This window comes from Cervus canadensis, chromosome 1 (assembly GCF_019320065.1).
Source record: "Cervus canadensis isolate Bull #8, Minnesota chromosome 1, ASM1932006v1, whole genome shotgun sequence".
Taxonomy (NCBI): Eukaryota; Metazoa; Chordata; class Mammalia; order Artiodactyla; family Cervidae; genus Cervus; species Cervus canadensis.
In genome coordinates this window covers 24,515,398-24,576,345 of record NC_057386.1, presented here as the reverse complement: position 1 = coordinate 24,576,345, position 60,948 = coordinate 24,515,398, and the positions used below count along the sequence as shown (strand labels likewise).

The following is a 60,948-nucleotide window of genomic DNA, read 5'->3' as shown; positions in this document are numbered from 1 at the left end:
CCCTAGGGAGTATCCCAGGTCTGGGTACTAAGCCCTACTTGGCAGGCTCTGCTACTAGCTTGCTGGGTGACCCTGGGTAAATCATTTCTTCTCTCTGGGCCTGTGAAGTGGAGAGTAGGTAGAGACCTTGCAGGCCCTTGAAATTTCCTTGCTATTCTGACAGTCCTGGGGGGAAGGGTGGGATGAGTTCCTTCCTGAACTTTGCTCCAGCCTCGGCTTTGCATACACTGGGCTCTCCTGACTTTCCAGACAGATGTGGAGTCACAGCCACCAATTTCAAGATGTACCCCCCCAGGCTAGACTCTTCAAGGACGTTATCTTCTGCCCTCACAATCAACCTACAGAGAACAGGAATGCCTTGGAATGTGTCTCTATTTTTATGGATAAAGAAATTGAGACCCAGAGAGGTTCAGCTACTTGCCCAAGGTCAAAGTGGGCACAAGAAGCACAGACCAAGGCTCTGTCAATACTCGGTTTGAGGCTTTGGGCAAGTCACAGGGCCTTTCCAGCCTCAGTCATCTCTAAAATGGGAATAATACCAGTCTCACCCAGAGGGCCAGGGTAATCATTTGAGTACAGTAGCACAGACCAGGTTTCAGTGTTGGGTAGTTTCTTTTTCCATCTTCTTCCTTCTGTGTCTGCACTCTGACACCTTCCTCTTCATGAGGTATATTGCAAACTTTTTCGGGGGAGGAGGAATTACTTTTCACCTCTGCAAAGCCTTGAGACCTGTGGTAGGCACGAGTTCCAAGGAAGGTGCGGAGGGTTGGGGGAAAGGAATACGGAAATGCCTGATGCAAGAGTTCCTGAGTCCAGGAAGCAAATCATGGTGATCAGAATTCTTGGGTCGAGAGTGGGGCCCGGTTCTGCTGAGGAGGCGCGGCAGCGGGACCGGCCGGGAAAATGCCAGTGGCGGTGATGGCGGAAAGTTCCTTTAGTTTCAAAAAGTTGCTGGATCAGTGCGAGAACCAGGAGCTCGAGGCTCCAGGAGGAATTGCTACACCCCCAGTGTATGGTCAGCTTCTAGCTTTGTATCTACTCCATAATGACATGAACAATGCAAGATATCTTTGGAAAAGAATACCACCTGCTATAAAATCTGCAAACTCTGAACTTGGGGCTATCTGGTCAGTTGGCCAGCGGATCTGGCAGAGGGACTTCCCCGGGATCTACAGCACCATCAACGCTCATCAGTGGTCTGAGGCCGTCCAGCCAATCATGGAAGCTCTCAGAGATGCAACCCGGAGACGAGCCTTTGCCCTGGTCTCCCAAGCCTACACCTCCATCATCGCCGACGATTTTGCAGCCTTTGTGGGACTTCCTGTGGAGGAGGCTGTGAAAGGTATCCTCGAACAAGGCTGGCAAGCCGACTCCACCACAAGGATGGTCATGCCCAAGAAGCCAGTTGCAGGGGCCCTGGATGTTTCCTTTAACAGGTTTATTCCCGTATCAGAGCCCGCCCCTGTTCCACCCATCCCCAACGAGCAGCAGTTAGCCAGACTCACCGATTACGTGGCTTTCCTCGAAAACTGAACTTTCTGAGTTCAAGATCCACCTTCAGAAGCCTGAATACTGACAAGTAGAGAAATGTAAAATTTTTATTTTCAATTTTATTGGATGGATGAAGCACCGCAGCATACTTTACTGAGTATGTGATAAAATACACATATAATATCAAGTATATTATATATATTTTGTCCTTAAAACATGCTGAATGGTTGTTGAAACAGTTCTCATTTTGCACCGTTTGACAGTTTGGATGGAGTCTGTCAGTATTATGCAGTCAGTTTATATTCCCTAGTGACTTGTGAAATGCAGCCCTCCCGCTCCTGTAGAACAGTGGTTGTCAAGCGCTTCTTCTGCCCCAGCGCACAGTGCGTCCCCTCCCATCTGCACCATAGGTTGATAGTTGCCGTGGTGCATTGGGGTGTGAGGAGGACACCCCAGAGGCCGCGTCTGCATTGCTGGGTGTGGTAATTCACACCCTCTTTGGAGAACATGCTCTTTTCCTCTGCCCACCTGAGGCTCACAAATACAGAAAGCTGAGCCCGAGCTGAGGAACAAGACCATTTCCCTGGTAAACCAGTTTGCTTTAGACTTTTTTCTGAGAGCGTGAGTATATCCATTGCTGGCGGTGGAGGGCTTGCCTTGAATATGCGACTTATTTGAGACATTCGTGGGAAGTATGAAGTTGTAATATTTCCTTTCAGAAGAAGGGAGACGTCAGTGTGGAATGCATTGTTGGGGAAAGAAGCTACTACGTGATACACTTTGTACCACTAGTCTGCAGCCTATCGGCTGCTTATGTTTATCCCTTGGGTTAAATTCTGCCCATGGGAGAAATACTGAACAAGTCTTTAATTTTTTTGTGTGTGACAGCCCTCTGAATATTTGAAGTTGCGTATTTTATCTTCAGGTTAAATCCACCCCCTAGTTCATTTATTCTGCATTTGTTCAATGAATATTTAATTGAATTCTTCAGCTGTTTTACTGAAGGTAGTTTCTAGAGGTTTCACTATCCTGTCTTCCTGTGGATGCGTTCTAGTTTGTCATTGTCTCTATTAAAGTACAAGTTTCCTAATTAAATAGAAATGACCTATAAAAAAAAAAAAAGAATTCTTGGGTCACGGTGAGGGAGTAGTGAGCAAGGGAGCTGGGCACCTTGGCCATCCAGGCCCTCCACCTTTCCTCACTCTTCCTTCAACCAGCTCAGGTCCTCATAGCTCCCCAAAGGGAGCTTTCTGCCTGATCCAAGCATATCTGCTTGTGCTGCACATGACTTGTATGATTTATGGCCCTTATGATTTTTCTCATGCCATTGGCTGTCCTGAGAAAGCCCTACTCCTTCCTCTTTGTCAATTCCCTCCCCTTCCTGTGCTTCAAAATCAGTCTCACACTGTAAACACCATTTGTTGATTTTTTAAAAAAATTCTTAGCATCAACTTATGAAAAAGTCCAGAAGACTTAATTGAAGTTAGGAAACAGAATGTAAATGCTCCAAACCTTGGAAGTCACTCTTGATAGTAGCTGAGAGGTAAGAAATAGGAGATGGAAGTAGAGGCAGATATTCTTACCTTATAAATTGAGGTGTCAGGGAATCCTGTGTTTATTGATAATGGAACATGAAATAAAGGAGTATGTCATTTTAAAGTTATAAAGCAACAGTGTATGTACAAAAATAGCAATAAAACTATATTAGAAGGACTTGAGAAAAGATGAGAATGAAAAGTCTTACCTATTAAACAGAAAATCAAGAAATGGCTGAATAAGTATATTGTTTAGAGATAAATATAGAAGATAAAACAGAAACAATTATAATAATGCAGATGGTTCCCTTTGGACTTGAATAGACATTTCTTCAAAGAAGATGTCTGAATGGCCAATAGGCACATGAAAAGGTACTCAACATCACTGGTCATTAGGGAAATACAAATCAAAACCACAGTGAGTTACTGCCTCACATCCTTTAGGATGGCTTCTATCAAAAAACTAAAACAACAAGTTTTAGCAAAAATATAGGGAAATTGGGACAAATGCTGGTAGGAATGTAAAATGGTACAGTGGATGTGGAAAAAAGCATGGCAATTCCTCAAGAAAATTAAGAACAATTATCACATAATCTAACAATTCTGCTTCTGGTGAAAAAGTGAAAGTGAAAGTCACTCAGTCCTACCCGACTCTTTGTGACCCCATGGACTATACGGTCCATGGAATTCTCTAGGCCAGAATACTGGAATGGGTAGCCTTTCCCTTCTCCAGGGGATCTTCCCAACCCAGGAATCAACCCAGGTCTCCTGCATTGCAGGCGGGTTCTTTACCAGCTGAGCCACAAGGGAAGCCCTCTACTTCTGGGTATGCACCCAAAGGAATTGAAAGTAGGGACTCTAGAAGATGTTTCTACATTAGTATTTAGTGCAGCATTATTCACAACAGCCAAAAGGCAGAAACACCCCCAAATGACCATGGATGGGTGGATAAACAAAATGTGGTGTGTAAAACAGAATATTATTCAGCCTTATAAAGAAAGGAAATTCTGATTCATGCTACCAGCATTATCCTTGTAGCAACATTTAAGGTGTGCTAGTTATGATCATTGAAGTGTCCCTGGCAGGAGATGCAGGTTTGATCCCGGGTCTGGGAAGATCCCCTGGAGAAGGAAATGGCAACCCACTCCAGTATTCTTGCCTGGAAAATCCCATGGACAGAGAAGCCTGGCAGGTTACATGGTATTGCAAAGAGTTGGACTGCACAACAAGTATGATGAGGACAATTACTGTATGATCACTTACATAAGGAATCTACAGTAGTCAGATTCAATGAGACAGGAAGTAGAATGATGGTTGCCAGGGGCTGTGTGGAGGGGGAGGAAGGACTTATGGGTACAGGGTTTTGGTTTGGGAAGATGGAAAACTTCAGGAGATGGGTGGTTGTGATGGTTACACCAACAATGTGATTATACTACTACTTTTTGATAAAAAAGCCTTTCTCAAAAAAAAAAAAAAAGCCTTTCTCTCTTTTTTTCTCCTAAGACGGTATACATGTTTTCTCTTGATAACTTTTTGTTGTTGTTGTTAACGGCCCAAGGGAGGCACCCTGGCTAGATCATTTACAGAGCCCAGCGTGTTTCCCGAGGTTCTCAGCGAGTAGCAAAGTGTCACATGGGCACTGTAGTTGGCCTCCGGAGAACCTGGCTCCGCTGCTTTTCCTCTCAATGACCTTGAGGAACGTTCTTTTCTCTGCTGTAGTTTTTCAGAGCTCTCTGTTGTAAATGACTGTTTCCAAGTAGTATATGAAAAATGTCTTTTTCAAAGAAATTTCTTCACCATAAGTCTGAGAAGGGAACTATCTAATGAGAGATGCAGCAGTCATGAAGGAAAGGTGGGGGGGAAAAGGAGAGACTACTGGCAGCCACATAAAGAGGAAAGAGGAGGATGAGGAAGGGAGTTTTCATCTTGAAAGAAGAGATGACAGTGACTCGATGGTTATACTCTGCCAATCAGATCCAGTAGCCAATACCAAAAATAAAACAAAGCGAACAAAAAACAAAGTTAACAGGAATTGCTCTAAAAACAATGTTTCTGATTTTCAAACTGAAAGTGAAAATAAGGAACTCATTTTGAACTGCTGTGTAAAGTAAAAATTATTTTGATCATAGCTAATAGTTGATGGCAGACACAGACATTTGTGATCTTAGACAATCAGTGTTTTCTCGCTGACAGCTCAGAATTGAAAAAACTAAAGAAACTGCAGTTCCAGCAATTGCCAAAAGTTGTGAAGCTTTTTGCTTTCATAAAGAGTATAGGACAAAAATCTTCCTTTAGATGATGTAATTTTTAACTTTTCTTGGGTCAAACTCAAGAGCTAAAGTTATCTGTCAAGCCTTGAATAAGACCCAGTGTTATCAAACCAAATCTAATTTATCTTCCTTTACTCAATCACTGGTTCAACAGACATTCACTGAGTGCCCATCAGATACTGCCAAGTGTGGGCTCTCGGCCTGCAGATATGAATAAGACAGGGTTCTGCCCTCAGGGAGGTCACTGTCTAGTCGAGAACACCAGCTCTGAGACTGATGGTGGCATGTGGTATGGCCAGTGCTGTGAGAAAAGGGCACAGGGGACAGGCACCTACTAGAAGGTCACTTAGAGGTCTGAGCTGAGTGAGTAGTGCATTAGTTTCCTAACACTACTGGAATAAATTACCAAGTTTAATGGCTTAAAGCAACAGAAATTTATTCTCTTACAGCTCTGGAGGCCAGTCTGATGTGAGTCTTATGTAGTAAAACCAAGCTGTTGGCAGGGCTAGTTCTTTCCAGATATTCCGGGGAGAACTGTTCCTTGTCTCTTTCAGCTTCTGTTGGCTCCAGGCTTCACTCTCATCTCTGCCTCCTTAGTCGCATTGCCTGGTCCTCTTCTATGTTCAGTCTCGCTCTGCCTTATAAGAACACTGGTGACTTCCTAAATAATCTCTCTGTTGCAAGATCTTTAATTTGATTATACCCGAAAAGCATCATTTGCCATATAAGGTAGCATATTCACAGGTTCCGGGGATTAGGGCATGGATAGCTTTGGGAACCATTATGCAGGCCACCCCAGACAGGACTGGGAGGGGAAACTGAACGGCTAATGGCATGTTATAGGGGCAGAGTCTATAAACAGGGGTATGGAGAAAATATATGTGAAGACAGGGAGCACGTACATTCTGGAAGTTGTTAGCATTGTTATGCGACTACATTTTTGGGCGTTGTGGGAGGCAAGGCAGAGCCTATCAGAGAGGCGGGCAGGGTGTATAATGATTATGGATTTTATTTCCAGCATGCTTTTAGCTAGCATGTGGTATGTGATAGGTACTCAATATATCTTGAGTGATTTGAGTCAAACAGATGACTCAAATTATATTCTTAGAATGCCTACTATATATAGTAGGAGATATAAATAGAAAAAGAATCTCCATTTGGTGGTATTCAAACCCTATGACCAAGAACTGAGGCCATTCAAGGCCTAGGCAGTATGTCAGGATGCTTCCAAATGCTGGTACCATGACCCAAGTTAATCCCTCTGCCACTTTCAGTGGAGAGGCAGTGTAATCCCTGATGGTTTCATTATGGCAGTTCCAGGCATCACACACAGACAGAATCAGCACAGAAGCATAGCATAGCCTTTGATTAGCAAGGAAGTTCACTTGAGCTCTCCAGCTGACTCCCTGGAGTTCAATCATTGTTATTCCTGCCAACAATTCTAATGCAAAGGGCACGGGGAAGCCATAGGACATCAGTGAAAAGAGGTCACTTTTGGTCGGGGTAATCAGACAAGGATTTCTGGAGGAGGTGGCATCTAGACTGGGCCTTGAAGGATGAAAAAAATGGTGAAAGTGGAGAGGAAGGAAAGGACATTTTAAGCTGAATGGCATGAGCAAGGAGGAGGAGGTGGGAACATGCAAGAGTTGGTTGGTTTTATAGGAATTATTTTTTAAGTGTCTTCTAGGGAACTTTGTCTGAGAACTTTGTGTATTTTTTCTAAATTAATCCTTATTGAAAATATAGCTTCCTAAAAAAAAAAAAGAAAGAAAATATAGCTTCCTCTATAGATGGAAATTTATGATGAGGAAATCCAGGATTGGAGAGATTAGGTGATGTTATCCAAAGTTGGCAGAACCAGGACTTGATGTCAACCTTGTCTCCAACCTATAGTGATTTTATTCATTCATTCATTATTTATTTATAGTAAACTTGTCTTCATTGTAATTTATTACAAAATTATAATACATGCACCTTGTAACAGATGTTCAAGGTAAGTAAGGTTAAAAATATGGATGTTCTGTACCTTTCCCAAGCTCTTACACAACATATAGACTTATGCAAAGGTCTTCCTTGGTGATTCAGATGGTAAAGAGTCCACCTACAATGCAGGAGACCCAGATTTGATACCTTGTTTGGGAGGATCCCCTGGAGAAGGGAATAGCAGCCCACTCCAGTATTCTTGCCTGGCGAATGCTACGGACAGAAGAGCCTGGCAGGCTACAGTCCATGGGGTCACAAAGAGTCAGATATAACTGAGCAGCTAAGCACAGACATACGTAAATGTTTCTTCACCTCTCCCTTTATGTATTTTTCCCCAAAATGAAATCATGCTGGACAACTGGTGAAATCTGAGTAAGGTCCATAGATTGATAATAGTATTGATCAGTGTTAAATTGTTGATTTTTATGACTATCCTGTGCTTATATGAGTTCTACTTGTACCTGAGAGAGACACAGTGATGTATTTATGGATAAAGGATATCACATCTGCACCATACTCTTAAGCAGTTCAGAAATATGTAGATGTTTCTGTAGTAAAATGTTAACAGTTGGAAAATTTGGGTGAAGCATATCCAGGAATTCTTTCTTCTATCCTTGCAACTTTTCTGTAAGTCTGAAATAAGGTCAAAATTTTAAAATGCTATGCCATGCATCTAGTGACTTGCATTTTTTGCTTGAGCATATACAACAAATATTTTTTTCCAGGCCAGTACATGTAGTTCTACGCATTCTCTTTAACGGCTGCATAATATTCCACAGTGAGGTTCCATTGTATAAATACATTCTAATTTGTTCAGCTCTCCCCTTTTGATGGATTTGACTATAAATACAATGTTAATTATATATTAAGAACTCCTGTACACTGTATTTGTTTCTAGACTCTCTATGTTGTTCCACTGATACCTGCCCATGACAATGCTATACTGTTTTGAGTTTTCTTATAACATCTAATATATGGTTGAGCAGAACCCCAATGAGTATTTTTTAATTTCATGAAGCGTTTTTGGCAATTCTCTGGCATCTACCCTCTCATCTGAATAAGAATTTTTTCATCTTATGTACAAAAATCTTTTAGGGATTTCTAATTGCAGTTGCTTTAAATTTGAAGTTTACTTTGGGACAGACTCATTTATAAGAACATAAATGTATCTCTCTACATGTGGAAGTATTTAAAGCAAACCTATGCAAATAATAAACATATAATATAATGTAAGTAAACATATAATATAAACAGAGATCATGCACCTTAAAAAGTACACTGGGGCCTCCAACCTTCAAGGGCTGAGTCTGCCTCATTTTTCAGTCCACCTCCGGCAGTGGGGCAACACATGAAAGCTGCCTCAGAAAGGTTGACGTCACTGCATGGTGCCGTGCAGCTCTTTCTTGTGTGTGTCTCTCTGTGGGTCCTTGACACACTTTCCCGTTTTATTATCCCCATTTGACAGAAAGAGAAACAGAAGCTTGGAGAGCTGGAGCGACTTGCCAGGATTGCACTGGACATAGCAGCAGCAGCACTGGCCTGACGCCCAAGGAAGCTGCTGCCTCCTGTCCTGGTCCTGACCTTTGGCTTCTCCAGGGCTGTGCTACCTGTGGCAGTTGTTCAAACAACCTCAATATCCTGGCACAAGATGGCACTTCAATTGAAGGGATGCAGCACAAGGCCAGTCTCGTTCCCAAGGAAACAGCTGCCAACAGATGACAGGCTTCACTTTCTCGTGAAGCTGTGGGTTTCCAGCCTCAGGGAGTGAAGAAATCTTTCTCAAAGTGAAAAACTGGTATCAGTTCCTCACTCTGCTGCTGTGTGTGGCCTCTCTGCCTGTCTGAATCTGACCCATTGTTCAAAGCCCAACTTAAATGCCACTTCCTCCCCATGGAGACTTTTCTGATTTTTTCCTTTCTCCCAGGTTCCCCTCCCTGTCATGCTAGGCATGACCATAGCCCACCAGACTCCTCTGTCCATGGAATTCTCCAAGGAGTGTGTTGCCATTCCCTTCTCCAGGGGATCTAGGTCTAGGGACTGAACCCAGGTCTCTCACATTGCAGGCAGATTCTTTACCATCTGAGCTACCAGATAAGCCCAGGTATGATCCACCTTCCTCCAAATACACTCTCTTGCTGTGACTGATAGAGTTAAATAGTTGACATCTCTGAGCCTTAATTATTAATACTTCCTTTGTAAAGTGGAAATAATATCTGCCTTGTAAGGCAAAAGTTAAAAGAAATAATATATGTAATATATGTACAGTCCTAGACACACAGAATGCTCTTACATATGTTAGTCTGATGTTATCACACGCAAATGTACACCCACACAGCCATGCACATTCACAGACAGATTTTACCTGTGTGTGTTAAGGCCCTTATTCTTTTTTCCTTCTATCATAATTATTTGTGTAAGTTCCCCGGGGTGGGGGTAGAGAAATAGGGTGTAGTGGAAAGAAATAGGATTTGGAATAAAAAATTTGGGTCTTCCCCTCAAACATTTGTGTGACTGAGGTCAAGTTACTTCTCCCTGAGTTTCTTCCTTCATAAAAGAGAGCTAACAATAAAATGTGCTTCATAGTTTCCTCATGTACATTATCAAAATAAGAACAGATGCTCAAAGGCTTTAGAGACTGCCAAGTGCTAATGTATTGTTACCCAATTGCCCTTGTCTGTTTCCCAGAAGCCCAGAACACAGTGCCTTGTTGGGGATGAGGAGAGGTACACACAATGATTGTTAAATGAGAAGGCCATAGCACTGACTTCATTGTCTTCATAGTTCCCCTCTGAGAGAAATTTTAATATGTTCATTTCAAAGATAAGCAAACTGAGATTTGCAGTGGGTAAAGTGCCTCATTCATTCATTCAACAGACCCCTGAATGAGCAATTACCTTGAAGCAGATTCTGGGGAGGGATACAAAAATGAAATCCCTGCCATCCATCACAAGCCAGAATGGAGGAAAAAGACATAAAGGAAAGTATAACACAAGGTGGATTATGAGTGATAGCTAGTATTTATTGGGTACTTACTAAGTGCCAAACACTGTCCTATGTGCTTCATGTGTTTTACTCCTTCAGTCCTTCCCAAACTCTATCAGCCAGGGACCATTATTATGCACATTTATCATGTATCCATGAATTAATGGTGACTGCTTAAGGACTCATAAACCTCAGGGAAGTTTCCTGAAGGACTAGGAATTAAGTAGGCAGAGAGGGTGGTGGGGAAGACAGGGCCATTTCAGGAGAGGGAAATGTGTGGAGACCACCTATTGGAAGCCTCCACAGCATCCCAGGCAGGGGCCAGGGCTGGTCAGGAGGCTGCAGGAGCACGTAGAACTCAGTGTAGAAATGAGAGAAGCCCATATCCTACGTGTAGCTATCTGAAGGGTTTTAAGCAAAGGAGAGACTTGGCTAAATTTTTAGAAAGATCATCTGGGCAGCTGGGTTGGGGGTGGATGGGAGGGAGAGAGATTCAGAGTAGTAATCCAGGCTCAAGTTGATGGTTGCCTGGACAAGGGCTTGGGGCAGTGAGGAGGAGATGAGAGGCAAAGTTTTCTGGATGATGATAGTTTGAAGTGAAGTCACTCAGTCGTGTCTGGCTCTTTGCGACCCCATGGACTGTAGACTACCAGGCTCCTCAGTCCGTGGGATTTTCCAGGCAAGAGTACTGGAGTGGGTTGCCATTTCCTTCTGCAGAGGATCTTCCCCACCCAGGGATTGAACCCAGGTCTCCCGCAGTGTGGGTAGACGCTTTACCGTCTGAGCCACCAAGGAAGTCTTGATGATAGTTTGGGGATTGTTAAACAGAGGACAAAGAGTAATTTTGAAGAACACTCAGTTTCTGCTCCTAATCCAAGAGAATGGGGGAGATCTGATGAGGTCAATTTTGGATGGAGCCAAGGTTTTCTGGCCCCCAGTATGTTGGCCTCCGGACAGTACCAGCGACGACTGACTGAGAGCGCGCCCTCCGGACACCAGGGAACCTGGCTACTTCAACAGGCAGCGGAACTTAAAGCCTGAACCCCATTCCCCGCCCCGACCCCCGCTCCTCCGCGCCCCCCCGCCACTCCTTCCCCCCTCCCGCTCCCCCCGCTCCCCGCCCCCGCTGGCGGTGACAGCGAGGCGCCATCCTGGGCGCCAGAGGGCGCTCCCTCACACGCTCAGACCCCTCTGGCCCAGCCCGTCTCAGTGGCCGCGGAAGGTGACGTGGACACGGAAGTGGTCGTCGTCGCGGTGGCACCGGTGGGAGCAGGGCGCGGGGCTTAGAGTGCGGCCAGCGGGCGGACGGGCGGCGGCGGTCTCGCACCTGCAGTGGCGGAGGACGCAGGTGTTGTCGGTTGGGTGCGAGTCCGGTGAGCTGACGAGCGGCTTCTCAGCGCTTCCCCTGCCCTTCGGTGCCCCGCAGCTGGGTCCCGTTCAGCCGGCGTCACCATGACCAAGGCCGGTAGCAAGGGCGGGAACCTCCGCGACAAGCTGGACGGCAACGAGCTGGACCTGAGCCTCAGCGACCTGAATGAGGTCCCGGTCAAGGAGCTGGTCAGTACAGTCCCGCAAGGCCCAGGCGCCCACCCGCTACTGGCACTGGCCCCTGCTGCGTAGGTCGCCTCCTTTCCCATGCCTCAGTTTCCATGGCTTAAAACAGGTGGGGGAGTGGGACTGAGTCCCCGGGGAGGCCGCGTCCGGCTCCAGTTTTCTTCCTGGGATGTACACGTGTCACTTGGGCGCGATTCCAGAAGATGGGAAAGAGCTGCTTGTCTGGCTATGGAGTTTTTAAGAGTGAGGAGTGAATCTCCTCCCCCTCCACCCCCACCCCCATTTCTGAGGCTTTCACAGCGTTCAGCTCCGTGCCCGACCCAAAGTGGGAGCCGTTGGAGCGTTTGCTGGATGTATTCGGGGAATGAATGAACAAATGAATGAATGACTCGGTCCGAGTAGGCCTCCGGGTACTCCTGGGTGTGGCCCAGAACCTGACTTTTCTAGGAAGTCAGCAATCCCAGCTGGCTGCCCCAGCCCTGAGGCGTCCTTCCTTGAAGAGAGTGAGATCTCACTGCTTGGTTGGCAAAGTTTTCCCAACTCTGAAACTGGCGGGAATATGCGCTTCTGTGGCCACCCCTCCACCCACCCACTCCCACATCCCCAACTGGGAAACAAGCCTGAGGCTCCAGGGACATTACAAAACTAGTTTGTTGCCAAAGTGGAGTTGTATGGTATATCCCTGCTGTGCCCACCTGGTTCCCCACCCACATCCCCCACGGTAGCCTCACTTTGGATGACCTGCACTTTCCTCACTGCCTTTAATGAATTACATTTACCTTTGGCAGTTGGCCCAGTTTTCCGTCCACCTTGGCTGTGTAATATGGAGGTTAGAATGGAATTCCTAGTTCATATGTCAGCTTCATTGCTTAATAGCTGAGTGCCCTTGGCAAGCTAGTTAACCTTTAAGCCTAGATTTCCTCATTTATAAAATGGTGATAATTGTTCCTATCTCATAGGATTGTTGGTAGAATTAATTAAATTGTAATGTAAAATACTTGGGAGGGAGCAAATACTGATGCATGTACCTATTACTGAGGTGTTCTTCCCACTGTAATGTCTCAAACGTTTTAGGTGATCAAACCTCGTTCTTGGTACTTTCTGACATTCGGAAAGTGCATGTTGGCCCCTTGTCCTTAACTGAATATTTGCCTTCTTCCCCATGTTTCAGCCTGGCCTTAAGACTGATGTCCCAAATCATCTATCCCAGGCATCTGGTTAGTGCAGCACCACCCCTGGGAGAAAGAAGGATCAGTTTTGCTGAGTCTTTCCAGCCTGAACCCCATGGGAAAATAGCTGGGCTAGGAGAGCCTTGTTTTCACTCTGCATTCACTCATTCATTTAGTCACAAGGGTATCTTGAGTGCCTGGAAGGTTCTGAACTGGAGAATATGGAAATCAAAAAGCTATATTAGACACAGTCTCTTTCCTGAAACCTAGTAAGGACGGTGCTAGAGAGAATATTAAAAGTGCTATGGAGAATTTCTAAGAACCTGTTTTTTTTCTTGGATGTTTCACAGCCACATCTTTACTCTTTGCATTCTTCTCTAGGTCATGGTTGACTGGCTTGGGTTTCCTTTTCTGTCTCCAGGAACATTATACTTGAGTATTTTTTTTTTCTACAAGGCCTTTTCTAATTGTGGGAACTTTCTCTGGAAAATGCTTCATTAGCAGATGTCACTGAATTGTTCCATGTGTTGATCTGACATTTTGTTCTCATTCCCTTCCTAGGCTGCCCTCCCAAAGGCCACCATACTGGATCTGTCTTGCAATAAACTGACGACTCTACCGGTAAGGCTGGCAAGCAAGCATAATTTCTTTGAGAGTCCTGATGTTTCTCCTTCCTGTCTTGGGGGGGTCATGTCATAAAACATAATTTCAGGATAGGCATGCAGGCAAGCTACTACTAAGTTGGAGTGTGTTGCAGGTAGAGTGGGGTGGTTTGTCTCAGTGGGAAGGGAAGCAAAGTAGAGACCTCATTCTTTAGAAATAGTGGGAAAGCCAGGCTACTGAAAACTAAAGTCAACAGGATATTGGCTGAATTGTTTACTGGGTTCATCTTTTTTCAGTCTTATTTTATTCCTTCAAAAAATAGTCTACTTCCTTGTTGCAGTAGAGGAGGCTACAGGCTCTTTTGTAAGTTTCTTTGCATTCCAGAGAGAAAGCTTTTCGTAATGGTCTCCTTGTACATGTTTTGATGGGGAACAGGAGAAAGTGTGTTTTTGTAGAACTGTCATATCATTATCCTCCCAATACTTGAAATACAGTTTTGTTTAGCACATCCAACCTAATACTTTTGACTCTCCTTGTACAACTTCTCCCAGTTCTCCTTTTGTTCCACTTGTGAATCATTCAGCCCTGCTCAGCCTCTCCTCGGTACTGGTTGGTCTCTCCTCCATGACAGTGCTCCTTCACTGTCAGGCCTAAGTTTGTTGTCATTGTTGCCTTTTCTGCCCATTATTCTGGCTTCGTCACTCCTTACCATACTCTTCTGGCTCTGGCTCAGGGATTAAGTCTCAGAAGTTGGCAGTTTCTTCCTTGAAGCATTAGTCCATTTCCATCTCAGTATTCTCCTGGGCCTCACTTATCATCTATAGCATCTTCCTGCAGCTCATCAAGATTAGTTTCTAACACTGGAAAAAAGCATCTGAGATTCCACTTCTTCCAGGAGTATTTTATATCTAGTTAAAGAAGGGAAGCAATTCCTTGCAGCCTGCTGCAACTTTGTCAGATTGTCACTTGGTACCACCAAGTGCATTTTTCAGTGTGAATTTGTTCAGTTGTCATGCGTTCCCCTGAAGTGTAGATCCACTGGCATTTACAGGTTCCCAGAGAATACAAATGGCGCATCATTAACTGAGGTTGAACCATCACTTCAGATGGGTGCCGAGCAAAGGCTTAATGACAAGAGGGATGTTTTGAACTGTGCTAAGGAGCCAGGATATGAGTAGGATGAGCCCCAGCCTGTTTAGTCAGTCATTCAAAGAATACTCCTTGAGCATGTGTACTCAGTAATGTGCTAGGTGCTGCAGAGAACAATGAAGAATAACACTGGGTACACGAAGAACAGGGGCTTTCCTGGTAGCACAGTGGTTAAGAATCCAGCTGCCAACGCAGGAGATGCAGATTTGATCCCGGGGTAGGGAAGATCCCCTAGAGTAGGAAATGGCAACCCACTCCATTATTCTTGCCTGGAGAATTCAATGGACAGAGGTGCTTGGAGGACTACGGTCCATGGGGTTGCAAAGAGTCGGATGCAGCTGTATGCATGCACACAAGGAGCACTTGATCTTTTTAGAAAATTGGATGGTCACACCATGTTTGGGCAGCTTCTATGAAAGTTGAATATAATGTGCTGTTGACGACAGGTCATAGAACCGAGGGTGAAGGAACCCACACTTACTTAGTGGCTGCTTCCAGCTCAGCTTTTTTGCACCCGTCTCGCTGCTCACCACCAGCAGCGATGCTTGCTACCTCCATTTTCATTCAAGCTGGAACAGCTGGTACAAGATAAGAGTTGGGATTTGTGTATAGGTGCCTCTGACTTGGGGGCTTCCGGACTGTTAGGTCACAGTGTGTGAGTCCAAGGCCTAGGTGTTCTGTCTTTTTGTCCTAGTCGGATTTCTGTGGCCTCACACACCTGGTTAAGCTGGACCTGAGTAAGAACAAACTGCGGCAGCTTCCAGTGGACTTTGGCCGCCTGGTCAACCTCCAGCACCTGGACCTCCTCAACAACAGGCTGGTCACCCTGCCTGTCAGCTTTGCTCAACTCAAGGTAACAGTTCCTGACCCGGTGTTTCATAGCCAGGTGTGGCAGAGGGCTTGGGAACTGCAGGGGCGTGACTGTGAGAGAAGCCAACAGAACACCACGTTGTTGTCACAGCCTCAGGTGGCTCTCCCTATAACTGGAACACAGAGGGCTGCTCACTTTGTCCCACTTTGAGGGACTTTTCATGTGTGCTTGGGCTCACCAGCCACTCTGCCCCATCTCTTTAGAGCCTGAAGTGGCTGGACCTGAAGGACAACCCCCTGGACCCTGTCCTGGCCAAGGTGGCAGGGGACTGCTTGGATGAAAAGCAGTGTAAGCAGTGTGCCAACAAGGTAAGCAGGAGCGCCCCAGTGGCTCCTTCACACGTTCCCCTGGGGTCTGCCTCTTGTTTTTCTCTGCCAGGGCACCTGGAGCTGTGTGTTTTTAAGACACAAACATCTCTAAAATATGTCTGCTCTGAGTCTGTCAGGCAAAGGCACCTTTGTTTCTCTCTTTACTCTGTAAGCCTAGGACAATGCTCTCTTCTGCTGTACTGCCGCTTCTGTTCTCAGAAAGCAGGACCTGGCATCATCCAACCCTGTACTGTTGACAGTTGTTCATATGGAGCAAAGAGGTTAGGGACTGTGGCCTTTCTGAGTAAAGTTATTGTAGGAATTTTGATAATAAAGATGTGGTTAATATTTGTAAGTTTATACCTGGAAACAGCCACATCCTGGGCAGACTTGGCATTTGATTTCAATTGAGTCATCTGACATAGGAGAAAGGAACTAATGGGCAGCCTGGAAGGCAGACATTTCCAATAACCCTGAAGGTACTTTACATTGCTTCTTAAGAACAGCACTGTACCCACCTCTCAACAATTCTAGCTGTAGTCATTTTTTCCCTGCAGCTTTAGAACAGGTTGCTGCTGCTTCAGTTGAGCACCAGATGACTTGGTTATATGTTTAGGGGGTATTGTGAACAAAAAGGGATTTAACTTTAAATGCTAGATTAATGTAAGTAAAATGTGTGTATGATGGGTTCTCTGTATGAATCTCAGGAGTAATGGCCTTTCTTTTCTTAGCATTAGCTCAGGACTTCTTAGATACTCTGTATCACCCATTGTTGTAAGAAACCAAATGCAACATCAGTGCATCCAAGAAGCCAAGGCAACAGTTTGCCCTCAGTGGGGAACAGTACAAGTGATTAGTGAAGTCCTGTTCTGAAAACTCTGCTTTAAGGGTGATGTCTGTTCTGAAGACTAACAATAGCCATCATTGACTATTCCTTTGTCTTATGTGCTTTGCATGTTTCATTTTGTAATCCTCATAACCCTGGGAAGTAGGTATTCCTTTTCTGTCTGTGACATGAGAAACTCTGAATGTGCAACATCTTTGATTTATCCATTTATTCATTCAACTAATAATACATTAAACCAAAGAAGATGCTGATAGTCTAGTTTTTTACTGACAAAAATAAGTGTAAAGGTCTTTAGTATTCACAGATATTCACCAGACAGCTTCTGGGATCATGGTGCATTGTGGATGTGGTGAGAAGCTATGTTCCTGGCCCCACTGCTCAGAGCTGTCTCCTGTCCACACCTTTAGGCACGTATAGGAGTAGTGTGGGCCAATCAGAAGGTTACTTGTCTCCAGGAGTTAGTTTATGTCTTGCCAGCTCTGACCCTGTGGCTACATAGTAACTGATCTATTTGGTTCATAGTAAAGCACCTTTTAAACATAATTTGTTAGTTCAGTAGAAATCATCAACTGCTTACTACCTGCTGTGGACTAGGATAGGTAGACAAAATCTACCCTCCAGAGGCGCCTCTCCCATTTCTGAACAGCCTGTGTGGTCAGATAACTAACTCCTCATGTATTGTAGCCAAGCTAAAAGTGGCAGCTCTAAAACATTCCAGTTCCTTACTTATCCAGCTTCTACTCAACTAAAACCAACTGCATGGTTGTGCTTATATAAGATTCAGAGCTCAGAGTGAGACAGGGGCTTGGGCCACATCTCTCCCCATCATGCTTGACCTTCCTCCAGATCCTATAGCCCCGTGCTGAGCAGCCATTTTTAAGTAAGCGTGACTCTTCTGGAGAGGCGTCAGACGGTGCACTTTGGTGCTGGTCGTGGGTTACTCAGGACAGGGTTCCTGTGGCTTTAAGCCAGGTTCCTGGAGGGAGCAGCTTTTGTAGGCCTGCCCGTGAGCCCCTCTTACGATTGACGTAGCCATGCCTGAAGTTTCCATGAAGAAAGATGTTTACATTTGAATACATATCTAGTATTCAGTAGTGAATAGTCTAATGCATTCGTGAAACAGACAGTTAAGACAATTTGCTGTCTTAATTTAGAATGCTTTAGGTTTTCTTCTCTTATTAATGAGTCAAGAAGATAAGGTAAAAAAGCAACAGTGTTTAATGAGCATATATAATGCCTTTCTTTTAGAACTCTCCTGCCTCTGTGCACTGGAAGTAAGAGGGACAAGCCCTGGCCTAGGCCTAGGAACTCAGGAGACCTGCACTCTCTGCTGTGCTACTTTCTAGCCACATGACATCAGAGCCTGGGTTTTCTTCCTTACTTTTACAATAGGCATCCAGTCAGTTGTTCATCATACCTGTGCCTGTAATTAGCTAAGCTCTGTGCTTACTGCTTAGCTAAGGACAATAGTCCATACCCTTAGGGAGTTTACAGTCTAGGACTGAGATGGATAAGAAAACTCCCCGTTAAGTGGGAGGAGGGGAACTTGAGGCAGCCACAGGGGGGCGCGGACAGGAAGGTGTCTTAGTGGAGGTGCTGGCCCTGCACAACACAAAAGTTGCTGGGAGAATTCTAAGAAGTGACTGTAAACAGCAGAACTTTTTACAGATGCCAGTTCGTATTGTATCTCACAAACTGTATTTTTCCTGAGCTTTAGTGAACTGTGCTCATACATTTCTTCTCTGACTAAGGTTGGTGCAGTGAGGACACAAGGATTAACACAAGGACATTAGGATTAACTCCATTAGCTCTGCACTGCTTGCAGGGCGCTGGTAATCTGGACTCCTGAAAAGAGCAAAATCTCTTTTGAGATTCCCCGAGTGAAGACAATTACACAGAGTAGTTCAGTGCCCTCCTCTCCCTTTGCAGGTGTTACAGCACATGAAGGCCGTGCAGGCGGATCAGGAGCGAGAGAGGCAGCGGCGACTGGAAATAGACCGAGGTAGGTCGCCACCCCTTCTCTAGTCATCTTCCCGGTCCTTATCCCAGCCAGCTGGTTCTCGTGCTTAAGGAGTTAGGATCCAGGAGAGGAGCCCGTGGGCAGTAGGGAGTAGTGTGGTGGTAGATGGCAGCATCTCTCCAGTCCCAGCTTCTCCACTGAGACCCACAGTCATATTCAACTGCTTGTCTTTCTGTCTGCCTAGACCATTAGTAAGTTACCTCAAATTAAGCACGGCTAAACCAGATCCCCTTTAGTACCTCATGCTGTTCCCCCATAAAGGGAAATCACCATCCTTATTCAAGCCTGAAATTGGGAAATGTCTGTGATTGCTTTCTCCTGTTACTCCCATGCCCAGGCTGTCAGCTGTGGAACCTTCAGTGCTAGTCAAGCCTCCTTCCGGCGGACTGCCACAGTACCTCCGAGCACCCTGCCCCGGCTCATACGGCAGCCAGGGAGATCTTTTTAAAACATAAGTCAATTCTGCTGCTATTTGGCTAAACCCTCTCATGGCTTCCACTTGAACTTAGAATGAAATTCAAACTCAGTAACATGGCTGACAAGGCCCGACATGCGCCAGCCTACTTGCTTCTCTGTCCTCATCCACATGCCAGGGAGAGAGCACAGTTACCCTCAGCCACACAAGCCTCTGTTGTTGCAAAACACGCCAGGTACAGGATCATCTTAGGGGCTTTGCTTGGCTTCCTTTTCCCTCAGATCTTCATGTGGCTGTCTGTTGGCTTCATATGGTCCCTATCTCTGCTCAGATGTTGCCTTAGGTTAACCATAACCCTTTCAGAGCCACTCAAACTAGAATTGCCAGCCCACCTGCCACTATCACATCCTTGATTATTTCCTTTATGGCACACATCACTATCTTTTTTTACCGTTTGTTCACTTGTTTATTGTTTGTCTCCTTCTGTAGAAAGCAGAGGACTTAGGCACTAGAGCCTGACTTTTCTTCACTGCTGTATCCAAGCACTTAGAACAAGGCCCAGCACACAGCAGATGCTCTGTTGATGGCTGACTTCTGAGCCCCCTTACTGGAGGACTCCCGTGGTTAGAGGGACACGTGTAGTGCTGATGACAGGCGGGCCGTGAGCTCAGAACCCCCGAGTTGGGACGGTCCCATGCACATGCATGGCCGCGGTGCTGCCTTTACTGTGACTGCTGCTGCTCTTGCCTCTGAATGGCACACGTTCTCTTACGGCTGGGCAGAGTGTGTTCCTGGCATTCTTGGTGCCCGTCTGGAACTTGGAGTTTGTTTACACGTAGAAAAGCAGTGGGAAGCTACAGTGCTAACACTGCTACCATTCAGATACATGACAGTTCAATAGGCTTTTGAGCCCTAACAGAACATTTAACCACCACCTGTGGCATTCTGGCTTTGGAAAAATGTACTTCAGTCTTTCAGATAACTTATTTGGAAGTGCATTTTTAGAAACCAGTTATTTGTAAGGTGGGTGCCGTGTGTAAACATACTTGAGCCGTGGAATAAATCTGAGTGTTATATAGACTCCTAAGTTGAAGTCTAGAGTACCCTCTGACAAGCTATTTTACTTTTTCAGGAAAACATTTCCAGCCTTTCTAACTCTGAACCTGAATGTTCACTTTTTCATCCTGCCCTCCCATGCCACATTCCTTTCCAAAGCTTGGAAAGGTGCGAGTCCCATAGAATCAACACCTCCCTTCTTTCCTCTGCTCATAGTTGAGTTGTGCACGGCTGCAAATGGCTGTGTCTCACAGTTCTAAAGGAGCACCAGACTCATCACCCATACCTTTCTTATGCCCCTCTTGCTATATCACCCTACTCTTTCTGCTGCTTGTGCCTAGGAGCCCCTTAATAAGAATCCACTGGGCAGACCCTGAGAGCAGCTTACTGTATTTTAGGGAGGGCTTACTCCCCAGAGAACAGAAAGACATGTGATCCACCGCATTAGGGGAAGGGAGCCCGAATCCATATTAATTACTTGGGATAGCACACTGGAGGTTTGTGAGAGAAGCCACTTGGGGGTATACTTTCTTGCAGAGGCTGAGAAGAAGTGGGAGGCCAAGCAGCGAGCTAAGGAGGCTCAAGAGCGGGAACTGCGGAAGCGGGAGAAGGCAGAAGAGAAGGAGCGCCGGAGAAAGGAGTATGATGCCCTCAAAGCAGCCAAGCGGGAGCAGGAGAAGAAACCTAAGAAGGAAACAAATCAGGCCCCAAGTAGGTTTTTCTGTCAGTTGCAGGGTTCCAGGAGGGGTGTGGTGAGAAAATGGCTTAGATTTCCAGGCCTAGCTGAGTGAGTGAGCAAGCGAACAAGCTTACAGACCTTGTCAGGTACAATATACTCTAAAGTCTAGGGGTAACTTGGAGGATGCACTTACAGGGAATGGGAACCCTCCTACTGCCCTGATTGGTTTGTTTTCCCAGTGTCACGTGTTTGGATCAGATGTGGCTGAGAACATTTCCCAAACAGGGAGTTGCACTTCTTGTAAAGGTTAGATTCTAAAATCACCCAGAAAGGTGAAGATTGCGTATGGGCACATTACTCTTAGAAGACCCTTCCGTCATCCAGCAAATGGACTGGGCTCCTGAGTGTGTTGTGCTATCTCAGTGGTGCCAGCGTGGCCTGTTTCTTTTCTTTCCAAGTCGGACCAGATCACTCTTTAGTGAACACCAGAAGAATTATGTGGCCTGCATTCAGGAAGCCATGTCATGTAAAGAACACATTAGTGTTTTGCCTGAGTATGTCCTGTTGGATTTGTGTAGCAATGTGGCTCCATGTATAAGTGAGGACTGTATATCTTCTGGGCCAAAAGGGGCCCCTGAGGGAAAGACACCTGAACAGGGAAGTTCTGTGGGGAGGGGAGGCCTGTCCCTGTCACTGCTTGCCCCCCACTGGCCTTGAGCAGGTCACCCAAGCTCACTGCCGTTTTGTTCCCTCATGTTAATGAGGATCATACCTCCTTACAGGGTTGTGATAGGATTGAGAAAAACTTCTGACAGGATCATGTAGTTCTTGGCATATGGGTGTTCAGGCAGGTTTTTAAATTTGCCTAAAAATTTCAAAATCCAATTTTCCTCCCCTAATTTTAAATATATTCATTGCAGAGAATTTCTGTATATATCAGAAAATGGCAATCACCTGTAATCCCATTTCCAGCATTAATCACTGTTGCCAATGTATGTAAGGCTTAGAATGTGTGTAAGGCTTTCTATTTTATATATTAGAAGTATTTATAAATTTTGAACCTGTTTCCCCAAATGGGCAGCACTCTATCCATGCTTGACACCTCCTGATAAAGCCCTGCCCTTGGCCCTAGGGGCCTGGATCATTAGCATGTTACAGAGACCTTAGGACCCTGGGGACTGTATGCTACATGGAGACATCCAGAATGAATCCATTTTCAGTCTACTCCCTGAGATCCAAGGGAGAAAGTTCATGTTTCAATCTCTGCATAGCAGTTTTTAAAGAGCTCAAGTCTTCTTGCAAATGTGTTCTCCTAAGGGCCTGGGGAGTTTTCATCAGAGCAGAGGGTGTGAGTGGATGTGCATGGAGGAGAATAGCACTGACTATAGTGTCCTCTCCTTCAACTGCCTGAACTCGGTCTCCTGTGACTCTGTCCCTCCAGAATCTAAGTCCGGCTCTCGCCCCCGTAAGCCACCACCCCGGAAACACACTCGATCCTGGGCTGTGCTGAAGCTGCTGCTCCTGCTGCTGCTGTGTGTGGCTGGTGGGCTGGTTGCTTGTCGGGTGACCGAGCTGCAGCAGCAGCCCCTCTGCACCAGTGTGAACACCATCTACGACAATGCCGTCCGGGGCCTGCGCAGCCATGACATCCTCCAGTGGGTCCTGCAGACCGAATCTCAACAGTGAGCTTGTCCTCAACACCTGCTGCCTCCCAGCCTTGGAGCTTGGATTCCTATGGAATTGGGTTCTGCTGGACACAACCTCTTTTTAGTGTCAGACCTACCTGCCATCATCAAATGGCTGCCGTTTGGTACTTGAGACCTCCTCTTTGTAAGACTTCTTTGTTCCTCAGTCAGGGTTCCCTGGTGGAATAAGGAGAAATAGGAGGTGGGGACAGTTACCTGCATGCTTAAAAGAATAGGCTTGGGGTAGGGAGAGAGCCTTTTCTAGTTGTTATACAAAGCTGTGTAAAGGCAAGACTCGTTTCTACTAAAGGTCAGCTGTCACTACATTTATACTTTTGTATGTCACAGACCCTTTCTTTCATTCCTCCCTGGGGAGCCAGGGCAGATCAGGAGGCAGTGTGTTATTGGGGACTAGGGGAACATCATACTTGGCAAATCTCATCTAAATTGAGGGGGAGGGGCATACCTATTTTTTAAGGATCTCAGACATTCAGATATTTTAACAGCCATACAAAATCTTGGGCTGTGACAGGACTTCCAGATCATCCAGTCCAATGTAGACAGGGAGACTGAGGCTTTCCATGACTTGCCTATGGTCTTCCAGCTAGTTTGGGGCAGAACTGGATTCCCACCTGGTATCTTTGGATCCCAACTGGTATCTTTTTTTCCCATCATTTTACCTTCTTTATAATGTCCTGAGTAAACAAAACTTAGACCAGAATTGGGTGTCTCTTGGCTGGAGTAGAGAATCTCTCATGGGAAACAGATTTATGACCCATAAATAGAAATCTCATAGCCACGAGGGTCTTGGGCAGCTCCTGCAGAGTCCTGCCACAGCTTATGTGGCTTCTATAAAATGGGCACAGTCCAGGCTCCTGGTGTCAGTTTAAGAGCATTAATCCCTTGATTGCCAATAAACAAGAAGCTGGATCCTTGCAAAGCCACATTGTCTATGACAGCTCTGTTACATAATTGGTGTGACTGAATACCACATAGACAACCTGAAAACTAAGCTTCATAAGACTTGATGTTTAGAATCGATCCTAGACATCATGGAGCTTAAAAGTGGTAACAACTAGCATGAATAAGGACAGCACTGTCCACTCCCTTTATCTGCCAGGGTCAGCATTTTCTTGCTCTGTGGCCTCCTTTACCTCTTTTCACTACATCAGAAGTGGCCGTCATGGTGCTCATTCACAGAATACTCGTGATTGAAAGCTCCTTGCCTTTCCCCAGGGAGATTGAGAACCTGTCATGTTCAGAGACAGTGGGGTCCAGCCTGTCAGCAGTAGTGGCCCATGGATAATGAAAGAAAAGACTTATTCTTTTCTCCCTCAGGGAGAACTGCTGCGTAGGCCCACACCTTATTCAGAATCACTACACATTCCTTTATTTTTCCTCTAAGCTCCAGAACCAATGGTACAAATGCTTTATTGAAATTAAAACCAGGACATAAAATGAGATTAAGAGAATACAGAAGTCAGCACAGTGACTGGATCCCCGTTCCTTGGCTGGTTGAGGGAGCTTCAGTGGGTGGGAGGAAGGCAAGAGCACATCCAGCCTCATCAGGTCACCAGCTGAGGGCAGTTCACTTGTGACCTGGAGATTTGATGCTGGGGTACTTTTGGATTTCTACAATTATTAAATACATGTCTGAGCGGTCTGTCTTTGTTCCTTTGTATTTTTGAGGGCTGGCGGGGGCAAGGGCAGGGGTGGTGCATACATGGCAGTCGACTTGCTAAGAGAGGAAGGCAAATGTTAGCATCTTGGCCTCCACCCCAGGTGGGCAGGTAGAGACACTATCACAAATAGCAACACCAAGGAAAGCCTGCTGTGGGCAGGACCCAGGCTTGTGCTGCAGGAGGTGCTCCTGATTCCTACACTGTAGTCATGCTTCGAGGTAGGAGCAGTGGTGGAAACCAGCTTTTCATCCTCATCCTGAGGGCTGGCTTCAGTCTGCACTGTCTAAGCAGAGATCTGGCTGCAAAGCTGTCATCTGAAGGTAGATACGCCTGGACAGCTCTGGTCCAACACGGCGCAAGGTGGCTGTCACGCCTTCCCCACGGCGCACCTGTAAGTCTGCGAGCAAGTTCTGGCGTTCTTCCTCAGAAAAACACTGCTTATAAGCCTGAAAGGAGTAAATGACCTGTTAATACCACACCATCCACAGCCATTCTTCATCTATGAACAGAGGATGGGAAGCTTGTGTTGGAGGATGAGAATCTGTCCTCCCTCCCTGATCAGTGTTAACTCTGATCTCAGACCTGCACTGTGGACTTACAAGGCATTCTTGGGCCCTCACCAGTGCTGTCCATGGAAACTGGGAGTCCACCAAGGCCACAGCACACTGGGCAGTGACCCCTGGAATAGCATACCTGGATCAGGAGCTGTGGGGAGGGATAGGCATCCACAATGGCACTGGCCATCTCCAGGCTGACCCGGTTCAGCTGCTGAATCTGTCTCCTCCAGACCAGTGCAAGCCCCCTGCCAGAGCGGTCCACCTTGGCCCCTCCAGCCCAGTCATTCTCCAGGCAGAAGGAGAAACTAGTTTGATCTCGGAGCTTCCTGCAAACAGCGCAGTTGAGGAGCTAAAAGTCGTGCATTTCTCTGCTGCACTTGAGCTTGGAAGAGGTGTGCACAATGTTCCACCCAAGCAATGCTAGTTGCTTAAAAACTAGATTCCCTTAAAAACAACATTTAACGCCTTTTCGTTAAAAGAGAAATTACCACAAAGTTAGCAGATTCTTGCTTACGTTGAGATTGGGCTCCATTTGGGGAAGCAGTGTGCACAGGAGTAGGCACAGGGGACTGGGTATCAGGCAATTTAGAGTCTAGATCTGGTTCTTCTAATTTGCTCGCAACTTTTGACAAGTTGGTCTCTTCAGGCCTCAGTTCCCTCAGGTATAAAATGAAGGACTCAATTGTCTCTCAGGTCTCATTAATTTTAAGTTCTGACTATGAACAGCCCTTGAGCTAAGTAGGCTAAAACATTGTTTTACAAAAGCTTGTTTCATTGTGACCTGATCTGCAATGAATCCTGGTACCTTGGCCCACTGATAACCCAGTACGAATCTGCAGAACATAAACTTACACATGAGCTCAAGTGTTAGTCACTCAGTTGTGTTCGACTCTTTTGCAACCCCATGAACTGTACCTCTGTCCATGGAATTCTCCAGGCAAGAATATTGGAGTGGATTGCCGTTCCCTTCTCCAGGGGATCTTCCTGACCCAGGCAGTGAACCCAGGTCTCCCACACTCCAGGCACATTCTTTACCATCTGAGCCACCAGGGGATCCCTACACATATAAGCTAAAGGAGAACATTTTAAAGGGACCAGACTTGAAGGCTCCTTCCAAGAATCCCCAGGGTCAAGTAGGTTGCTTCTGCCTCAAGCTTGAGCAACAAGAGACTAGCAGCAGAGTCAGGGGAAGGAGACATCTTTGGGTACCAGAATCACTGTAAAGGACAAGGCCCAGCAACTGAGCCAGGACTTGACGGGGGCACTCACTTGAAGGGTGCTTCGGCCACGGCCTTCGTGAACGCGCATGCCAAGTCAGCCAGCTCTTTCCAGCTCTGCACAATTCGAGCCTGGGCTTCTGTGTGCAGCTGCAGATCTACCAGTGCCTAGAAACTCCAAAGCAGGATGGATGGGAAGAGTATGGAGAGACCAGTTTGAAATTATTCTCCTCTCACTGTTCACTGAAGCTACACCCCAGTCCCTTGGCTCCCTGTTTGGCCCTTCTTTCCTACCTAGTGCCAGGGCAGAAAGTAGTGTCCAGCACGCATTTTACTCTTTAGCAACTCAGGTTAGAGGAGAGTGGGTGCCCACGCTGATTCAGGCAACAGAAGTTCTTACCTCTTCCATATCTACCCTGGTCACCATGGCCACTGTGTTGGCCTCTGGTTGTTTCTGTTGCTTCTTCTTCTCCTTGGCCTGTCCTCTATTTGCCACTCTCTGTTTCCTTCTTAGAGGATTCGGAGCACTGGAGCAGGGGAGGAAATCAAAAGGGTAGCAGCTCCAGGCTGAGCTCAGGAGAGGTGTGAGAAGGCTGCACCAGAGAGTCACAAAGGGCTAACAGGGATGCTGTTTTGCAGAGGGACCCAGATCTGGGATGAATACATTCACCCCTGTTGGCCCAAGAGCTGCCCCTTTTAATACTAAGTCTTGAGGACAAATCCAAACCTGAAGCACTTCTCTGGATCCACAATCACGAGTGACAGATCTTTCCCAGTTGTCCTTGCTGTGATGTCAGTCACAAAGCTCCGAAGTGTTTCCTTCCCTTCCTCAGTGCTGCCCAGACGTCCCTGCGTAAAGGGGCAGAAACTGCATGAATGTCTGCTCCCTAGAGCCTGGCCTCAGCACCCACCCCTCTGGCTGTACCCACCTGCTTGAAGTGGTAGATCATAGACATAAACACCTCTGCCAGAAGCAGCACCAGAACCATGGGCTCTTCCACCCAGCCCTCCTTGCCATCCTGTTAAAGGGCACAGAACCCCGCAGAGGGAGGCAGGTCAGCAGGTGCTCAGCACCTGTGAGAGAAACCCAGGCCTTCTGGGTGAATGACTTCATCCCCATTGGCCTAGTCCATTTTGCAGTATCCTTTTTCTTCTGGAATGAAATCATGGTGGCAAGAAAGAGTAACCCATGATTCTGTCCCTCCCACTCCTCAATGGTTCAACCTTGGTGTACTGCACTTTAGAAGTAGTGAATATGAAAGGGGCATTAGTGAGTTGAAATGGGCTGAGAAGTAACTGCCAATATTCTGTGCATTTTGAGTTGGGGAATAGAGGGTAAGAAACTCTTCTGAAGAATCTGGAACAAATATGTAATTTGGGCTTTGAGGGTAAATGCGAAGTATGAGCTGAGTGGCTCTTGGAAAGGAATAGGTTTGGTGTGACAAAGGTAAGAATCACCAAGGCAACTTTGGTCTGTGAGAGCACCTCTCTTTCACCACACTAAGGGATAATCAAACAAAGCCAAAGTCACGTAACGGTCCACAATCCTACAGTACAGTATTAACCAATCTGAAATGGCAGCACTACCCCAGATGGAGAAACTAAGTAAAAGCTGTTATTATATGAGGTATGGTGCTGTCCTGTGTAGTCTGCTTGCACCCTGCCCACACCTTGAAAAACAGAAAATAAACCCTCCTCAAATTTATACTAAGCTGAGTGTGCCATCTGCTTTCCAGTTGGGGCCTTGACTGAGATATAGCCTTTAGAATAAAAGCATATTTATCCTGTAACTCTGAGGAGGAGGAGAGACAGCAATCAAAAAACCCCTACCTCAGAGGGCCCAGCCCTTCTCCTCCACGTGAGGCTGCAAGGCACAGCCTGCGCCTCAATCACACAGCAGCAACCCATGGACTGCAGGGCTCCAAGGAGCTGACCCCCACCTTCCATCTGCAAAAGCACTGTAACAGATGGGAAAGGGATGGTCAGCGGGGCCCAGAAAGCAGTTTACCCAGCAGCAGAGAAAGAAAGATGCCTGTAGGACCTGGATCCAGCAGCACAACGATGTGCTTTAAGCACTCCTCTGGCCTCTGAGCTTTTAGCTTGTTAGCCAGGGCTATCTTCTTCTTCCTTTCCTGTTGCCTCTGGGTGCCTTCCTTCTGGCTTGCTCGTCCCCACTGCTGGCATCCCTGTGTGCTTCTCTTCTGGAACTTCTGACTATACTTGCGTCTCTTCTGAGGCAGGGGCACCTCAGCATTTGTCTTGGTTATTGTCAAGCTGTTGCTCTGGACAGAGCAGGTAGTTTGGTAGGCTGGCAGCTGATGGCATGGATTGTCAACCACAGGGTCCTTGTTATTTGATGCATGCCTCTCTGAGGTACCACAGAGGGGAATATCACGGATCTTTGTAAACAGCTGTTTTTGCCAGTCATGTGATGCTCCTTCATTATTTTGATCCAAAACCCTTTCAAATGGGGAGCTGGATTTTTCAGGGCTCAGCTGTTTGTGAGTCAAAAACTTACAAATAAGCCTCTCAGCCAGGGGCATAAATTCCTCCTCATTCTCACTTCCACTGCTTAGCACCCTGACTGGCTCTGTTTGTATGACAGTTTTAGCTGCCTCTGGAATGGGTGGTGGTTCTTTCAATTTTGGTGATGGACAGGAAGCCTCAGAATCTGAGATGTCAACCACTACAATCTTCTCATCCTCCTGAGGCTGCCTCCTATTTATTGAAGACAGTTTCTTCCTCAGAAAGGCAAATGTTGGCAGCTCCTCAGAGTCACTCTCACTGGAATCCAGTGAGAGTGATGACTTCTTTACAGCCATCAGTATGTGCAATCAGATAATTCCCTGCAATGACAAGAGAGATGAGACACAAACTGTAGCACTGAATTCAGTTGTGTTCTATGGCCAAGCTTTATGGAAATAAATGATATACAGAGAAATAGGACATGGTCCAATATGATCAATCTGGAACTCAGAACAGCTATGTCTGTAGTCTAAAAAGAACCCTCCTCATATCCCTTCTAGGTCAAGGTGAGGATAAACAAAGTAGAGGTTACTATTAAAAAATGTTAATGAGATGGGAACAAGACCCAATACCACCTCTTTACCGATCTCAGCATGTAAAATGGAGACATCAAGAGTCATTCTTTTTTAACTGAGATATCACTCACATATCATAAAATTCCGTCCTTTTAAAATGTACACAATTCAGCAGTTTTCTGTATATTTGCAAGGTTGTATCACCATCACTACTATCTAATTCCAGAACACTTTCATCATCTCAAAAAGAAATCCCACAGCCATTAGGCAGTCAGTCCATTTCCCCTTCCCTGGAGTCCCTGGCAATGATAAACCTAGTCCTGTCTCTACAAATCTACTACGTATTCTAGATAGTTCACAGAAATGGAGTCCTAAGTATGTGAACTCTGGTGATTGGCTTCTTAGCATGTTTTCAAGGTTCATTTATGTTGTAGCATGTGTCAGGACTTCATCGCTTTTTATAGCTGAGTAACATTTCACTCCATTGATGTGCCACATTGTCTATCCATTCATTTGGTGGACATTCTGTTTGATTCCATTTTTGACCATTACAAATGCTGCCATGAACATTCACCTCCTAGTTTTTGTGGGGATGCATTCAGTTCTCTTACAGAAATATCTAGGGTTGCAATTGATGGGTGGTGCGCAAGACAATCTGAACATACTAACACTGCAGGATGAGCCATGTAACCTCTTCCGGCCATGCTTTTTCAGTAAAACAGGGCTAGTCACATTACCTACTTTACAAGAATTACTTAAAAATAATTTTTTTTTCTTTTCCTTTATTTATTTTTTTTTCAGTGGGTTTTGTCATACATTGATATGAATCAGCCAAGAATTACTTAAAAATAAATTTTTTAAAGTAATTCATCTATTGAGCTTAGTACTGTATTTGGCACGCAGGAAGTGCTCTGTAAAGTAAGCTGAACTACTAGGGAGGAACCTCCCTATCCCCGCTCAGGTCTCGGTTAAAGTGTCAGTCACTCAGTCAGTCGTTTCTGACTCTTTGCGACCCCATGAATTGTAGCCTGCAAGGCTCCTCTGTCCGTGGAATTCTCCAGGCAAGTATACTAGAGTGGGTGCCATTCCCTTCTCCAGGGGATCTTCCGAACCCAGGGATCGAACTCAGTTCTCCTGCATTACAGGCAGTTTCTTTACCGTCTAAGGCATCAGCCTCGGTAACTCTGGCAAAATGCGGCAAAAAGCAGGCCCCTGCTGAGCTCGCTCCACGTCTCTCCCGCAGGCACAGGGCGGACAGCTCGTCCACACGCGGCGGCAAAGGCCGCGGCCACCAAGCCCCGGCCGACCCTGGCTCAGGAAGTAGGCCCTACATCTCCGGCCCACCAGCAGCCCAGCCCAGCAGCGCTCACCAGCAAATTGTCGCGCCACTCTTTCGTGCCACGCAGGACCCGGAAATAGATCTCCCGGCAGCGGAAGCACAATTCTAACACCGGAAGCGGGAGCACGTAAAACATGGCGTTGGCGGTGCTGGCCTGGAGGACCCGGAGTGCTGGTAATCGGACGTCGTGGTCTTTGTGGCGCCAGGGGTAGAAGCGCAGTGGAGACCTTGCAGGGAGCCTGAGGATGGAGGCGGTACCCCGTGGAGGAACCTGGGGGAAGGAGGAGACTGGGGGAAATGTGTGTGGCGGGGGGGGGGGGGGGGAGTCATTGGTCACGTGACATCTGGGGGCGTGGAGCACGTGACCTTACCTAGACTGGCTTGTTCATAGTTTCCCTTGCTGTTTGCCGCCTCCACTGTCTGGGTTTCTTTGGATCCCTTCATCTACAAAAATAGGTTGCTATCGTTGGCACATTGGCGCTCAAAAAGTTAATCCGTTCGTTCAGTAGGTTGAGGTCTGCCTTTGTGTTAGACACTGGTAGGTGTTGAGGAGCTCAGCAGAGAAGATGAAGGCAGTCTCTAGCCCCAGGAGAGTTACTTGTAATAGATAAATCAGTAAATAATCACATAAATAAAATTGTGCGTCATTACAGGTGCTGTGACTGAGAGGGAAAAATGTGTCTGTGTCTTTTCTTTTAGGTTGGGTAGTCTGGGAAGCCCTCTGAGGAGGTAACATATAAGTTAAGACCTTAAGGATGGTAGGAGGCCTGGTTTTGTAAGAGAGTGAGGGGCAAGAGAATGATTTGATCCAATTATCCATTTTGAGAAGGAAGCTCTTGCTCCTGTATGAGTTTAAAAGGAGTAGGAATAGAAATGAGGAAACCAGATGGGAAGTAGTAACAGTAGACCTGATGAAATATGGTTTAGTCAGGATGTTGGTGTCAGTGAACTTGGAGGGAAATGGGTGGATTTGAGATCTGTTTTGGAGATAGAATCCAGAGCTTGCTGGTGGACTCCCTCCATACGTGAGGTTAGCAAAGGGAAGGAATCTATAATGAATCTATAATTGACTTCTGCCTGACCAGCTGTGTAGGTGATAGCATCATTTTCTTTGAGGAGGATGAGGTATAGGGTGAAGGGGAAAGATTTGTGAATGAGATAAGGTAGGTAAAGCCAAAGTCCAGTTTCTTCACTTTGGTGAGTGAACAAATGTATAGGTGTTTAAAGGTATGTAGATCCTGATGCTGGGCATTTAATATGTTGTCTCTCTAAATCCTTATCTCTGGTCCTTTGCCCCAGCTAGTCTCTGTTCTAACTAAAACTTCAGAAACCTAGGTTTTAGGAGCTATGAACTGACAGGCTCCAGGGTCGCACAGGGTTCTCTAAAGACTCTGGCATGACCCTGATTAACACAGCTGTATCTGGAGACCTGAATGCAAGGATTACCAATCCTGGGCTTGTCGTATAGCACAGGGCTTCCATCCTGGTCAGCATGAATTTTAGTTCACTTTCCTTTTTAAAATAAATACCACTGAGCACTTTGGAATGAGGATGGAGAGGTCAGATTAACAAGGGCATGGTTATCGATCAGTCTTCCCTATGCTTAATGGGCTTGCCAAGCAAAGGGACCAGCCTTCTGAACTGCACAGGAGCCTGTGGGAGCCACCCTCAGAGAGGCTGCCCTTTTTGTTTACAAGTATATGGTGTGCTATGGATGCGTGGATGGCTAAGAAAGTGGTGGGTGAGGTCAAAGCAGGAGCCTCTCTCTGGGTGTTCTGTTGTTGGCCTCTGTGGTCTGGCCCCTGCACAGTGCATGGAGTCTTGAGGGTATAATGGTGAGTGAGGCTGAAACAGGCAGCTCTGTGGTGTCCTCTTGCTGGCTTCTGTTTCTGTGGTTTTGTTTCTCCTCAGTAGGACTGGATGTGTCAGGGCACATGGTATTTTTTTTTTTCCATTAATATTTTACTCCCTCCCCCAAACCCTAGGCCACACACACAACTCATGTAGTGCTTACACTGTGGACAATACAAGGACTTAAGACATTCCCTGAAAACCCACACAGTCAAGTGGCATTTCTGCTCACATATCTTCACTTCCCCTGAAAATGCCCCCTGCCACCTCTCAGTTTAACAAATGGCCCACTGAGGCAAAGAATGAGAGTCTCCTGGGAAGCCTCTCTGTTTGAACAACATTTCTGTTCTCTGTGTAGTTACAGCTCTGCTGAGTCCTCCTCAGGCTGCAGCTCTTGCTGTCAGATACGCATCCAAGAAGACAGGTGGCAGCTCCAAGAACCTTGGTGGAAAGTCTCCAGGCAAACGCTTTGGCATCAAGAAAATGGAGGGTAAGGGTGTGGCCTGCCTTCCACTTCCCACTTAGCAACCTGCCTTGCTGCCCCGGTGTTCCTCTGAAAAGAGCAGGCAAACCACACAAGTGCCTGGCCCTGTTCTCTCCATGTTGCTTACCAGAACATTTAGTTCCAAATTAAAGAAGCAGATAAGACCTGAGGCAAGGTGGAGGGGCAGAGGAAGAGCAAATAGGTGGGAACCTTGGCCATGTGACTGGAAGTGGCGGTTCCCAGGGAGGGGTTGCGGGCTGCTTGTGTCAGACTCTCCAGGAGTTGGTCCTTTCCAGGGCCGGGTCTGCAGGTTGGTATGCAGCATTTGGGCCAGGAAAAGCGGGGGCTACTGTGTTTTCTTAGTAGTTTGCTGTCTGCCTCATTGTCGGCACCCAAAGGCAGCACACTTGTGGACTTCTCTTCTAGGTCACTATGTTCATGCTGGCAACATCCTCGCGACTCAGCGCCACTTCCGCTGGCACCCAGGTGCCCATGTAAGTAGCTTTGTGCTTCCCTCCCACCCCCACTTTTCCTTCACTGCTCCATGCTCCTGAGCACAGTAACTGTAACAGTTGCAACTGTTGGGTGCATACCAAATGCCAAGCATCATGCTGATTCCTGGGCCTGCATTCTCTTATTTCATCTTCAGTCCCATCCCGAGGGTAGGTAGGTATCATCTGTATTTTATAGGTGGGATGCCAAAAACTTAGAAAAGGGGGTAGTGGGGTAGGAACAGAACTGGGATTTGAACCAGGTCTGCTGAGTCCCAGGTCACTTTTTTGTCTTGGTAATAGCATCAGCCTCATTCTCTTAGGTCTCTTTTCTAACGTCCATTTCTTGGAAGAGGAGATTTCTAGTGATTTAAGATATTTTTTTAATCTTGAGAAACTAATTTCAGTTGATTGATTTTTTCTTATTTTTAAGAATTCCTCCTTTGCATAAAGTTGTTATTAGGAGCCTGAAAGATAACTTGAATTTAATAAAATAGGATTCAGTATATGGGCCCGAAATTAGGTCCATACCAGGCAGGAATTTCAGCATCAGCAAGTTAGTATCACTTGCTAAGGTAGGAAAGTTCTTTAACACAGACCTATGCTCTAGTCTTTACATTGTTTAAAAAGTTAGTTTAGTTTCCTCTGTAATCAATTTCTTCCTCCCTTCTTACCTCTTTTTTGACAATTTTAGTAGGCACAGAAAGACTGATAGTAACCCATAATTATTTCAAAAATGCTAATTTGTAAGTGAATTGACTGTATGTGTAGTAACTTTTTTTTTTAGGAACTCGAGACATTCAGTATGTGACTGTGTTCATTTTTAGTTCTACTAAAATAATGACAACAATAATAAAAACTAATATGTTTTGACCTGGGCAGTATTTTAAGCTCTTTCTGATTATTAACTCAGTTTAATTCTCAAGATGACCCTATGAAGTAGTTAATATTTATCCGTATTTTGCAGTTGAAAAAAGTGAGACACAGTGAAGTAAATTAACTTGCTCAGATCACACAGTAGTAAGTAGTAGTGCTGGGATTTGAATCAGAGTCAGTTCTTTTAATTTGAGAGATACTGAATAATGCAGGACTGCCTGGATAAAACTTGCCACACATCTAATCTCAAGTTCAATAAAAGAAAAAAGCTAAGATATGTATAGTTAATAATATATATATATTTAATAAACAGTGTGTTTTAATTTCTTTGCTCATATTTCTCACCTGAAAATCAGGTTTAGACATAGTACCTACTTCACAAGGTGAGAATTGAGTTAATGTGTATAATATTGCTTGGAATAGTGCTTACACACAGTAAGTATGACACAGTATTAGCTTATATCATTACTTTTGTTTAATTAGCATATGCATTATCTATATAGCTTTGAGCCTAAACTTCACCATATAAATGAAAATGTTGCATCAAACCAGTGTTATGTTACGCCTCCCAGAAGCAGGCTCCCAGGAGCAGTGATCAGACCTTTTCCTGGGCCTGGTTTGGGCATCTGTCCAGTGTGGCTTCTGGCCACCTGTACAGATAGAGATCCAGGCATTAGCCCTCAGGGACTGAATAACCACTAGGATTGGCTGTTGGAGTTTTCTTTTCCCACCTTTATCATGGAATCATTACCAAGCCCAGAGGGAAAAGGAGCCTTAGATGGAGCTTTCTGAACCCTCCCTTTTGGCCCCAGGGCCTGAATCTTTGTGAAGAGTCTATCCTAGAGCCCTGGGATGGGCCCCCCTGGCTGTCCAGCTGACTACTCCGTGTGTTGCAGGTGGGACTGGGAAAGAAGAAATGTCTGTATGCGCTGGAGGAGGGGGTAGTCCGCTACACTAAGGAAGTCTACGTGCCGAATCCCAGCAACTCGGAGGCTGTGGATCTGGTCACCAGGCTGCCCGAAGGGGCTGTGCTCTACAAGACTTTTGTCCACGTGGTTCCTGCCAAGCCTGAGGGCACCTTCAAACTGGTAGCTATGCTTTGACCTCCTGGTTGAGGCCTTTGGAGCCCAGGTGACAGGAGAGGATGGTACCAGACGTCATCAAGAGTTGGAGCGATGACAAGGCCTCCCAATAAAGAAGTCTGCTTGGTGGTGACTGCAAGAGACTCTGAAGTGATTGGTGGAAGCCCTTTGGCAGACCTGATCTGGGGCCAACAATAAAGTTAGCTAGAGTCAAGTTTCTGCTATTTGGGAACAAACCTGGATGGAGCAGCATACTGATCTGTTTATTCATGTTCTCAGGTGTACACAGGGGAATAAGAGGGGACTCCAGAGGAAGGACTTTCCTCCTTCCACAAGGAAGAGGAGAGCTTGTACTTGAGGGTGTCATAGCTCCTTCCCCTCCTGGATCCCGCAGAAGTCAGGCTGGGAAAGAGGGGGGAGGGGGGGCCAAGGGGCCAATAGAGAAAGCCAGTGTGGTCGTATTCTTTCCTGGAGCCACATTCAGAGGGAACTGTGGCAACAGCCCCAGAAATGGCCACGTGGCAGACCCCTTCCTACCTGTGTCGGTCCAGGGCAGAGAGGCCCCATCTGGCCTGGAATACTAGGGTCCTTCCAGGGATGAGGCAGATACATCACTGGATACAATTCCAGGGATGAGACAGATTGGGTGACAAATGAGCTGCTTTTTCTCAACCAGTGACACACCACGCTGGCATTGTTTCTGATTCTTGGTTTATCGCACATCGTAAACTACAGCCTAGAATCTGGCTTCAGGAATACTCACTGGTCCTAGAGTAGGCTGAGAGCAGGCCTTCATTGTCAACCCAAGACCTTTAAAATCGTGGCTTGAGTGGAAGGGTGAGGAAAGAAGTCTCAGTGGGGATGGACAGTCATCCTGGGTATTAGAGGCAGGCGATGTTGGCTGCAGTCCCAGAGAGAACTTGCACAGTTAGTGGCTTCCTCCCAAGGACTATTCTCTGCCCTGAAAGCAGGAGCTTCAGGGGTTGAGGGCAGAGAAGTCTTAATTCTGGAGGTCTGCTTTGGATTTGTCACCTTGATTCTTTGGGCATGACCTCAGATTTCCTACCTCCTGCAAAAGTGACCCAGGGTATGTTGAGGTCTTGTACTAAGGCCCAGCTGGAGGAGATTGCTGGGAGCATCTCCATAGGCTCGGTGCTGTCCCTGCCAGTACCTTGGAGAAGCAGGAAGGGGCAAGATGGAAGAACTGCTCCCTCTCCTATAGTGTTTCCCTGAGCAAGCAGTTGGCGCTTCCTGTGGTGGGTGAGCAGAGCCCTGGTTGGGTGGTGGTGCAGATATGACCTTAGGGCCTCCTTATAGCGGATGGCAGCTGGGAGAGGTAGAGCAAAGACATTACCCATTTCCTTACAATCCCACCCCCACCCCTGCCCACACACACTCCTACTCCCTCTTTGGCTTTTGCTTTCTGTGTCTCCTTTCCCGCAGTGATGGTCCTTCCTGGAGACAAGTTGAATCTTAGAGCTGTTGTCTTCATGGACTTTTCCTGCCCAGGCTAAATCTCTTCCCTGGACTAGGATATGCCATCCTTTACCAAAGAGGTGAAGTGGAGCCTCTAGCCAAATCCTAGGCTCTCTATCTGTGATCTTTTCTTGTCCCAGGGGCTCCTATTAGGCGTTTACATACAATTAAAAAGTAATAAGGAAAAAGTGCTGAGTTCTCCAGGGCACTCAAGGGTGGGAGGACTGAACATTAACTTCCCTGCAGGCCCAGAGCCAGAAGCACTGTGCAGTCAGCTGGAGCATCTGCTGCTGCTGGTCCTTTTGAACACTCATAGTTGGACAGGGAAGCTGGCTGCCATAGCGGGAGCTGGTAGCTGCTTTGCAAGCCCACCACCCTGAGGATAGCCTGTGGCTGAGGGAGCCAGGCAGGCTTACGCAGCTGTTCTCCAGCTTCCATCTGGGCCCTTTCCACCAGGATGAACCTAAGATCAGAGTGCCATACACTTTTCTCTCCAAGTCTCTCTACACTTCCTCCCCTCCTTCCTCTGGCCACTACATCCTGGCACACACTTCTCCCCCCCGACTCCCGAGTGGCAGCCCCAAGGGTCCTATCTCACCTGCATCCCCTGGGCCTCTCAGCACCTTTCCACTGCCTGGACCTTGGTGGGGCGGTCCCATGGTGCTAAAGGGAGAGGTGTACTCCTAGGGACCAAGAAGGATGACTCAGAGTGAGGCTCACGGTTTAGGGTCAGTGAGCAAGAGAGCAGAACCCAAACCTTCTTTGTCCCCATGTCCCTCCCCCCCATCTTGTTCTCTTCCTCCACTAGTCCAAAGCACAAAGCCCAGACCCTTAGCATTTCAGAAATGCACTCAGGTATAAATTCCACTGTCCTCTGGCCACAAGCTCATTCTTTCACAATTTAGCAGCCAGCTCTGATGACACTTGTGGGAAAGTCAGAGAATACCTGTCCTCAACTCTCCATCTTCTGTGTCTCATGCTCCGGGTTGGGGTTGGAACTTGGGAGGCTGCAGGCCCAAAGATTTCTTTTGCTTTTTGTACACAGCATCCCCTGCGGTGCCCCATATAGGGAAAGACTGACAATACAGTAGTCACCACAGAAGTCAGCGCTGGGCTTCCCCTTATGAGCTGGGGAGAGTGTGGGCCTCCAGCTGCTTGGAGAGCTGGGAAGACCATTGTCTTCACCAGCAGCTCCCAGTACAGGGTCCTGTTGCTGAAGTGCCGGGGAGTAAGCTGGCCAGGATGTTGTTAACGTTTTTGACACTTTCCTTGGCCCCAAGAGAACCCAGACTGGAAGATGCAGTGTCCATAGAGTAGACCCAGAGGCCCCGTCCATACTGAGCAGAGAAAGTGGATGCCCTTTTGGTGATTGGGGTAGGAGGCCCTGAAGGTAAGGGGTTAGTGGGTAGCCATGTTTACATATTGGTTGGGGCTCCAGAAGAATTGATGAGAGCAGGGGGTGTGGCAGTGCTGGGGCGTGGGTACAGCCGCTCAGCAGGATGGTCATGATAAACACCAGCATGGAACTCCTCCCGCAGAGCCACCAGACATTGAGTTCAGCCTGGGGCTGGCATGCACAAACCCATCTCACCTCCCCAGACTCTAATTCTACTCCAGAAGTTGGGTAGGAATGACCTGCTGGGACTAGGATCAGCTTCACATGCATGGGAAACTGAGGGGGCAGGCAGCTCCCTTTTTGCTGCTGCATCCATTCCCTATGGCAGAGGTTTGTGAGGAGGACAGAGCAGCTATATCTCCTGTCTTCCTTCAGCCCAGGGAAGGAGTAATGTGTGTAACGGAGTTTACAGAGGACAGACTCGGAGGAGAAAGAGCTTGTGGCAGGGGCGGACACCCTTAGAAACTCAATCAGAGGAGGGAGGACTCAAGCGTCAAGTCAGACTCCTGGCACCCAGCCTCTAGAACTCAGCAGGAAAGGGACCTCAGGGTCCATATACCAACTGTACACAGTATTCTTCCCAAGTGGTTTGCACTAGGTGACCCTATAGATGAAGAGGCTGGACTTCTGGCCTCTGCTGAAGGGCCAAGGGTGCATCTGCTCCAACTCTGACGGGACAGCAAGAGGTACTCACCAGTGGCCACAGCTATGGCTAGGAGACTGTTCTCCATGGTGACCTCTGCACGGGCAGCAGCAGTGGCAGAGGGGTGCCAAGAAAGGGCACTTTCTTAAACGATCTCAAGGACAGCCACAAGACAGGCTTCCTCTGCACCCCCACAACCCACCATCCCCACAGGGCCAACCCCCAACCCAGGATCCCTGATCCAGAGGAGCAGCTTCATTCAAAGCCAGGGTGTCTGTGAGCAGCCTTCCAGGTTCTCAGCTTCTGCCCCTGATCTGTTCCATGGCAGGACCTAGGGTCCCATAGATGACACCACTCTGCAGGCCTGGCAGCCAGGAGTATCCCTCAACAACCTGCAGAAGAAGGGGCTGGCAGGAACAGGCTAGGCTTCTGCTAACCCCAGAAGACAGCCAGGGCGGCTCCACTCACCCAGATCTATGCACCTCTCAGTCAGGATCCCCTCCCAGCCCTACTCTGCCCCACCCCCTGCTTCCCAATAGCCCAGCTAACAGGGCTCCAGATGCTAACTGACTGTCCTCTGGTCTTTGCTCTCATCTCTAATGGAACATAAGTGTCCATGGTTGTCCTGGAAACCAGGCACAAAACAGGAAAGACTTCCCAGTTTCTTTCCCTCCATCCAAAGGGATTCTTGTGCAGCTCTGGGGGCCCTGCCACCTTCCCCCACCCTACTTCCACCTGGCTATTACCCTAGTTTTGACCCCAGGGGTCCAATCAGGGGACTATTTCAAAGCCTCAAAAAGCTCAAGCCTTGGGGCTGAGCTATCCCTACAGAAGGATGAGGGTGGAGAACAGTCAGAGAAGCTGCACTCCAACTTGCCTCAGTGACCTGGACAGGGGAGAGGATTGGGGTGGCCCTCTGAACCTGTCAGGAGTCGTGAAGCCTACTCCTGGTCCTGCATTGCTTCTAACTCAAGGGGCCAAGACAAACCAGCCAGAGCAGCAGGGGTGGGGGGACTTCTGGTTCTGCCAGCCTGCAAATTAGAATTGCCAGGGGGAGTTCTGAACCCACATCAGTGTTGAGCTGCCACCTCAGACCAGTTAACTCAGAACCCTCAGTTTGGATCCCCATCCACTGAGCTAAGCTCAAAATGTTCACAGCAGGTGACTGTGTAACCAGGACTTGGTGTAATTGGACAGGAGTGGCAGGGGCTGAAACAGGACACGTCCCACCTAAGTTCAAAAAAATAAGACTCTTTAAACAGTTGTGCTAGTCCAGCGACAGCATAGCCACAGCCTGGCCTGTGCATCTTTAGCAGAGTCTAAATGCTGCCTGTGCCTGATACTCTACACCTAGTTATTACATTGTTTTAATAGAGCTAAAGGTTGATGTAAGACAGAACCGAAACCTTTTAGAGAACCAAATCAGAGCTTCAGATGTTCACTAAAATAGGAGCCAGAAAAAAGCAATCATCTCAGCCCTTGAACCCAAACACTATTTCCTCGAAGTTCTTGCTGTTACTTTCTTCCTCTTTACCTGCTTTAGCAGCATAGGGGAATGTAGTGACACAGTGCCGTGGAATCCTCCTGCCTCCTTCTGAAGCGTGCAGTCACCACCAAATAGCTTTGACTTTGGGTTCATTTCATTTTCCTGGCCTGCTAAAGGAAAATACGAACATTGCCTGCCTCAAAGAGTTGTGAGGATTAAGCGACATACTCCATGCAAGGTCAGTGCAGCGGCTGAAGAGACGAACATCCCAACACTGCCACTGGTGGACAGTGGTGCCCTCTCCTGGCAGCTTGAAAAACTTGACATAAGGCAGCCTGGGTTCAAACTGAGCTTTGTTTCCCAAGCTGAGGTGACTGGGCCAGCATGACTGGATAGGGTGATTTTAAAAGGTTCTGAGAAACCTTCACCCTTGTTCCCACATCAAGTACGCTGTGAATGACTGATACTGAGCCATGGCTGGCAATGGCAGGAAAGTAGGATGGGAGAAGGGGCTTGAGAAAAGGAGGGAGGCTGGACAAACCTTTCCAATATGGCTCTCCTAGGTCCTAAGGCAGTGGCTCGGAACCCATGCCACTGCTGCTCCTGCTTCTGAAGGGGGCAGTGGTAACCACCAGGTCCTGGCTGGAACTGGCTGCCTCTGTTCTTGAGGTGCCCCATACAGAACTCTGAGCTGGGCAGGAAACAGAGCCAAGGCTTCTGGGATGGGCACTGGTGACTCCAAAGACAGAGAAGTCAGCCTCTGCCTCAGCCTGGCAGCAAGGACGTGCTGGGTCAGGACTCTGAAGAACTGAACTAGCTCACCTGGTGGCCCGCTGGGTGGCAATGAGGACGTCTCTGAGCCTCTCTGGGCCTGTTTACCCCTCATAAGGGAGGGATCTGGATTATGGGTTCTTGTGTCCCTTCTGGCTCTTGGATGGATTTTAAACTGTTCTCACTCTCGGGCAATTAGACCCTCCACCTTCTTCCAAAGTACCAGCCAAAACTCTTAGAAGACGGCCCAACAGTGCTGGCTCTCTGACACCCAGGAGGAAAAACACAGAGGCTCCACTGAGAGAGATAGAGATATATTTCTTCTGTTGCATATTTCAGACTTCACACTGAGCTTCAGGCACAATGCTGCTCCAGGTTCTTCTGAGAGCCCTGGCAGAGTCTTCTTCCCATGTTGCTCATGAGGGCTCACCACTCCAGGGCAGAGAAGCCCAGGCCCTGCTTGCAGTTCTGGGCACCTGGGAGACTGCAATGGTCTCAGCAGGCCCTGGTGCCCTGTCTTTCCCATCAAGGGGCAGGGCATGCTGGAAAGCCCTAGAGCCAGCCCCGCCCCCTCTTCTATGGTCCCCTGGCTACAAGAGGAGAGGCTGACCCATTAGAGTCCAGCTCTGCAGTGCTTTCCTAATCACCTGTTCTCTAGCTCTCAGAGCCTGCCACAGCACTTGTAGCCCCACAAAACCTCAGCCGTGAGCACCTCAGGCCAAAGCTGGGGGATAAGGCCCTAGAGAGTGAGGCAGACCCAGCCTCCTCCAGAGCAGCAGCAGATGGGCTTGTCTGGCCCCTGCTCCCCAGAGCCTTGGCCCACTTCCTGGCCCCGCTCTGGGCCCTATTGCACATCTTTTGTTTCCAGTTCATTCCCCACCACCCATTTTTCTTTAAAAAAAAAAGAAAACAAAATTAGAGGAGAAGGTGAGGAAGCTAGAGCCCTTCTCCCCATGTTCCTGCTAACATCTGGTCCCCAGCAGAGCCATTTCAGTGGTAAATACCATGCCCACCTTCCCTGCCGTCTGTGGGTTCTTGATGGCTGACAAGGGTGTACAGCCTGGGCCTCTGGTTCTTGCCTGTGAGGGAGACAGCCCTCTGTCATCTGTAAGGTGCAATTTCCCGGGTCTTCCGGAGGCGCTGGCTGGGACCCTGCTACCTGAGTCGCCCATCTGCTTTGACAGGCCCCAGCTCTGATTTGGGGTCCGGGGACAGAGAGCTCCAGCTGGTCAGTCTGCAGAGCTCCAGGGAGGGACAGGTGGAGGGGCCCGTGGCACACAGTCCGGCCACAGACCAGAAGCTGCTTAGTTCCCCGTCTGTCCAGGCCTCCAGCGCCGGGCCAGTGAGCTCTGCATGTAGTCGGGCAGCCTCCTCCGCAGGCTCTGGCTGAGGCAGGTTCAGGATGCCACTCAGGCCCTGGAAACTCTGCTCCATATACTCGTTGTGGGGTGGCCCAGCGTGCAGCCAGCTGGCATCATCTGGGGGTGCAGAGCAGGAGTAATCATGCCCCACCCGAATGATCTCATGAAGGCCAGACCCTGGGAATCAGGTCTGAGCACCCCAGTCAGTCCTGTCCCAACTCTACCACTGAGTCGCATCTTGCTGAGTGACTTTAGACTAATCCACAGAACTTTCTGTGCTTGTAAAACTTAGTTTTATAAAATCAAGACAGTAATCCCCAAATTCCTAACTTGAGGATTAAATAAAACAGTGGGTTCAAGGTACTTTAGAAAGTAAGGTTATTTTCTGATAATGGTATGGTTTGTGTCACCCATGCTGCTTCTCAATCACCTCCAGTGGTCTCCAGAGCCCTCAGAAGCCTAGTACTCAGGCCTTTAGGCTACAAGCCCTGCTTACTCTGCCAGCCTTCCTTCCCATCTCCTTTGGCATCCTACTCCCTTCCACCCTCTGTTCTCCTCATGCACTAGACACCTGCTAACTTTGTTCCCTCAGTTTAGAATATCCTTCATTGTCTATAAAAATCAGCTCCTTCAAGACTCAGCTCCAATAGCACTTGCTGTCAAGCTTGCCTCCACCACCCCACCCTTCATCTCCTCCATCAGACTGTGAGTCCTAGGAGAGCAGGGGCGCCTGTTCTGATCTGCCACAGCCACTGCCCCACCCTGGACCCCATCCTCTTCTGGGTTACCTCTGCTCTGACCCACCTTCTCAGTGATGGGACATGGCTGGAGGAAGAAAACATCTACCTACTTACTGAACATCTACTGTATACCAACCATTTTTACCCAGATATTCACCCCTAAGAGCCCCCAGAAGGTACTCACTTGTATTGGGACCCCTGCAGGAACCTACAGCCTACACTTAGTTTAGAGCCTGTCTCCTAGCCTCAGCTATGTGACCTTCTCCACCTGGCTACCAATGGACTGGGAAGAGGACCAACATCAGATCTGCTGTCCTTAGAATGTGGAACTTGTGGACTGAGGGGCCCTGGTCAGTCTCCGTTGCACTGAGAGGCCATGTATTGAGAAGCCTGAGGCTGATTCAAACAGCACAGGATGAGGGACACGATGGCCCCAGAGAGACAGAAAGCACGTCTCAGTTCCAGTGGGACCCGAGTCATTTCCTGAGTTCTGTGGGGGAAAGCCCCACATTTTTCCAATAATTTCCCCCTTTCCCCTGGAGCAATTTGAGTGGATCTATGTTCCACACACCCAGGAGGTCTCTAACAATTGTATTTCTCTTACTTTACATGTAATAAGACTGAGGTTCAGGAAGGCCCAGTAATTTTGCCAAGAATAAAAGCCCAATTAAAGTGTCAGAGCTGCGTTCTAAAGCCAGGTCTGCCTGCCCGGGAAGCATGATATCAGAGTGCAGGGTTCTGGGATGCTTACGGATGGATGGGCAAAGCCACAATCTGCCCCCTTCCCCTTCTCTGATGTTAGCTTCTTGGGATCACCTGTCTACAAATCCTATCCTGCCTGACTCCTGGGTATCATTTGGGAACTAGATACTTACCTTTCCTGAGAGGTAGTTTGCGGTTGAAGGTCAAGGGCAGCACGAGGAAGCGAGTCTCACCCAGGGGTTCCCAGAACTGAAGCAGTCGAACAGTCCAGGCCCCTGGCCGCAGGGGCCGGCTCAGTGGGGGTTTGTACTGCGTGACCTCCGTTTCCGCGTCTACCACGATGTCATAAGATGTGGCCACCACGTAGGTGGGGTCGATCCATACCACGGTGACTGTGAGGTTGGGGCCCCGGGCCCAGCGCTGCATGGCCACAGGCTCGTCCAGTGGCCCCAGCAACCCCCCAAAGTTCCGGAAAAGACGCTCTTTGGGGTCCCACTCGGTGCCAACCTGTAGGGAAGGAGGCAGCTGGGCAGAAGCCAAGGGAAAGTCCTCCTCTCTACCTGCTGCCCCCTCTAACTCCTGTGGGACATCAGGCCAGTCACTGTCTCTTTCTGGGCCTCAGTCTCCCCCTTTGCAAAATGATAGGCTCAGACTGGGATTTTTAACATCTCTATAAGCTCTGAGATTCATTCTAGGCTCCTGTTCTGACCTGCTCTGAAGTGTTGGGGGCAGTAAGGCAGAAATGAGATTCGAAGTCCTGCCCAGAGACCATCCCCACATGGACCAAAGGCCTCCAAGAAGGAGACTGAGGAGACACTCAAAAGCCTAATCTTCTGGCCCAACTGGAATGTCCAACTCCTTATAGAAGAAAATCCCTGGGTGTAGAATACAGGCTTGCGTTGTAGTGGAACCAAGGTCCCCTCCCCGCTGACTGCATGTCCTCTGTGCATCCCAAGGCTGCCATCACTGGGAAAGAAGACCCAGGAATCCAGTCCTGAAAGGCAACCCAATCCTCAGCCCTCCCTTAGTGTCTGTCCCTCTCTCCCCACGACCCTGAGTCTTATGGGGAACAGGAGGAAGCAAGGGGAGGACCTGTCCCACCTCCAAACTCTGGAGCCGGCTGGCCTGGTCACTGTGCCCCAACAGCTTCAGCGACCCCTGGGGCATCAGCCACATCTCCAGCGTCTCTGCCGGCCCCTGGGCTGAGGACTGCACCACCTGCGTCACCAAGTAGCCCTGGAAATGGTCGTCATAGAAATACAGGTGCACGCTGGACGGCAAGCCCCTGGGCTCAAACCTAAGAAGGTTCCAGCAGGGAGAAAGGGAGATGCCATCAGCACACCCAACTTGGCCTGGAGTCCCAGGAAGGGGGCTCTGGGGGAGTCCCATCCCCAGGTGCTTTCTTTGCCCAGATCTCACACCCACAGATCCTACATGCCTGGCGTTTGCCATCTTCATTTTATTTGCACTTTTCCCTGCCTCGGGCTGGGGGCTCCCTGGGGGAGGGGCTGTCTCTTTCTGATTGTCCTCCTTACAGGGCATTACATCCTGAGAGTCTGCAAAATGTCAAAAGGAGGTCTCACCTGCAGAGTGGGTTGGCCAGGGGGGACGCAGCAGTGGTGATGTGGCGCAGGCTGAGGCGGGCAAAAGCAGTGTAAGCAGTGAGCATGACATCGCTGAGCCCACTGGGGCCATCAGCCACGTCATAGGTGTTCTCCCAGTAGGCCTTGAGGGCTGGGGTGCCGGGGGGGTAGCTGCCATATAGGTGGAAGTCCAGGATTTCCAGTACCTCCTGGTTCACAGTGGACTCAAACTTCCGGGCGAAGAAGGTGGGTCTGGAGACTTGCTGGAGTGGGAGAGGCAAGGAGGGTGAAGGGGTCTGGAGGTCCCAGAGAGCACAGCAGGGGAAGCGCCTTTTCCCAGCACTGCCTAGAGATCAGCCACCGAGGGTTTTTCCTGCCTCCAGTTTAGCCCCTGCCCCCGGGGGCTGCTCCCGGTAAGAGTCCCCCAGATCCTCTGGTTGGACCACCCAGGATTGTTTCTGACCCTAGGAAGCACCCAGCAAAAAGCTGGAGTGAGGCTCTATCAAGGGCCAGAGATTGGGGGTCATGGGGAAGCACCTGCAGCCGTAGGAAGTCCTGCGGCTTGAAGTCATTGGGGGAGCAGCCGCACCAGTCCACGATGTGCTTGTACTGGCACTTGCAGCCCAGCTTGCGGTTCCAGTTGGTGACCCGCAGGTTGTTGTCCACGAGGCTCTCGCAGGCTGGGCTGTTCTCCAGCACAGTGTGAAAGAAGGACTGTGGGTGGCAGGGCGGGGTAGAGGGTGAGCCGTCGAGCCCACCACTTGCCCTCCCCTGCCTGGGCGCGGGCCCAGTCACCTACCTCGGCTGGGAGCAGCGTGTACGTGTAGAACTGACGTAGCTGGGCCACAAGCGGGTCGTCTGTATACACCACATACTCCACAAAGCTGCGAGTTAGCACGAACCAGTCCGAGCCACCGTCCACCACAATGCCTGCTGGGATCTGCCGCTCGCCCAGACGCCACATATGCGAATCGCACTCATGGAAGAGCCGGTCCAAGCCCTGTTTCTTGATGAACCTGTGGGAGGCACATGGGCCTGTGGCTGAGGGTCTTGCAGGGTGGAATCCAGGCTCTCATCTTTCTAGGAATCAGCACTCCTCAATCTATGATTGGTTTGGAGGTTTTGCAACCGAGGGCTAAGGCCACCAAGCCCCCTGAGTGTAGGGCTTGTGGCGAGACCCCAAGATCAGGGCATCCTCCACCATCCCCTTACCTGGAATTGTCCCGGCCATGAGACTTGAGGAAATTCTTGTCCCGGTTCTTGGACAGGAAAGCTACCAGCTCCTCATTGGTCCTGGAGAGAAAATTGCATGTGGGTAGCGTGTGTGAGAGTGGCTCAGTCACAGCCCAGAGCAGACAGACCCCTCCAGCACTCTTTACCTTCACTCCTTGGCCCCTTCTTTTCTTACTGAGAGCCAGTCTGGCCAACTGACCTACTCTAGGTTGATGCTCTGGGGTGGTGAGGATCTGAGGTCCCTGAGAAAGACCACCCCATCCTTCTTCCACCCTTTCCTGTCTGACCCAAGATCCTGGTTCAGACTTCTGGCTTCTTCTCCTCCCCACCTGTTGTCCCTTACAACCCTCATATCATCTTTCAACAACAACTCCTCTAAAACATTGCTGGGACCCAGGAATCATGTTTGAGGTGTGCAGATCCCAGAATGAGGCTTTGGGGAGGGAAGAAGTCCATTGGGACCCTGGAACCCCAAGTCCTAGAGGAGGCCCCCCTCCCATCTGCAGGGCTCAGAGCACCGCCCCACACCTGGTCGGGTAGTCAGTGGCACTGAGGTTGATGAAGAAGTCCCAGGCCCAGCCGGGCACCTCCAGCAGGTCCCGCATGCTCCGCAGATACATCCTCAGCAGGCTGGCCCCGCCCCAGATGGTGACCATGCGCCAGGGCGTTACCCGCACGTTATCATACTGCCGGGCCAGCTCCACTACCTCCCGGTGCAGGTAGTTGGAGCGCTGTGGGAGGTGGGGTGGTGGTGGTGGAAACTCAGCAGTGGAAGATGAACCCCCAGCATCACAACCTCCCCACCCAGCCCCACCCCAGGGCGGAGAACAAGTGACATGAAATGGACAGAGCACGGGCTAGGGCTCCAGCTCTCAAGCAGCATGTCAGCTGGTACGGGCTGCTCCCCCATTCCCCATTCTCCTATCTCTGGGCCCCCTGAGCAAGTCAGAGATACTGTCTGTCCATGACAATCTGGGCCTCTGTCCTACTTACTCAGATGCCCTGTCTCCCTGGCCATAGCAGGTACCTTGTCCACATGGACGTAGAAGAAATGCTGCCTGTGGTACACAGCCTTGAGGAGACGCTTCAGCTGCCGGATGGCGCGGCCATGAACCACCAGCATGTAGGCGATTCGCACTGGGGGACCATCCACGGGCTGCTGGGCCCGGACCTCGTCCCACGGGATGCCAGGGCTCACCTTCCCTGAGAGTGGAGAACAGGGGCATCGGTGAGGTCCCGCTCCAGGTCACAGGGTACAGTCAAGATGGGAAGAGGGAGCTGCCTGTCATCAAAAGGAAGAACCCTGGACGTAGAGCCCGGTGCTCCCGGGCCCTAGGTCCACCTCTGCCACTTAGCGCACTCATCGCCAACCTGGGCAGCGAGGTGTGCCCTTCCGGGCTTTCATCCCTGAGAACTGGGGGCGGGGATCCCTGCCGTACACCCTTCTGGGCCACCACCTCTCTGCCTAGGCTTGTCTCTTACCAGCCCGCTGGCAGTGCCGGGGCACAGCCTTGGGCATGAGGCTGCCGGCCTGGTGCAGGCACACCACGTTGGCGATCTCCTGCTGGCACTGCTTGGAGCTGGCTCGGGCCAGTGCAGACAGAGCATCCTTGCCAACGATCTCACACTTGGGCGTGAAGCTGTTGTCTGTGGGCTGGGGGGCGCCCTCCACACTCCCCGTGTCTCCATGCGGGAAGCCAGCCGCCCCAACCAGCGCCTCCTCAGCCGCCGCCCCGCTCAGGTTCTGGCGGCCTGGGGCCTCTGGGGGCGGGGTGGGGGGGATCCGCCGGCCGGTTCTGTGCCGGCTAGTTATTGCCCGTACCACCTTGGCCACGGGCACCCCGGGGCTCTCAGCACGGCCCCGCCAGCGCCCATGCCTTCTGCCTGCGCTGCCCCGCCGCCCAGCTGAACTGTCTGTGTCCTTGGAGCCTTCGCTGGGGTCAAGTGGCCGTGGCTTCTTCTGCCTTCCTTTCTGTAAAAGATAGGCAAACAGAAGTCACTAAGATAGTTGCTCTCCTCCTGCTCCTTCAGCTTCTAGCTGGCTCAGGCTTTGAAGCCCCTGCCACCCTTTATCTAGAAAAGTACTGTTCGCCTGAGCACTCTGCACTTCTGCTGGGAGGTCTCCTTGACCAGCCGGCGGAGGAAATGTCGCCCTCCCCCAAGGCACCATCGCATCCACACCCCCTCCATCACACAGATCACAGGGCACTGAGCCTCCTTTGGATTCAGACACCACTTTCTTTTTCCACAAATAGGAAGATGAATAAGAGAAACATGCAGAGACCCTACAGACAAGAGCGTTCATCCAGCACTCCCAGCCAGGCTTGACTGGGACAAGATAATGCTCTTCGGAAGGAAAAAGCATTCTGCCATCTATAGTATTTCCAGATGGGCGTGCTGAAGCTACAACAGAGCAAAGGGGTCTTGCCTGGTGGAGAGGACCGAGGTGAAATCTGAGACCCCATTGCTGGTTGGGTTCTCTGGGAAGCAGAGACTAAGAGTCAGAGTGCAGGAGACTCCCTGGGGGGTCACACTCTGGATGATGAGGCAGCAGGAGCAGGCAGCTGCAGGGAAAGCCTTCAGATGGCCAAGCTGGCCTGACATCTGGGCAGAGGGGCAAGGAAGAGCTTCAGACAACAGCTTGGCTTGGAGAGGGCCTCGACCAGCTAGTGGGAAGCTCCAGGGCAAAGACAGCCTAGAGATGGAAGCCCTGGTACTACTGCTGGGAGTGGCTGAGGAGGTGTCTGGCCATGGCTGGAAGGCTAGGGCGTGAAGGCACCTGCAGCTGCAGGCTGGCAACTCATCGCTCCCTGTGGCAGGGTGGCTCGTGAAGGGAAACCTGAGATAAGGGAAAGCCTCCACCCCTGCTTCCCAGCTCCTGCAGCCTCCTCTCAAACCTAGGAACCTCCCTAATGATCCGGCCACCCTTGAAAGCATGTATAGCCACACTCGTTCCAGCTTTCCCTGCCCTTCTTTTGTGATCCCCCTCCTTCCCTGCCTGACCAAATTCCATCCATCCTTCAAGATCCAGCAGAGTCTCCATGTGTGAGGCCGTCCCATTTGCCTCAGGGTGGGACGTTCTTCTAGCCGACCAACTCCTTGGGAAGAGGCTGTCGTGTCAGTTCCATCTCCCCAGTGCCCAGTGGAGTGGCTGGCATATCGGGTGTCTGGTTGGTGTCTGCTGGATGAGACACAGACTGGACGGAGGAGTGAGAGGCCCCGTGTGACTACTCTGGAGTCATCAGGGCTTCCCACTCAGCTCCGTCACTCCCCCACACTTACCTATCTTCTCTGAGCAGGTTCCCTCAACTATCAAATATAGGAGGGAAGAGTGTCCACGAGATAGAGCCTGAGATACTGCAACTGGAAAGAGCTGTCCCCTCTCTCTCTCTCACACTCTCTGTGTGAGTCCTCTTCTGGCCTGGCCTTCCAGCAGCAGGACTCACTGGACCACAGCCTCTGAAGCAGGTGCCTCAGGATGCCCTCCTGGTGTTTCCCTGGTGTGGCCTTGGTGGCCACTCCTTATCAGTCTTCGTGGCTGACCCTGCCTCATCTCCCAAGGCCATTTTGGGGCCTTTCCTTGTCCAGGCTTTCCAGGGGACCTCACTCAGTCCCAAATTTCTCTCTATGGCCTAGAGGGGCTCCCTTGAACTTTCTGTTGTCTAACTGCCAGCCTCCTTGATGCCTCTCCTGGGAGTCTGATAGACCTCTCAAGCCACAAATCCAAAAGTGAACTCCTGACCTTCCCTCAGTCGGCTCCTTCTTCAGTTAATGACCAGTCCACCCTTCAGGTTGCTCAGGCCAAAAACATTGGGGCATCACTTGGACCCTTGTTTCCCTCATACTCCATCATCAGTACACATGTTGGGGCTCCCTTCAAAGGACATCCAGAATTTGATCACTTCTCACTGCTTCCATCATTACCATCCCTGCCTGGAAGCCCTGCTCTTACTCTGGTTTCCTATAGTCCATTCTCAGCAGCCAGTATGCCCATTTCCCTACTTCTCTGCTTGAAGCCACCCATGGCTCCTGCTCTGAGGACAAAGCCCAAAGCCCTTACATGAACCTCCAAAGGCAATGTGAGCGATGTCTGGCTGACCCCCTCCCTTCCTGACCTTATCTCCTACTAACCTCTCAAGCTTATACTCTTCCAGTCTTAATGTAATGGTTTTCTCAGTGCCCCTCCCTCCTACCTGGCATTCACTGTCCCCTGTACCTAGAACGTTCTCCCCTCGATGTCCCACCATCCCCTGCCTCCAGTTCCTTGCTCAGGTGGCATCCTCTCAGGCAGGCCACCGTGTCTACAGTGGTGGCCAAGGCCAAACTCCAGCTCTCCCCCATCTTCCACTTTGTTTCTCCCACAGCACTTATGTATATGTATAATGTATGTAAAAGTATATAATGTATATATGTATTATATATATAATGTGTATATAATGTATAATGTAATATGTATAACTGTATTTTTAAAAAATATTTATTTTATATAAGACCCGGCTATACCGGGTCTTAGTTGTGGCATGCGGAATCTTTAGTTGTGGCACAAAATTCTTAGTTGCAGCAAGTGGGATCTAGTTCCCTGACCAGAGATCAAACCCCGGGCCCCCTGCATTGGCAGTCTTAGCCACTGGACCACCAGAGAAGTCCCTGTATAAATGTATTTATATTGTGCTATTCTATGTCTCTCCCCTTACAAGTATGCAATGTCCATGAAGATAGAGCTTTTTGTTGTTTTGTTCACTGATGTATTCCTAGAGCCCAGAAGAATGTCTGGCAATGGGAGACTCTCTCTCTCTCTTTATATATATAAATTTTTGGCCATGCCACACAGCTTGCAGGAATCTAGTTCCCAAACCAGGGATTGAACCCATGCCCTTGGCAGTGAAAGTTAGGCAGAGTCCTAACCACTGGACCACCAAGGAATTCCCTCAGTAAATATTTGTTGAATCAATGAATGAATGAAAAGCCCTTGGCACAGGCTTGGCATTCAGTAAATGCTGTCATCCTTACTAATATTAATGAAAGGGGACTAGGAAACAGTCACGTGGGAAGTCAGGAGAGAAGCCAAGGACTTCAGATACTTTGGACCACCGGGTCAAGTTTTCCCTGTCCCTCCCCTCCCTAGGACCTCCCTCTCCTCCTCGGTCAGAGCATGGCAGATGCCTTAGGGCCAGAGGCCCAGCCTTAGGGCCTAGCCTTAGGGCCAGAGGCCCAGCCCTATACCCTGGTACCCCAGCCTTCTGTGCCCGGCATCCAGCCAGCCCTCTGATCTCTTGGGAGGTGCCCAGTGAGAACTGGGGATGTCTGTCTCCATCTGAGAAGAGATACCTGCAAGAGGGAGGGCAGAGTGGGGAGGAGGCAACAGGCTGTATTCTGTACCCATGCTGGGGAGGGCACCCTGGACTGGGAAGCCCCTAGGAAAGGTGGCTGCGGTCCCACTGAACTGAGCGCATATAAACTGGTGATGTCGGACCTGGACACACACTGGGCAGGGACAGACATTCTCAAGCTGAGGTGGGTGGAGATGGCAAAGGAGCTGTGGGTTCTCAAGATGGAGGCCAGTATCAGTGAGTGAGGAAGCTGGTCAGGAGGGCAGGGCTTGGGGCACAGGGCCAGGCTCGCTGTGGTGGGGGAAGGATGTGGGAGGAGCGGGCACGTTGGTGTCCTGCACTGCAGCAGGAGCTGGCTGACCCTGAGAAGGACAGTCCCAGAGGGGGCTGGGGGACAGGAGGCAGCAGTGAGGAACTGCGGTGGGTCCCCGGTGGGCAGCAAGCCCCTTCCCATTGCCTCATCCCAAGAATGTTTATATGCGCAGCAGCAGGACCTCATACTTGTACCCCTTCAGGAGTTGCCCAAAGTTGCCCCTAAGTCAGAGTTCCCTCTAATTACTGAGGATGGGGACTGGCCCTCTGACATCTGCGGGGATGCATTCTGGCCTCCGAGGCCCCCTCTCCTCACTGAGGAGGAATTCAAAGTCCTTTCCTGGCTCTGTAGCTTCTCCTTGGAATCCTTCTCTGAGTCTCAGAGACAGAGAACAAAGCAATGCTGATCCACCACCTTTGGACTTCTCAGACTGTGCTTAAAGTAAGTGGTGAGACAATGTTTGTAAAAGCTTTGAAAACCATAAAATGGCTCTTTGGATGTTAATGGTCATCTCTGGTCTCCAACCTAGCCCTCACACATGGCCAGAGTGTGCATCTTAAATGCGTATCTCACTTCATCCTTGTTTAGACCCCCTTTGGTTTCAGCACTCTCCCACTGCACTTAGAATAAAACCCCAGCCCCTCACTGCGGGCTGCAGGATGTGCCCTAGACTAACTTCTTCCAGGGATCCCACCACACCCTCCTTCCCATTTCTTGAAGGCAGCTAGCTAAGCCCACTCTCCTCAGGGCTTTCTGCCTGAACTCTGCCTACTGCTTCCCCAGGCTGACTTTCAGCTCACAGGCCACTTCCTGCAGAAGCCTTCCTCAACCACCTATCTAAATTAGCCCTCTTGTTATTGAGTTTCCTTTCCACTGTCAGTCTCTCCCTGCAGACTGTCTGCCCACAAGGGCCGTGACCTCATCATCTATTTTATTTCTGTATCTCTGGTGTTAGCACAGTGCCTAGTATGAAGTAGGACTTAATATTTGTTGAATGAATGAATGAATGAATCCCTATTACCACTGTGCAGTAGTGAAATAATAGTAAGAGATATTTACTGATGGTTTAGCATGTGCCAGCAACTCCTGCAAATACTTCACAGGCAGTACCAATGAGAGAGGTGATATTATTGCCCCGATCTTGGGGTGGGGAGCAGATACCATTGAGGACGCACACGGAAGAGATTAGGTGATTAGACAGTGGTCACACTACTCACCAGAAGCAGTGCTTGAATAGGACATAGGACGGTGAGGTGGGGTGGTCCAACTCAGCGCCCACCTTCTAAGTACTTAGTATGCTGCCTGGCTGCCCTGAGGTGGCTGCTGAAGGGCTCCAAGCACTAATGGCTGCTTGGACTGCACAACCTCTAGGTTATCAAGGATCCTTTTTTCCATTCTGGTCCAGGGATTCCCCTATCAGGTTCTGCTAGGAAGCTGGAGGAGGTGAGGAGGCAGGATCCCAGGCACTGCACCAGTTCTCCACCCCAGGCTGGAGGCAGCGCAGCAGAGACCTTGAGGCCAGAACAGCCTCTCAGCCCTTCCAGAGATTCACATAGCTGTGTAGCAGAGGGTCTGAGAAGCCCTGGATGCTTTGCCATGACCCTCCCAAAAGTGGTCACCAGCCCCTACTCACATATATTCCAGGGTCAGAAGGCTCCTTAACTCCTTGTCAGCCCATTCCATGTTAGAATGTCTCATCTGCCCCCAAAATCATCTCTTCGCCTTCCTGCTTCTTACTGGACCACAGAAAACAAGCTCACTCCCTTCAGATGTCACAGGTGACATCTGTTAGCCTCCCCTAACCCCTAACCTCAGATCCTTTTGGAGTTATGATCTCATGTGACTCTGTCCCAGCTCCCCTCACCATCCTAGTTTGTTGGTTCTCCCCAAAAAAGGCAAAAGCAGTGATTCTCCCAATTTCCACACTAGGCCTTCCAGACTGCCCAGATGCAGGAAGGAAAAATGGATATTAGGGCTCCCTTGGCCTTCACCCTACCAGGAGGAGAGGCCCAAGGGGACGGGGCAAGCGGAGCAGAGAAACTGACTCAGTCCACCAGAACCCAGGGGTGGGGGCGGGGAAGCCCTGTCCTCTGGTCTACAGCTTAGGGTCAGGGTTTGACTTATCCTCTTCAACCTTCCAGGATGGTCTCAGACCCCACTGGACCCTCCTGATCACACTGGGGAAGACATGTCTAATCCTCCAGGGAAAACCACAGCAGCCAAGAGACTCTCAGAACGAGGACCTGGGGACTAAGAAGGATGGGATTTGCCCCTGCTCCACAGCCTGGGGCTCTGCTAAACTAGCTGCTGCTGTCCCCATTCTCTTACCGTCAGAGAGGGCGAGTCTCCAATTCCCTAATGTCCTGAGGCCAATTCACCAACTCAATTCCCCTACCATCCTCTTAAGGAGACCCATGCAGGTGCTTCAGACCCCTGGCTGAAGAAGCCACGCCTCAAGGGCACTCCAGTTCTCTCCCTCGGGGTCTCCCTCCCTCTCCTCAGTTGCCAGACTGAGTCCCACCCCCAGGCTCCACTTCTTAACTGGCCAGTGCCCCTCTGAGGGGCGAGTCGGCGCGATTGCCCGGGGTCCCTAGGCCCCATTCCTCCGCCCACGGCGCGCACACCCCCACCCCCTCCCAACTTCAGAAAGTTTGGCCTGGGGCTCCCCACCTCCAAGCCGGCTCGGGCCCAGCCGCGCCTCCTGGCCCGGCTGCCCGCCACCCGCGCCTGACCTTCACCGCTCGCGGAGCTGGAGACCACCGCACCAAGACCCGCTCCTCCCGCCCGGGGCCCCTGCTAACCCCGCGGCCCGTCCTCCGGGTCACGCACCGTCCCCGCGCGCAGGCCCCCGGCCCGCCTGGGAAACGGGCGCCAGGGGTCCGAGGCCCCGAGCCAGGCGGCCGCCCCTGCGCAACACGCAAGCGGCCCGTGCCCCACTTCCCCGGCGGGGGCCATCCGTTTCCCCGCCAGGACCCCGCGCGTCCCCGCGCCCGGCCTGCCCGCCTGCCCGCCCGGCCGTCGGAGCACCTCGCCCGGCTCGTCGTCCTCCAGGACGCTGAAGCTCCACACCACTAGGCCCTGCAGCAGCAGGATGGCCAGCGCCGTGGCGATCGCCAGCTTGTAGCGCCGCACCAGCTTCTGCACCCGCGCGCTCGCCACCATCTTCCTGCCCCGGACGCAGGGCGCGCGCCCAGCCCTGCAACCCGGCCGCGGGCGCGTGCACGGGCACGGGCAGAACCGGCTTCTCCCGAGGGAGGCGGGCCTGGCGCGCGCCGGGGCGGGGCCGGGGGCGGGGCCCGCAGGCCCTAAACGCCGCGCCCCGCGGGCCAGGGGCGGAGCCTGGTCCCGCCGAGCTAGCTGTCCCACGGGCCGCCGGCCTCTCGCGCGGTGGTTCACTGCCTGTCTTGGTCAGTGCCCCAGCTCTTGCGTGTTCTTACCCGCTTCCGGACGGCAAGCCCATGGAACCAGAGTGCAGAGAGGTCTGTGGCCTCACCTCTCTCTGACTCGCCGCCTGGTGTGGGGTGAAGGTGGGGTGGAGGAACTCAGCTTCCCCGAGACGAACTCCCTCTCGGCCCTCATGCGCGCAGAGAATGCTAGAGCGCCCAGAAACGCCGAGTTGGGAGCGACTGTGTAAGTGCCACAGCCCTTGCTTTAAAACCTTGGAAGCCGCACCTACGCGGCAAAGTCTAACTCCTTTGACTGGCATCTGAGGCCCTTCACAAAGCCTTGTTTCCTCTCTCCTCTCCCTCTTATCCTAAGCATCCTCAGACGTCTACCTGATTCGTGGTTATTGAATTATAGGGTGTGTCAGAATCATCCGCAGGACTTGATAAAATAGATTGCTGGTCCCACTCCCAGAGTTTCAGAATTTTCAACAAGTTCCCAGATGATGCTGAGCTGCTAGTCTGGGAACACACCTGAAGAACCACTAGACCTTTGCAAGTGCTGTTCCCGGTGCTCGGCCCTAGCGGCTGCTCCGTTACTTCACTTCCCCTTCCCATCCGAGGCGTCCTCCCAAGTGCTTCCCCGGCACCAGGCAGCCCAACACTGTCCAAATGCCTGGTTGTAACTTCTCTGGAATCATGGCCTCTTTACCTTTGAATCCTTAGCTCGGCGATGGACACCCAGCAATGCTCAATAAATATTGTGAAAGAAAGGGCCAATGCAGCCCAACTTCCTGTTTCATCAGCTAATCCTAACATTTTTGGAAAGCCTGGCGTGTTCAAGCGGGGCATAGAAAAGGCCTGAACCCCTGCGGCGCTCCCCTAAACGTGTCAGGTCCACGGAGAGAGGGAGAGGGATAATGAAGCAGGGCATGCCCAGCATAACCAGGTCCGGGCCAGGTGGTGAAACCAAGTTCCCTGAGAAAGAAGCCATCAAAAGAGCAAAGTGAAGGTTGACGATTTATAATGAAGATTTTAAGAATCACTACACAGAGATCTGGAAAAAGAGATGATTTTAAAAAAAAAAAAAAGCTTGAAGGCAATGATAAAAGGGTTTGGAAGTTGCCAGGAGATAAGCTTGGTGAGGAAACTCTGAATACAGATGTAGTTATTTGATGGCACTTAAGTAAAACCTTCTTTAATTATCTCCTGCCCCTTTGGTATTTGTAATCATTGCACTCCTCAGCATTAGTCAAGTGAGAGAATTGTAAACAATGTTTCAGATGACAGGCTACTTAAGAGAAACTACCCTTCAAGATTTTGGAAAACATCAGTTGGCATACCAGCAATTGATAGGTTAATTAAATATAGATTTGTGTGCTCATTCAATCGGGTCTCCCAGGGACTGTCTACCTGTCCATAGTCCCCCTGCACCCAACAATTAAAATAACTTTATGTTCCGCTGATTTTTAAATTTATTTCTTTATTTTTGGCTGTGCTGGGTCTTCATTGCTGTGCTCGGGCTTTCTCTAGTTGTGGTGAGCAGGGGATGTTCTTCGTGGCTGAGCATGAGCTCTAGGCTTGGGCTCAGTAGCTGTGGCTCATAGGCATAGTTGCCCCACGGCATGGGGGATCTTCCCAGACCAGGAACTGAACCCTCATCCTCTACATTCTGAACTGAACCCACATCCTCTGCATTGCCATAAATATGGCAAGTGCATTCTTACCCATTAGACCACCAGGGAAGTCCTATTTCCACTGATTGTGCAAATGATGTGTACTCATTATATAACATTTAAAACATAGAAAAAATAAGGAAAAAAAAAAGTCACCTGCAATCCCACTCCCTGAGACAATCGTCATTAGTATTTTGGTGACGATCCTTTCCCCATCTCTTTACGTGTGTGGAATTTTCCATGAATGTCATCACATTGCACACATGGTTTTTAAATATAGAAACTTACTTTTAAGTATTTCTCTCCCCTTCCCCACTATGTTAACAGTCTGGTTTCCTTCCTACCTTCCTTGTTTCCTTTCTTCCTTCCACTTTTGTGGAAGTTCACACACACATACACACACACATGGGTTTTTTATTTGGGGATGAGATATGTCATTATATTTTGTGTGTGTGTGTGTGTGTGTCATTATATTTTAAAAGTTGAATCATATTACATACACTTTGTATCTTGCTTGTCTCCCTTGATCATAAACACATAGTAGAAATTTCCCCAGGACGGATGGGACCCATTTTTTAAATGACTGCATAATATGCCACTCCTTTTTTGAATGAACATTCACTTGGTTTCCAGTTTTTTGTGGCTACCACAAGTCTATAATATGAAAAGAGAAAGTGAAAGTCCCTCAGTCATGTCAGACTCTTTGTGACCCCATGGCCTGTAGCCTGACAGGCTCCTCTGTCTGGAATTCTCTAGGCAAGGATATTGGAGTGGGTTGCCGTTTCCTTCTCCAGGGGATCTTCCTGACCCAGGGGTTAAACCCCGGTCTCCCGTATTGCGGGAAGATTCTTTACCATCTGAGCCACCAGGGAAGCCCCAAGAAAATTACCTGTTGATACAGCCTTTCTGTGGAGTGGGTGGCCATTCCCTTACATGATTCTACAGTAATCCCTATGCACTAATGTATTCATTGCTGTTGTAGTGTTTCTAGAGGATCTTCCCGACCCAGGGATCAAACCCGGGTCTCCTGCATTCTAGGCAGACGCCTTACTATCTGAGTCACCAGGGAAGTCCTAGTGTTTCCTAGGAATGGGATTACTGGGGAAAAGGGAATTTTAAATGCTAATAGCTATTGCCAGATTGCTTTTCCAAAGAGTTGTGACAATTCACTTTTCCAACAGCATTGTATGAAAGTATGGTTTTCTGGCATCCCTTCCAACAGCAATGATTATCACTTGAATTTTTGCTAATCTGATAGGTAAGAAGTGAGTGCCTTGGTGGTTTATTTGTGATTTTCTGCTGAGGAGTGTCTCACTTGGTTTCTTGACTGGATTTTCTTTTCCCAGAATTGCTTCTTCATAATCTTCATGAGTCTGTCTATTGCTATTGCACTGTTTGTCTTTTTCTTATCAATTTTAAGAGTTTTTCATCCTTTTGAAATTGAAAGTTTTCTTCAACTTATCACTGTATTTTGATTTTTTTTTCTTTTTATTTTTTTTTCATGTATTTTGATTTTTTAAGATCTAAAAATAGAAGACTTTTCTTGGAATCCGTTATGTTCCTCTTTTATAGCTTCTCATTTTCTCTTCAGGTTGGGTGGATCTCTCTGATTCTTGATAAGATATACGATCTCATATATTTTCTCCTACAATATTTATTTTACATTTTACATTTATGTCTTTAATCCATCTGAAATTTTTGTGTGTATGGTATGAAGTAGGGGTGTGGAGTCCTGACTTAGCACTTATTCCTTTTCACTCTTATCAGTACCCGTATAGATTCTACTGTTTTTTAATTGATTATTGGTAATTCCCTTGCAGTCCAGTAGTAGTATTCCCCACTTGCACTGCAGGGGCCCAGGGAAGTAAGATTCCACAAGATGCGCGATGTAGTAAAAAATATTAAAAATAAAAATATAGGATAAATTGGTTATTGTGGTATAACATGCCTTGATTGATTTAGATTTGACCATACAGAATACGAGGTTCATTGCTTCCCACCGTCCCCTCTTCTATCAGGTTCCCCTATAACTTCCATTGTGCATTTTATTTCTTTTATTGTAGAAAGTCTTGAAAATACAAAATGGCTCCTCAGAAAATCAGAGTGGGAAAGCAGTTTTAGTTTTAAGTGGGCTGCTTCTATGATATGTCTTTTCTCATATGATGGCACTATCCTTAGACCTTAGCTTTAGGAGAAATATTATGATATGTGGATGCTGGATGTTTTTAACTTTAGCAGCTAGAGCTCAAACTTGGCTCAGGACCAGACCACAGGGAGGTCCCTGCAGTAACGTGTCTGGGCTATGCTTCCCAAGCATCTCCATGGGCCCTGTCTTCTTGCTTTTATCTAATTTCTACGTCTTTGTCCAGTTCCTTGGATTGACACTTGGCTGGGCTGTCTGTCTGCTGGACATGATCCTGGTTTTACCCCTAGATGCTACCTTTGGGACATCTTTTGCCAGCTCACACCCAATCCAGCTCTGGATTCTTGGGCCTCTGCTTGTCAGGTATTAAGTTCGAGCATCTATTGAAATAATCGTATGTGTTTTTCTAATGTGAGATGATGGTTGTTTTAAAAATAACTTCCACATATTAAAAGATTTTTGCATCCCTTAGAGTAAATGTAACTCAGTCCTAGTAGGTTTTTTTTTTTTTTTTAATTGTAGTATAGGTTGAATTTAACTTGGTAGTATTGTATTTAGAATTTTTACATCTATTTTGTAATAGAGATTGACCTATACCAGAGGCTGCAAACTGGTGACCCATGGGACTTGTTTATGCGACCAGAACAGTTTTGAAGCATTTGATTTTGAATTCTTGAATAAGGGGTGCACACCCTCCAGCTCCTGTAGTTCCCACTTTTCCCTATCATTTCACACATTACTCAACTTCACCCATTTATATTAGTTTCTGGTGCTTATAAACACTTGAATTTGCAACCTCTGGTCTATGATTTTCTTTTCCAGACTTAAGAATTAGAGTTTACAACATAAATTGAGGAGCATTATTTTTTTATTCTGTGTTTTGAAATAATTTATGCAACAATAGGGATTGTTGTATAATAGCAACAATAGACACTGCTGTCTCTTAACATTAGAAAAGTCTTGCCAACAAAAGCATAAAACCCAGGAGTCTTTTAGGGAGCTAATTCTTCAGTAACTTCTATTTTATTTTTTCTTCTTGGTTATTGATCTAGTCAGAATTTTGTACTTCTTTTTTTTTTTTTTTGGATCAATATTGGAATTTATGAGTCTTTTTCTGAAGAAGAATTTAAATGCTCCACTACATCTCTCTTATTTTCCTTCCTCCATTATTTTGTATGTATTGCATGTCAACAGTATGGATTATTCCAAAACAAAAGGGTCATAGCTCTTTCAGTTTTCTAGTTAGCTAGCTAAGAGCCCATATCCAGTATTATCTTTCTCTTTAGTCCTCTGAGTTGTCTAAAAAGCCTGTGGTGACCACATGCAGTTCACAAAGGAGGTGTCAATTAGGCTCCCGGCTCCAAGCTGGGAAGTAGGAAAGCACTTTGGATAGGACCTTCTACTCCTGCAAATCATCTTATTGCCACATGGCGTCGCTGTAGGAAGCTGGTCTGTAATTAGAAGTCCTGATGGGG

At 48.7% G+C, this 60,948-nt stretch overlaps 5 protein-coding genes across 6 annotated transcripts; 3 read left to right on the top strand and 2 right to left on the bottom strand.

Moving 5' to 3' along the window:
• The first annotated feature begins 855 nt into the window (after positions 1-855).
• On the top strand, positions 856-2,599 carry LOC122443371 (COP9 signalosome complex subunit 8). The gene has a single exon (XM_043471436.1). It carries the CDS (start codon positions 904-906, stop codon positions 1,531-1,533), a length of 630 nt encoding a protein of 209 aa, XP_043327371.1. The 5' UTR covers positions 856-903; the 3' UTR covers positions 1,534-2,599.
• An 8,883-nt stretch (positions 2,600-11,482) lies between these two features.
• On the top strand, positions 11,483-24,280 carry LRRC59 (leucine rich repeat containing 59). The gene is made up of 7 exons (XM_043471335.1): positions 11,483-11,818; positions 13,546-13,605; positions 15,431-15,589; positions 15,811-15,915; positions 18,692-18,764; positions 20,791-20,964; positions 22,374-24,280. Exons 1-7 carry the CDS (start codon positions 11,714-11,716, stop codon positions 22,616-22,618), a joined length of 921 nt encoding a protein of 306 aa, XP_043327270.1. The 5' UTR covers positions 11,483-11,713; the 3' UTR covers positions 22,619-24,280.
• Positions 23,075-30,608, bottom strand: EME1 (essential meiotic structure-specific endonuclease 1). 2 transcript variants are annotated; one of them, XM_043471323.1, is made up of 9 exons: positions 30,485-30,608; positions 28,115-28,919; positions 27,904-28,031; positions 27,003-27,092; positions 26,801-26,922; positions 26,474-26,600; positions 26,126-26,241; positions 24,993-25,182; positions 23,075-24,745 (listed from the first exon to the last, which is right to left on the bottom strand). In XM_043471323.1, the coding sequence occupies exons 2-9, from the start codon at positions 28,893-28,895 to the stop codon at positions 24,569-24,571; spliced, it is 1,731 nt and encodes a 576-aa protein (XP_043327258.1). In that variant the 5' UTR covers positions 28,896-28,919; positions 30,485-30,608; the 3' UTR covers positions 23,075-24,568. The 2 variants fall into 2 exon arrangements, with proteins under 2 accessions (XP_043327258.1, XP_043327251.1); XM_043471316.1 differs by lacking the exon at positions 30,485-30,608 and adding an exon at positions 30,273-30,470.
• Positions 30,505-35,477, top strand: MRPL27 (mitochondrial ribosomal protein L27). The gene is made up of 4 exons (XM_043471349.1): positions 30,505-30,627; positions 32,663-32,794; positions 33,215-33,282; positions 35,052-35,477. Exons 1-4 carry the CDS (start codon positions 30,588-30,590, stop codon positions 35,256-35,258), a joined length of 447 nt encoding a protein of 148 aa, XP_043327284.1. The 5' UTR covers positions 30,505-30,587; the 3' UTR covers positions 35,259-35,477.
• A 5,830-nt stretch (positions 35,478-41,307) lies between these two features.
• Positions 41,308-55,508, bottom strand: XYLT2 (xylosyltransferase 2). Its single transcript, XM_043471301.1, has 11 exons — positions 55,299-55,508; positions 48,111-48,600; positions 47,656-47,831; positions 47,157-47,359; positions 46,608-46,688; positions 46,195-46,411; positions 45,933-46,109; positions 45,396-45,658; positions 44,914-45,109; positions 43,986-44,319; positions 41,308-42,487 (listed from the first exon to the last, which is right to left on the bottom strand). The coding sequence occupies exons 1-11, from the start codon at positions 55,431-55,433 to the stop codon at positions 42,165-42,167; spliced, it is 2,595 nt and encodes an 864-aa protein (XP_043327236.1). The 5' UTR covers positions 55,434-55,508; the 3' UTR covers positions 41,308-42,164.
• Between the last annotated feature and the right edge of the window lie 5,440 nt (positions 55,509-60,948).

Excerpts from the sequence above, each read along its gene's own strand:
- LRRC59 (XM_043471335.1), top strand. The coding sequence starts at position 11,714 with ATGACCAAGGCCGGTAGCAAGGGCGGGAACCTCCGCGACAAGCTGGAC. Across the intron at positions 13,606-15,430 it reads ATAAACTGACGACTCTACCG|TCGGATTTCTGTGGCCTCAC; the intron begins GTAAGGCTGGCA and ends TTTTTGTCCTAG. Across the intron at positions 15,916-18,691 it reads GTAAGCAGTGTGCCAACAAG|GTGTTACAGCACATGAAGGC; the intron begins GTAAGCAGGAGC and ends CTCCCTTTGCAG.
- MRPL27 (XM_043471349.1), top strand. The coding sequence starts at position 30,588 with ATGGCGTTGGCGGTGCTGGCCTGGAGGACCCGGAGTGCTG. Across the intron at positions 30,628-32,662 it reads CTGGAGGACCCGGAGTGCTG|TTACAGCTCTGCTGAGTCCT; the intron begins GTAATCGGACGT and ends TTCTCTGTGTAG. Across the intron at positions 33,283-35,051 it reads GCTGGCACCCAGGTGCCCAT|GTGGGACTGGGAAAGAAGAA; the intron begins GTAAGTAGCTTT and ends CGTGTGTTGCAG.
- LOC122443371 (XM_043471436.1), top strand. The coding sequence starts at position 904 with ATGCCAGTGGCGGTGATGGCGGAAAGTTCCTTTAGTTTCAAAAAGTTG.
- EME1 (XM_043471323.1), bottom strand. The coding sequence starts at position 28,895 with ATGGCTGTAAAGAAGTCATCACTCTCACTGGATTCCAGTGAGAGTGAC. Across the intron at positions 28,032-28,114 it reads CGTTGTGCTGCTGGATCCAG|TGCTTTTGCAGATGGAAGGT; the intron begins GTCCTACAGGCA and ends CATCTGTTACAG. Across the intron at positions 26,601-26,800 it reads GATCCAGAGAAGTGCTTCAG|TGCTCCGAATCCTCTAAGAA; the intron begins GTTTGGATTTGT and ends CCCCTGCTCCAG.
- XYLT2 (XM_043471301.1), bottom strand. The coding sequence starts at position 55,433 with ATGGTGGCGAGCGCGCGGGTGCAGAAGCTGGTGCGGCGCTACAAGCTG. Across the intron at positions 48,601-55,298 it reads AGGACGACGAGCCGGGCGAG|AAAGGAAGGCAGAAGAAGCC; the intron begins GTGCTCCGACGG and ends TATCTTTTACAG. Across the intron at positions 47,360-47,655 it reads TCTACGTCCATGTGGACAAG|CGCTCCAACTACCTGCACCG; the intron begins GTACCTGCTATG and ends CACCTCCCACAG.